The sequence below is a fragment of the Paramisgurnus dabryanus genome, chromosome 23 (genome assembly GCF_030506205.2).
Source record: "Paramisgurnus dabryanus chromosome 23, PD_genome_1.1, whole genome shotgun sequence".
NCBI lineage: Eukaryota > Metazoa > Chordata > Actinopteri > Cypriniformes > Cobitidae > Paramisgurnus > Paramisgurnus dabryanus.
Window position 1 is genome coordinate 28,114,195 of NC_133359.1, and position 67,753 is coordinate 28,181,947.

Genomic DNA, 67,753 nt, shown 5'->3' on the forward strand with positions numbered 1-67,753 from the left:
AGCAGCGGTGCTGCTGCTGACTGTGCCCCATCTCAAAGCACTGACAGGCAGCCCGGTCATCGCGCATCAATCACTCCGAAAACACCGGCGACAGGGTGATGGCAAGTACAACAAGCTCAAAGGTAGCGATCGCAAACACGAAGTATAAAGCACTACTTTTCCATTGTTGAGGTGAAAGGCAATAATGTTTGTGTAATGTGCAACTTATGCCCATGAAGAAAAAGTCTCTCCACGTCTGTGGCAAGTAATTCTGATCTAATAAAGCACCTCAAATCGTCACATGCTGCCAAAAAATATGTAATTTCTCTTTAGTATTCATTTTAGTCATTTAACATATTTAATTTGTAAGGGGTATTCAAGTTATTTGAAATATTAGATTTTTTTAAGTAACGCAGTAATTACTTTTCCTGGTAATTAATTACTTTTATAATAATGTAACGCAGTTACTAACTCAGTTACTATTTTGGAGAAGTAATTAGTAACTATAACTAATTACTTTATTAAAGTAACGTTCCCAACACTGGTCATAAAATACTACATATGATGCTAGAACATCTGTAACTCAAAACGGCTTTACAGGGGGTATGGCTTAGCTAAATGAGATGTAAATGAGCCCTATTGTCTCCCCCAGCTGGAAAGAAGAGTCCATTTTTGGCGGTTTGAGTTTTTCTGAGTTCCTATATTCAAATGGCCACAACTTCTCCAAATCTTATCAGGGGCCGTATTCACAAAGCATTTTATCTTACCACTAAGAGTACTCCTAAATCGCACTAAAAGATTTTAGCTAGGAGTTTTCTCTTAAAAGTTATTCACAACGCCTTTCAGACCTACTTTTAGTAAGGAAAAATGATAACTCCTAAACTAAGAGTGAAACTTCGTTGCTACGGATGACGTCAATTCTCATGCACGAGCTGCCTCGCAATGACCACGGTGATTGGTTGTTAGATGACAGGGGCTGTCATGCGGAACATAACACAGACGCACCAAATCATGGAATTACAATATCGAAATATGTCTGTGTCCTATACAAAATAATAATAGTAATGCCATCGAAATGCATATATAAAAGAAAAGTTGTGAATTTAATTAAATTAAATCAAGGTAGCCTAATACAAATGAAAACCGCCAATTGCCTAATAATAAAAAACGACATTGCATTAACACTTGCTTGATTAATGTACATCCTATTAGCCTAAATAGACTACTTAAAACAAGGAAATGTTGCCCATATTAAAGAAGCCTGCCTAATAGTGTAATAATTAAATGATGGTGGATTATGAACTCGCCAAAACGAAAAAGAAAGCCCAAATGGATGCAGGATCAGTTACTGCTGCTGGCCCAGTTGGTGCTGGAGATATCAAGCAAAACTAAGCGTGAGACATGCGAGAAAGTGATGCACGGGTCAATGTACAAAACAACTGGCAATTGCCATCTTTATTTCAAACGACCCGACGGAACGCGACCGAATATCATAAAAAATATTTTTGGATGACTCGTAACCGTGGGTGACCTCAGGCATCCGCTCATTTCGGATCAACCCGCGCATTACTGATGGGAGAGGATTTGTTGCAGATCAATGCAGCATTCCCGCTTATGTCGCGGACCCCGGACCAGGGGCGTCAGTTTGTGTTGAAAAGTGGTGGGGACAAAAGATCAGATGAAAAAAAAACATTACAGCAGGACGGGAAAAATAAAAAAATATTGAATAACTGCGCATAAAAAATAGCATAGGCCAGTCAACAACACAAAAATACTCAGCATAAAACCCTCAACAATGTCGACTGCACATGTACAGTCCCTACAACACTAGTTTAACCGAACAGTGCCAAAGCACCATACTGTAGAAAACAGCAACACGTAAAGTCAGTGATTACAATGAAATTCATTACATATGTAAAAGAAAACACACAAAAGCACACAACGCAACATATGTGTCCCTGGACCACAAAACCAGTCATAAACTGCAAAAAATGATTTTCAAGAAAACATGTTCTTAGTATTTTTGTCTTGTTTTCAGTAAAAAATATCTAAAAATTCTTACATTAAGATGCTTTTTCTTGATGAGCAAATGACCCAAGAAAATAATTCTAGTTATTAGTCCAAAAATATCAAATTTAAGTGATTTTGTGTATTACACAATCTGCCAATGGGGTAAGCAAAATAATCTTAAACCCTAAATTCAAGAAAAATTTTCTTACCCCTTTGGCAGATTTTTTGCTTGTATTATGCTCAAAATCACTTACATTTGATATTTTTGGTCTAAAAACTAGACTTAATTGATCTTAATTTAAGAATTTTTAGATATTTCTACTGAAAACAAGACAAAAATACTAAGTAAGAAAGTCATTTTTGCAGTGTAAGTCGCACAGGTATTGCTTGATTTTTCAGAACATTTTAACCAAATGCTTTCAAAAAGTGGTGGGGACATGTCCCCAGCGTCCCCAGTGTAAATGACACCTATGCCCCGGACGAATGCGAGAGGCGGTGGTATATGCATTACAATCGCAGTAGAGGGTTGAGATTGCAGCCTTTAAACAGACTAGCATGGCAACAGGTATGCCTATAATATTAAATATTTAATTTCATTATTGTTTCATGTAATTCTAAAAAACTTCCTGCTTGTCATGAATGTAATGAATTATGAAACAAATGTCATAAACAATATGCTTACATTAAAGTGTGCTTTTAAGTGTTATGTGCAATGCTTTTGAGTTGGTGAAACTGTCCATGTTAACTCTTTCCCCGCCATTGACGAGATTTCTCGTCAATTAAGAGAAAACGCTTCCCCGCCAATGACGAGATATTCCGTCTTTCCGCAATACCGCTATTATCCACCAGGTGGCGCCCTTCCGCAACTTTTTAAAACCGGAAGTATTTCCCTATGCCAAGCTGCTGCATGTCCGTGTCTGTTTTAAAGATCGCTCTGGATGGGATCTCTATGAAAAGTCCGTCATAAAAATGGAATTATTTCTGCTTTTTGCTCAAAATATGGTGTTTTTGCAAAAACCTACCCATATTCAAAAGCTGATTGCAAAAGAACCACTAAAGGTAGGATGAAACGGTTTTTTTTGTTTGAAAGCAGAGGGTCTGTTCTTTCATTTGGTATATTGTATGTTTATATATTTAAAGAAGAACATTTTCTGGAAGGCATTAAACTTTGGTGAAAATCATGAAAAACGCTGGCGCTGGCTGGCAACTTTTTTTTAAAACGCTGGCGGTGAAAGAGTTAAGGAGGATCAGCACCTAAGGCATTTTAAGATCCTTTGTGAATAGGTCTTAGTGAGTTAGGAGTCCTCTCGACTTCTTTTAAGCTGTCCCAGACTTAGGTGCTACTTTTAGGGCTAAAATGCTTCGTGAATTACTTTTAGTGAAAAAAATTAGGAGTCCTAAAGTTAGGAGTGACACGCCCATTATTTTTAGGAGTTGCTCCTAAATTCGCCAGTTAGGAGCTACTTTTAGCCTTAAAATTCTTTGTGAATACGGCCCCAGATTTCCATGTGTTACACATCGTTGGAAAGCTTAGAAACTGCACTTTCAGAATGGCCCAGATCCGACTTGTGTCCCTACTTTCCGTTACTGGGCACATATAATCCCTTCCACTCTGAAGTGTTACTGAACTAGATGGAAAAGCTAACCAAGCCAATGTGAAGTGAGCTGGCACGACCTGACCCAAACCAAACTGTGGGGTATTATGCAATGAAAAAGCACCGATAGTAACTTAATATCACTGCGAAATGTATCCAAATATTAAAAAGCAGCCAAAACACAATTTAGATAAAAACACCTCTTTTTTTAAATACACAACTTTTCCCTGTCTGACTGAAGCACTAGCGGTTGATGGAAGAAAAGATAAACGAGAGAAACAAATTAATGAACATTAATGGTCCAGAGCCATCCTAAAGCAAACACTGATCACCATAATGGTGACTTGTATCATTTTAACAAAACATTTATATTAAGTATAATATTAAACTTAAGATGGAGATGTTTGGTGTTTAATTTTCCTCTAGTGAGATATTGACAGATGTAATGTCATCTGTTATTTGTCATTTTTATAATCACGAGTGTAAAAGTGATGTTGAGTACTCAAGTAATTATTAATAGTATTACACTTTTACTTGAGTAGTTCAACTTGAGTAAAGTTTTATGCAACTGTTCAGACCCCTGGTTACTCGCCAACAAGATACATTGTAACTGAACTCATGTATTAATAAACAAGATCATTTGCATTGCATAAAGTTCAATAAAAATATGTTTGAAAGAAAAAAGCTTTTCTGGTTTTATGAGCTAATTTGTATAATTTGGTTAACATATTTATGTATGCCACTGAGAAGAGGGGGAAATAGGAGATTAAAGATCAAAATAGTAGATTATTCTGTACTGTAGCCATACCAATAGCATATCCAACATGTATCGGCCTACCTGGCAAAAACTGTGCTGAGGAACAGGGACCTTGGTCTCTTGAAGGTGCACTAAGGTTGGTTGTTCTCTCTCATGAACTACACTTTCCTTAAAATAAGCCAGCAATGAAAATCTATGAAAATTTAGTGTAGTTATTCAGGGCTAACTTTTTGTTATTAGGGGAGCACCATAGCCCCTGACAGATGATGTTAGGAGCGCAAGCAGAACATTTTGAGCACACCTTAAATCAGCCTGCAATTATTCACATTTTCCCCCGAAATAACTGCATTACTGAAAAATACTAAAAAGACTTAATGCAGTTGATTTTAGAATAAAAAGTTATGAACCAAATATTTATACAACCCTCTTGACTAATTCAAGGCATCAGATACATACGTATACAGTAAGTTATATCCAGATAGCATATTCTTGTAATGAGATGAGTGGCATGGCAACATACATACTTGTATCCTTTACACAGTTCTCGTCTTCTATCCAGTTTCCTTAACTGAGCATCTGATGTCTAAGACCTTTCTAATCTGTAATGTTTTTGTAGTTAATGTAGGCTAGAAGTTCTCTCTATCTCTCATCTCTGCAATGTTTAATTTTAAACCCACTCAGGCGCGTCTTCTCGGGGTTCTGAGTGAAATGTGTTGACTTTACCTGGGCTGTGTAGTTAAACAATTGGGACGCTTCATGTAAATAAGCTGTAAAAACCCGACCCTGCATTTCGTATTGTTGTCACTGGTGCCCTTCACATGCGTGAACACTTGTTAAAAAAAACTGCTAACGCTGTGTCAAAAACTCTGCAGTTTGGAGCCCTGGCTTTGTGCCCCCCTGATTGCCCACTCGCCCAATCCCGTCTATGGATAATATGGCTCTGCTCAAATTGATAAAACATGCGCTGTTATAGACATACAAGTGTTTCTTTCTTAATGAGACAGCATTGTATTCAAACAACAAGATATTTATTTACCGTTGCAAGACGTTCAGCTGCTCTGCTTTGGAACTTCAGCTTTTTTTTTCTTCTGCATGGTTAAAAAATACTATCAAATTAATACTATTTTTAGCCTTTATTTGTTAACTCACGGGGCGCTTCATTACGCGCAACCACATGTGACTGCCTACAGAAATATTTTGTTGAGCATGCGAAGCAAACATCCACCAGCATTGAGTGATGAATGGCAACAAACTTTGCCCGCCATGTTATCAGAGAGAAGATACGATGCACAGCGATCTGAGTAAATAATGCAGAGAATCTGTTTAATGGTAGTAAAAGGAGTAGAGACATGGGGACTTAATGGGGAAAGTGTCTGCATGTGTTCATGACAATGCACGCAACATAGGGGCTGCAAACTCTCCAGAATGGGTGAACTGGGACTCGGTTCCCTGTTGTGCACATACACTACAGCTCGCTGTAAATGACGGATTTAATATGTTTGTGCATCGGGTGATCGTTGCAGCTGGACGGCTTGTTAGGCACCTTAACCACAGCACCCTTGCCTGCAAGGCACTGGAAGGCCGCATGGAAGTAGTTGTTTTTAGTATAATTATTATTATTATTATTGTTGTTTTGTATTAATTAGGAGATATATGTTCATCACAGGTTAAAAAGGATACTCTGGTGGCAAAACCAGCACTGATCGCCTCTGTCTTGGTTCCTTGCCATAAACATTTCCCTTTTTCCTCAAACGGAGAAAGAAGCTGCAAAACTTATTGAAATGTGTGCTGCTTTGTAAATGGGCACTACGGGGGAGATGAGAAAGCAGCCCGTTATCCCGGGACATCTGTGCCATCGGAGAGGTTGTTTTCTGCCACGGGTCTGACTGTCAACAGGCTGCGTATCAGACTAACCCCAGATCATGTATACATGTTATTTTTTTTAAATAAAAACTAGTAAAGGTGTGGGTTGAGGTAGGTCTGCTATTTTTATTTTACGAAAAACTTTGTCTGACAGAAAAAAAGACAGTTTTCAAACAAATTCAGTTTTCTTTTTGTCATCTTAATTTGTTAATTAGAAGAATAAGTTAGAAGAAGATTTAGTGTAGGCCCATTTTGTATTTTATTTTATTCAGTTTTTCTTTGTTGTCACTGTCAGAAATGGTGTTTGATTTGTTGCAAAAAAAATTGAATCGAAGTTCTGTTGTTGATCCATTCTGTATGCAGCCTTCATCTTTTTTTGGTATTGCCAAATTCCCATCTTAATTTAGAATTTATCTTTATTTAATTTGTTAAGAAATTATTATTATTATTGGCGTGTTTGCCTATTTATATGTTAAGTGTATTGGAGAGAAGTTCCGAAGCAAGGTTTTTTGTATTTTTAACGGGTCACAGACACTCGCCAATTTTATTTTTATTTAATGCCAATTCAATATTATAATCTTATCAGTTAAAGGGATAGTTCGGCCAAAAACGATATTAAACCCATGATTTACTCACCCCCAAGCTGTCCGAGTTGCATATGTCCATCGTTTTTCAGACAAACACATTTTCGGATATTTTAGAAAATATTTTATATCTTTCAGTTGATTAAATGTAATGTTACGGGGTCCAGCAATAGTCCACGACCTTCAAGTCCAAAAAAAGTGCGTCCATCCTTCACAAATTAAATCCAAACGGCTCCAGGATGATAAACAAAGGTCTTCTGTGGGTAATCCGTGCGGTGTTGTTGTAGAAATATCCATATTTAAAATGTTATTAACGTTATAAACTACCTTCCGGTAGCGCCGCCATCTTGGAGTGATCCGCATTCAGGATGAGAGCTTACGCAGCGTACAGAGTTTCGCTGCTGCTGCTCTGTGCCCCCGCCCTCCGAATTTGTCATACGTCACTAAGAAAAGTGCGTACACTTACGCTAATACTCTCTCCTGAGTCTAAGATGGCGGCGCTACCGGAAGGTAGTTTATAACGTTAATAACATTTTAAATATGGATATTTCTACAACAACACCGCACGGATTACCCACAGAACACCTTTGTTTATCATCCTGGAGCCGTTTGGATTTAATTTGTGAAGGATGGACGCACTTTTTTTGGACTTGAAGGTCGTGGACTATTGCTGGACCCCGTAACATTACATTTAATCAACTGAAAGATATAAAATATTTTCTAAAATATCCGAAAATGTGTTTGTCTGAAAAACGATGGACATATGCAACTCGGACAGCTTGGGGGTGAGTAAATCATGGGTTTAATATCGTTTTTGGCCGAACTATCCCTTTAACGGTTAAAACTTGGATAACGAGCGGTGGTTGCCAGTTGGGAAAATTAACTGAAATGAGCATCCCTAATTGGAGTGCATTATTACAAAGCGAGAGCACATTCATGTAATTAGTGTAATATCAGTTTGGTTGCGGGGACACAAATTGAGGGAAAATGTTTTCCATTACGAACAGTACAGAAACAGTACTTTTAGACATCAGGAGTCAAAACCAAAATTTAACTGCAAGCAGCGATGACAGGCCCTTGCACTATGGCGCAACGTTACATGGTGGCTCATAAGAAATGATGCAAGGTGTAAAAAAACCTGTAAAAAAAGATGGACGTAGTGTCAAAGACGTCACCAATAGGTTTCTAGAGATTGTTTTTTAGCCGATAGTAGGGGGTGCCTGCTGTCGCCATCTTGGCGTCACCAGGCATCACTTGTGGATATGAAAATGGGTAAAGAAGTGGGACGTGGGTGAAGCTGAGGTGGCTGGTGGCTGAAACCACTGCTGCCTTGCTCTAGTGACAGCAGTGGCTGTTCAACCATCACTCAAGTGGCAACACCCTTAATATAATTTAAAAGGTTAAGTTACAAAAAATTCACCCCCTCACAGTTGTCATAATGGGGAAAATTAGCTATACAGACAAAAACGTTTGTATCACTATTTTCTGTTACAAACTTTTATATAGCAACTTTAACATTTCAAATCCATAATTTTATTTACAAAGATTTATTATAAAAACTGATTATTTTTAATGCAATAAATCCATGGCAATTTTTGTTCAGAATGCTATAAATCTATTGAATCAATATATAAATGTGTCATGTTGTATTCATTTAGTTGACTAGTCGTTTATACTAATTAAAAAATAAACATTAATGGCATTAATCAAAACACTTACTTTGTTATATTAAAACACTGTAATTGCTGCTGTCATCCATGGGACGTTGTCACTGAACTCTTTTGACATCAGTCAGCTGTAAAATGTTTTGGTCTTGCTGGATTTTCGTTGATTTTGGTTAAAATAATGGAAAGTTTTCATAAGATCCCTGGGTCCAATGTGTTAGCATGACAGAAGCTTTATGCTGTCACGTGAGAACAAGCAATAGCCTGCATTTTTCCTTCGCCCCCATGCCTCTCACGTAAATTATTAGATGTTGATGGCTTAAGTTTCTTCTCCGCCACAGAAAACCACCACCACAGATCTATTAATGCCATCAAAATTACTATTTTGTTTTAATTTGTTTGTTGATCATGAAGTACAAAGAAGATGAAGAAAACTAGGATTCTGTGTATATAAAGCACCAACATTATTGTTTACAATGCGTGGGGCACTTTGATTTGTTGAGCGGATTTATTGCATTCTGCAGAGAAGGGGTACTTGCGTTTATCACGTTTTGGAAGAAAGGAAGAAAAGATGACAGATTAACACAGCGGATATCGGATTTTGCATAAAATTAAGAATTTACTTTATAATACTGACCAGATAATACTGAAATACTCGTGTTTTGGAACCAAACTCTTCATTTAAAAGTTTGGTGCCTTCAAATGACCAATAAAATCAGTATTAGATCCAAAATGGCCGACTTCCTGTTTGGAGGTAATGAATGTTATTTTGAACGTTGTCAGCCTCAATGAGACTAATGCATGTACCAAGTTTCAGGACTGTAGGTAAAACTAATTGTACATTTTACATGATAGGTGATGCTAGAGAGCCCCAATGCTACGACTGTGTCTCAACATGTAAAGGCTGACAACTGTGATGTGTGTGTCAAATTTCAGGCTATTGTGAGCATGCCAAGAGCTTTAAATATGCATGAATATGAAATTGAAGTTTGACGCATTGCCATAGCAACAGTGTTCAAGAAATAAAAAACCTGTTTGCAATTTAGCATCTTCAATGTCTTCGCATGATGTTCACCAAGTTTGGTATCAATCGCATGAATCCCCTTGGAAGGATTATTTAAAAGTTCATCATTCAAAAACATCCACTTTTGAGACTGAGACACTTTCTGGAGCCATGCCCTGGACTCACAATAGCCACATCAATGTGGCCAAACATGTATCCCGCATTCGATCACAATCTGACAATGTAAGCCTTAGATATAAGACACTTCCTGTTTCTCTGATTTTCCCATAAATTTGTCACCTCGCCATGGCAACAGAGTTCGAGATATTCAAAATCTGTTTGCAATTTAACATCTCCAATTTCTTGCCATCATGTTAACTGCAGTCATGTATGCATGATCAGTGCATCAACTCTACTTTTTTGCATAATAGGGGGCGCTACAGAACCCCCCCTGCCCGCCCAAATGTGCCTCGGCCCTTTATTTGTTTGGATGATATTTTAGCTATATTTTAAATAAACCACAAACAAAACAAGTACATTTCTTTTGCCCTCACCTTATTTCTTGGACTTCTCTCTCAAATTCCTGCCTAAAAGGCGGCTCAATAAGTAAGTCTTCCTCAGGTGTCAAGATTATTCAGTAGCATTTATGCCTCCACGCATGTAGGCTTTCTAAGAAAAAAGTGTTTTTGAAATTTCAAATCAACGTATTTTTTCATGTGGATGAGGGCCAGGATGATATTGATATTTTTTTAATCTCATACAGTAAGATATGACCCCAATTTCACAAGGGCACCAAAATCCCTTAGACCCCTGCGGGTTAAGATTGGGGCTTGTAGTGATTGGAAATCACACTGTGATGGTATCCAGTGAACTCAGTGCTCATGGATGGGTTTGTCTATGTGCTTTTGCTACCACCTAACAGGATTTGGAGCATTACTTCTGTGTATATTTACTGCTCTTCATATCGAGCTTATATTCCCCATAACATCAGCTAGATGGTGTATTATATAGGGCTGGGCCCCACCTCTATTTTCCATATTAAAGGCTTTTTGCCATTGCAGTTATGAATACCAATGGCATTATTCAAAAAGGCTTTGGGATTCTTTGAAGAGTTTTCTCCATAGCATTCACTACTGATGCAAAGTTTACGATATCACAACTGCAAATGATTTTATTTCTGCATCTAATTAACTTCTAACAGATTTGATCGATAATGTAAGGTTGTTTAAGACCTGGCGAATGCTTGCTTATCTCTTTAAATTTGGCAGTGTTTTTGGCTTGTATTAGTCATCATTAGTAAAAGCTTTTTAAAGTGATTGCATTATTTATGGGGCTAGTTTGTTTGCTCACAAAAATACTAGTTGTGTTTTTTACAGGATATTAGGGATGTAACGGTATCAAAAATTCACGGTACGGTAGTATTTCGGTATGATGCCCACGGTACGGTAATTATTGAAACATTTGCAGGAAGAAAAAAAAACAAATGAAGACTTGGAAAAACTCCCATAAGTGTTTATTAAACAAGACTGAACATTACAATGTACAAAGTGTAGTGAAGTGTTTACAATTTTCATAAAAAGGACAAAAAAATTAAGTTTCATTTTAGTTTGTCGACTTTAAACAACTCCCAATCAGTCAGGTTTTAAGAATTGAGTGACTCCCTCAATTGACCTAGTTTTAATTATTATTAAAATTAATGCTAATTCTTGGTACTCCTATGAAAGCAACGGTTGTGATTGTAGAATCAAGAAAAGATGATGGGTTTTAAGATGGGTCAATTCCTGAAAACAAAAACAACCCAGTAAAAAATGAAAATTGCTTACTTATTGTAGCTGGACTTAGAGCTGAGGTCAGCTCACTTAATACAGGGGCGCGTTTCCCAATCGGAAGTCTTCAGCCTCTATGGGTCGCATTTGTAGGCTGCATACGTAACGAAGACCGTCTTATTTCAAAATATTAACATTTTTCAAGTTGACTATTATTCTTATTTAATCGTATATTATTGTAACACGCTTATGACTTGCGAATGTAATACTCAGTTAACTTAAATACACCAGGCGTTTAATGACGGATGCAGCCTGCATATGCGACCTAAGGAGGCTGCAACCTTCTAATTGAGAAACGGCATACACACTCTGCTCATTCACGGATTTACTCACTCGTTTTTTGAATGTCCATCACATTTTGTCCTTCCTCGTTTCTTGTCACAGCGAACGCGAACTTTTTCGACACATCATATTTAAAATACGTGTTTCTTTTGCTTCCGCCATTGCCGCTGTCATGAGCAATCCAGTCCCCCCGAGCAATTCTGCCCCCCTAGGACCCCGCGTAATTCCATTGGCTGAAAAAACTCCTCATGGGTAGCCTTTGTAGCGCCTTATTACAATTCCTTCAAAATTTCGTGATGATTTATATCGTTAGAATGTTGTTAAAATTACAATTGGTCTATTTTAAATTATCCGTTTAATATAGTAGTATATAACTGATGCTCTAGGTGGTGAGATCTACCAAATCTCGTTCTTAGATTTTTTTTAATTAGCTTAACGTGACGTACCAGCTTAGCATACAGCTATCGGGTAAAATAGCTTAACACAAACACCAGTTGCACTCACCGTAATAACGTAATGTCATTTTTTTTAATCCTGAGGTTTAAAAAAATATGTTTCACGTTCAGATAACTTAGTAATCAATAACATAAAATTGAAATGTGTTTTTGTTGTGTAAGGCAATTAATTGGGTTTTTAGGCGATTACGTGTGTCATTACGTGCTGCTCACGTGTTTGCAACATGAATATTAGTTCATTAATTATATTATTTTTGTAAGCTTTTATTTTAAAAATATTTTGTATGCTTCTATTTTGTAAAAAGTACCTAGCTTGCTACACCACTAACGCAGCTTCGATTAGCCATTAGCATCAAGATATCGCGATGACAAGTTTTTGACCAGGCATTACTGCTAGGTACCAATTGGGGTCCTAGGGGGGCAGAATTGCTCGGGGGGACTGGATTGCTCACGACACCTGTCCACTTGTAAAGAGGCGTCAGAGTAGCACGCATGGGATTATGGGAATTGTAGTTCCCGCGTCCCTCCACTCGCTTTACTTGACCGGAAAAAAACTACACGTGTTGCCCGGAAGACCTTACGTTTTACCGATCATGTGACCACGGTGGTACCGGGAAAATCTTCTACCGCAATACCAAGAAATTTATAATACCGTTACATCCCTACAGGATATAGATTTTTTATTTTTTTTATAAACAGACATACTGTTGTTTTAACAGCAGTAATGCAATTGCTATCATAAAAGGGTCATGATCTGGTTCCTTACCTAATGTAAAAAGGTCTCAGGTGTAATTTTACAACTGAAAAGGGCATGTGATTTTGCGCCAGTATTGGGTTTCGTCCCATAGGCTATACAAATGTATTACATTCCAAGAGGTTTACAGCACTGATGAGTTTGAAAAAAAGTCACTTTACACTCAAACAGCATTAAAACGTTTTATTATTTAACAATTTTCTCTAGGCATTTTTCTCAATACAAACAAACAACACATATATACAGATACTTTCAAATTGCCTAAAACAGGGAAACAAACCCTTAAAAGCGGAACTTTGCAGTTTTTACTAGCCAAATTGTATTAAACTTCTGATTATATTAAAATACCTACTAAAACCTGTTCCATAAATTCTAATTTAAGTACAGCAAAATCAGAAAATAAATCTGCAATCATTTAAAAAATAGAAAGAATTAAAAACAAAACCCTGAACACTTTCATTCGGACAATTTCATTTCATACTTTCATTCTGACAATTTTAGTTGGAAATAAAGAACACTGCATTGACCCACAAAATGCCTAATGTACTAAAACAATAAAAAAATACAAATCTTTGGTCTTTTTTAAAACAGAAAAATTGGTTGAGAATAAATACTTTTGGTAAGGGATAATGTATAGGCAGTACAATCAGTGTGTAAAGGGGCTTTTTTCATGATAACAACCTGCTGCCTGTACATTATCCTGCTTATTACACGGCTGTTTACCTAATAAGTCAGGTATGGAGCATTACATATTGATTTGAAGTATTTTATTTGCTCATTTTTAATAAAAGCAGACCTTCCTCGAAGAAAACCTGTTTACTTTCGGTTTTTAGATAAGACAAGACGTTCAAATGTCACGAACACACAGTATATGACATTATATTTACAAATGATACCAAATAATGTGTTATTAAAAGACATATTTATTTTTGTGTAATATTAAACTGTACCTGTCAAAATGATTTGCAGCAGTGTGTTATTAGTTTCAGGTGGTTGTTATCTTGGAATAACAAACCTTGGAATGTCTTGAATCAGAATCAAGCATTTTAAAGTGCAGTGCAATAAGTGCAGGGTGCGATTTGTGGGGAAAAAATTGGAGTTGGACGCTCTTACAAGTAGACTAAAGGCCATAAGCTCTAATCTCTGTTGCTAAAGCACTTCTTGAGGTTGGGGAGTGAGGTTTACTTTTACTGACTAGCTGGCCTCTGTTACAGAAACTTAATAAAACCATCAAAGAAGCTGAACTGTACATGCCTAGATGCATTCCATCTTTATGCTTTGCACCAGACATGCAAAAACACTTGTTTATAATCATAATATTTAATATAAAAATGCAATGCACAACGTACTCTCAATATAACAATAAATAGTCTGATGTCTTTTCTAACTAGACATATATAACCTAAGAAAATAGTCTGTTTAATGACAGACTTTTGACCTCTCTTTTGCTTTCCTGTGTCATCCTGCAAATTCTCTTTGATTCTAATGACGGTAGTTTCTGCTGTCTCAATCTCAATGGTAATATGTCTTAGATTTGTTTTGTGACGGACCTGTAAAATATGATATGCTGCTTGGAATCGGTTTAATTTATTATTTGGCTGTTTTAGCGCTGAAATAGACTATGAGTGGTTGGCAATATTTGGAAAATCCGGGCTTGAATTCACGCTATCACCTAATGTTATTGTCACAGGAGACATTTTATTTGACTCTTGTTTGCGTTTTTACTTATAAACAGCCTAAAATAAAGATAATTAAATATATAGGGGATACATTTTGTCCCCACCGGAAATGCAAACAAATTAACAGGAGGCACTGATATAAAGACCAGAGGGGGATAATCCCTGCATCCCCCCAGCAAATCGCACCCTGAATAAATGCATACACTGTCGTATGTAACAGACATAAAATGAAAAATAATTGTGTCTGATCATCATAAATTTGTTATTTTCAAGAAAGATTTTTAACACAATCTCTTAATAGTTGTTCTAGAGATCACTAAAGAACAACAGATGTGCAGCTTGATGATGCTGCTAAAGAGCGTAAAACAATGGGAGTCTTAGTCTTCACCTTCAGTGTCTATAGGAATTGATCTGACAAAACTTTCAAATTATGTTTATGCATGACATACTGAAATAGTTTTATAACGGTAACATTTTAATATAATATCATGTGACTTGATAGAAACCACAACAAAGCTGCGCGCTAACTTAAAAAAATATTGTTGGATTTATGTAATTCAATAATAGACACATGATTGAAATAAGTTTTCTTAAAATAAACTCAACATGTTACCTCTGTGGATGCATGTTCATTTTATTTTAAGATTTATGTCAATAATGTCAAACCAGTGTCTATAATTGAATTACATCAACAGACGCACGCAGGCACACGGACGCACACACCTATGGTTTCTATGGCAGCAAAAGCAAAACTAAGCATATCCTAGACATAACACTAAAAACAAGCAACTCCTACTTGCTTAAAAAAAGTAAATTGATGACATTTGGGATAATCTAAGTGAGATTAACACTGTCCTAGTAGTTTTTGGATATTTTAATGCAAACATTTTTTCATATTGTGCCTATGATGGGTCATAAAGTGTGGATGCATGTTCCACACTTTGGGTGGGTCATAAAGTGTGGATGTGTGTGTGTGAAAAGTAATAGTTAAAGGACTTATGTCAGGTGTCTCTAGTATGGATCTTATCAGGTAGCCATTAGCTATGAGTAGCTTTCGCTCTCATTCCATGAAGTCATCCATTGTTTCTTCTCTAGAGAATCCGTCCTCTTTCGCTGGCATATGATCTCTTTCTTCTCTCTTTATTCACACAGCATTATAACTTGGTTACACTATCATCATACTTGGCACGTTCGAAAAATCCACACTGTTCGGAAATAAAGATAATTAATATACAAATCATGCTAACATTCCCTAAAAACTCAAAAGCAAAGATTTACAGTAAAAATCACAAACAAAGATGTATAAAAAAGATGTAGTGAAATTTGCAGTGTACGTAGCAAGCCTAGCATGATATTAAAAAAATAAACAATCAGTTAAGACATTTACTGTACATTCAATGAAGACAAGAAGCTGGCTGAGGAAAGGTTAATGTTAGGAGAGAGCAAGGGCAAAAGTATTTTTTTTATAAACAATATGTTAGACAGATATATATTTTTGATGTGGTCAATAACTCACAAGTGTGGTTTTTCAATACCAGGTGGAATTTTGATCAAATGTAAAACGACTTCAGTGCAATTTTACTTTGAACATAAGTAGTGCATTGTTACTTTTGACCTCATCAGCTGTGACACAACAGTTCAAGATAGATTTTTATGTTGTTTTTTTTTTTGTGTTGCTTTTATTATTTGTATTATTTTTATTTTTTGTCTCTTGTTTTTATTACATACCTGACTTGTATATATGTAACTGCAAACATATTTTGTCTTTTTTGTTGCAAAAAATTATTCAATTACATTTTCATTGTAAATTTTAAGATTCAAAAGCAACACGACAGAACAAACTTAAATTTTTGAAAATAAAAAAAATGTCAACAGTTTAAACACTATTTAAATTAAATATAATTAAATAAGCATCATATCTCAACATAATGCAACAATATTAGCAGCTGGACAGAATTAACAAGTGTTACTTTCGTCCCGACAGGAACTCCTGACATTTAAACCTGATTTACTTTTATTTTGAAAAACAAAGCAAACTTCAGGATGTGTTAGAGCACTAAATAACCTGTAGATTGATCAGTACTGTAACACATGAAAAGAGAAAAACAACACATTATTAGAAAAAAGACAGCATCAGTACTTCACTTTTCTTGCTTGAAAAAGCTTTCTGAACCTACACGAGGGAAATAGCGTGATATTGTCAGCTCTGTCAAGGGTTGCGTGCTAAACATGCTGTCATAGTTTGTAATGCAAATGTAATCAGGGCTCTGAGAAAATTGCTTTGGTACTTTCGTACTGCATTACTTTTGCCCAGGTTCTTCCCTATATGTGCAAAAAGCAAAGAAAGAAAGATAATGAAAAACCCAAGGAGCCAGAAGAAATCAAGCTACATCTAAAGGCTTCAAAGAGCTTAGCAGTCAGACTTTGGCTCTGTCTCAATCCCCTCCCAACGTCATGAATCAGTATATCGTGTATGCAGGATTGGGATCTGGTAAGGACTCTAGCTCACTTCACAAACATTGGAACGCTGTTCACTTATTTTCATGTGATGTGACCTCTTAAGCATGTTGTGATAATTCACAGCTGTTATTCATCAACAACCGGCAAAACCAACATATCTCTGACTTTATTTTTAAACACGTATGAAAAATACTTTTAATATTCTCTATTCAATCAAATGTAAATTTGGAGGAGTATTACATTTAAAGTGCCCATATTATGAAAAACTCACTTTTTTGGGTTTTGGGGTGTTATTTTGTGTCTCTGATGCTCCCACACGCATACAAACTTGGAAAAAAATCCATCCATGCTGTTTTGAGTGAGATACAGGTTTCTGAATGTCCTCTGCCTTGAGTCTCAGATTGCGCTAGTTAAAACTCAGCTCCGTTGTGACGTAACAAACCGTTTCGTCACATTCAGTTTGAATTTTCCCGCCCACCACCCCACTCGCAGGTCTCCACCCACCAGGTAGCTAGAGAGCATAGAGCAGTCACTTGAATGAGACCCTCTGTGCTGTTATCATCTCTCACGGAAATAACAGCGCTATTTGGATATTATGGATTATACTCCCACCTACTTTTAAAAACAACGTTTTAACGCGTGGTTATTGGAACCCGGAGTAATCTTATATACAGTGTGTTACGACGCAAACAGTCCTCAGATTGTAGGCGATAAGACCTTCATGCAAAATCTGATGTAAACAACAGACTATGTATCTATATTTCACGGATTATAAGCATTTGTGGACAAAAATGGTAATTGGATGTATTGGACTTTCATGGATCATTCACACATCTGAAACAGACTGGATTCGATTCGCGATCGCGTTGTTTCATCACAAAAGGTAAGAAGTCACGTTGTATTTTGCATGTTGTCATCTTCTGTCACAAAATACTACATTTATGATGCTAGAGCTAAAAGCGTGCTAATTGCTAGAAGCTAGCGGGAGGTCCGGACCGTGTATATATCTATGCGGACCGTAAAGTTATTAGAGGCTCGCCTCGTCAGAAAAGCCGGGGCGTACGGTCTCGGTTAGTTTGGTATACATCAGTACACAAGCAGTATACATCCCCCGCCGGGTCTTAATTTCTGTAATTTGCGAAAATAATGCGTTTGAAAATGTTTTATAATGGGAATATGTTAGCATTGTCCAGGGAAAACGAGTTTATTGTTGTGACTGCTAACGTAACATCACAATTTACTCTGGAATCATTGTGTGTCATGAGTTTCTTCTCCTGTAGTGTACTTATTAGTGATACTTTTCTGCATGATTTGTCTGTTGGCAACATAAACCGTTAATAATAATAATGTATAAAATAATAACACAGTATGGTCTGTACTGCTCACGAGACCACTGAGCATGCGCACGATCACATGACGTTAGTAGTGGGGCGCGATCAAAGGAGCAGCAGCTCATAAATATGTAAGACTAGCTCAAAACGGCACAATCTGAACTGCCCTGAAACAGAGGCTACTAGAGATGGGTAACAATCTTTTCCTACAAGCTATTTCGAGCAAACAACTTTTGAAATATGCTTTAGGGAACTCATACACCTATATAACTTGTGGAAAAGCAGTCATAAGATGGGCACTTTAAATATAAAGTAGATTGTGGTTCCTTTCCTGTCTAGCGATGATTTCCACTGGTTTTTGTATTGCACTGTAGCGATTTTTAGGGAACAAATGAAGAGTTGGGTTCCAAAACGAGATAACTCAGTTTTTTATAAAATCTTGTTTTTCGATTTGTGCATTCCAATTCATATCAATCAAACTGCAGTTGGTTTGTTTTGATTCAAGGGTAATTAATTAAAAAATACAGCAAAGTAGCACAATAAAACACAATAAAAACATAACAAAAAACATGTTTTGACAAAATTATAATTCACATTTTGGAACCAAACTCTTCAAATGTTTCAATGCAGTGGAAGAATTCAGTGATTGAGACAGCCCTTAAAATGGCCGACTTCCTGATCAGTGCCCTGACTACTGAAAAAAGGGAGCTGATTGAGACACAGCTGATTGAGTCGTTTAACCCTGATGCTGCTTAAGTCTGTAAACCTTTTTACATGATTTGTTTGCTTTTCTTGTAGCATTTTGATGATTATGTATGAGCATAGCTCAGAAAATGCCAAAAAGCCACTTCAACCATTACCACAAATCGACACTGACAGACAGCATGAGCTTCAGTTTAAAGTGGGTTAGAATGTGTTAATTCAACTGTTCATGCTCCAAGCATGCAAATCATTTATATATGTGTTTTTTACCCTAAGAGAGAGGTAGGGAGGTCTCTCTCTAGGCATCTGAAGTCAGTCTCTCTTTTTCGGGTGCATTATCTGGGTCTTTGTTGTTTTTGCCGAAAAACCCACACTAAAAAGGGAAAAGATTTTGTTTGCAATACTTCAATCACACAAACGTCGCACACCTGTGTGCGACAGAGGTGTAAAGTACTCGAGCAAATGTACTTCGTTACTGTACTTAAGTATTTTTTGGGCTACTTTGTACTTATACTGAGTATCAAAAATATAGGCAACTTTTACTCTCTACTCAATTACATTTTTGATTGGGTATTTGTACTCTTTACTCCACTACATTTGAAATGACACTTAACGTTACTCGCTACATTGTTTATTCGTCAAATAAAAATGAGACGAAAGTGTCAGAGGGTGATGATGGATAGAATCTGTGGTCGCGAGGTTACACGGACACACACAACTGAGGGACTTCATTTGGCTCTGCGCAGAGCAATCGTATGAAATCAAAGTACTGCGAGAGCGAATCAAATGCATATGGAGAAGTCTGCTCTCGCGGTACTTTGATGTCAAATGCTGAATGGCTTGCGTTGAGCCACCGTAGTGGGACATCTGCGTGCTGCGTATGTCATAAACTGTAGAGAAAAGTTCGCGTCTGGTCTGAGAGAAGAGATAAAGAGCAAACATATGGATGCATATCACATTTGCTTCAGTCAAGGGACCCTTTGTTAAACATGTGATGCTACAATCAAAACAGAAGTGATGCGCGATTGCAGGAGGGTCATCCCGCAACTCAAAGGCAAGCACAAATGTTTATATACTCTGATGCTACCTTATCAGCTAACCTGAGCTTGTACATAACTTGATATAACTTACTATATAAGCCAAAATAAACCAGCGAGGTCCTGTACTGATTGCCCGATTAACTTAAGTACATTATAAGATTGATAATAAGTGTACAATTTTACTGTCCTCACATTTAATCAAGTATGCTGTAATGTATTTACTGTAAGAGGGATGCATGACGGAAGAAATGTAGTGCACTTAATGTGAGATGGTGTTACGTACTACATGTGTTTACAATTAATCTTTCAAATGAACAACTTCACGTTTTTAATATGCATTATCATATTTCTGTTAGTGTAATTTTAGTTTACTGGAATTTTCTAAATATAAAAATTATATCTTTTTTGGGATAGGCCTATATAAGAATATTTGGTAACACTTTACAACAAGGTTCATTAGTTAACAGTAGTTAATGTATTAACCAACTTGAACAAACCATGAGCAATACATTTGTTACATCATTTATTCATCTTTGTTAATGTTAGTTAATAAAAATGTAAGCTTTAATTGTTTGTTCATGTTAGTTCAGAGTGCATTAACTAATGTTAACAAGATTTTAATAAAGTATTAGTAATTGTTGAAATTAATATTAACAAAGATGAATAAATGCTGTATAAGTGCAGCTCATTATCAGTTCATGTTAACCAATGTAGCTAACTAATATTAACCAATGAACCCCACTGTAAATTGTTACCATATATTTATATCACAAAGTTAGGCTATATATTTTTCAGCATGGCACATTGAAGTACACAATGACACTAGACTAAAATTAAATGGGTTTAAATTAAATGTAATTTAGATTTCTAGACTAAAATCTCATGGCATTTAGATGAATAAAATTAGACAAAAAACTAAATCAATTCAGATGACAAAAATATGACTAAAACTAAATAAAAATTTAGTCAAAAGAAGACTATGACTATGTTTAATCTGTGTTTGTTCTGCCAGGTCAAAATTTTGAGGTGTTTGATTTCTTTTCTATATTAGGAAATAAAACCTCATAAATAAACTTTCTTAGTTTTCACTGCCCAGACCTACAATGTCTCTTTGTGTTGAGGACTAGTGCATCTTTGAGCCAACATTCAGTACGAGTAAAAATACTTGAGTACTTTTAAATTGGGTTACTTTAATACTTTTACTCAAGTCGTATTTAAATTGGTGACTTGTAACTTGTAGTGGAGTAATTTTTACAGTAAGGAATTTGTACTTTTACTCAAGTATGGCTTTCAGCTACTCTTTACACCTCTGGTGTGCGATAGGTGCGTAGGAAAAAGGACTCGAAAGTCCAAATATAGACTGATAAAAAGGAGAGGTCCCGCACACTATCCACTTGCAAAAATAGAAAAGATTTATTACAACGTTTCGATCTTTCGATCTTCTTCAGGCATCAAAACATCTATTGAAATAGATGGAATAGATGTTTTGATGCCTGAAGAAGATCGAAAGATCGAAACGTTGTAATAAATCTTTTCTATTCAGTTTGCAATACTTGGTCATGTTAAAAAAAAATAAGATTTCAAATGTTGAAGGGTAATCGTAAACATAGTTCTAGGTAGTGAAAGATAATGTCATGTGATCCTACCTTCCAGAGCAGAAAGACCAGAAGACCCAGTAAGAGGAGTCCTAATAAAATGGCCACCAGTATGACCCACCAGGGCAGACCACCATACTGTGCTGATTTACGTTCCGGAAACACAGTAACACGGATCTGAAACATGACGCATTTACAACATGACAACATGTTGACTTGCAATTTAATCAAACATAAATTTAAAATGGTTAATGGTCAATAAGCAGCATAAGACTTTTATAAAAGGAGAAACATTCAAATTAAATTAAGAAGTATTCTACATTGGAAGGCTGACTATTTTGTAAAGGATATGTTTACTCATTGAACCTTTCATTTTGAAAAGGTTAAATGAAATCTCATTAATGAGAAATATATGGTGAACTGAGGGTGATTGGGAGGCACCGTTTTTAAATTTTCTGGTTCTTGTAAGGTTTTTGTCGTTTTAACTTGAATTACTTAATAAAAAAAAATAAAAAATAATAATGTTTGTGCAAAAACACACCACACCACCCGGCCAACACACCCAGTGGAGCACAAAAGAGTGTGAACCTGGGCTGATATATGGGGCCCACATGGGTTCCCCAACTGGGACCCAGCTAATTTAGTCCTCAGTTTTCATGGTGGTCCCCCACATTAGCCCGGATGGGCTGATAATGGGTCCTTGATGGGCTCTATATAGGGCCCATATGGGTTAACCAGGTAGCTCCCATTTGGTGCCTACATGGGTTAGCGATGGGAACCAGCTAGTTCTTATGTAATAAAAATCCTTGCTTAATAAAGTAAAGCATGAAGAATACAAGTGTCAAGGTCCTGTTCTGTAACCCATGTAGACAAACACCTGTAGACACCAAATGCAAGCTACCTGGTTAACCTATATGAAGCCCAGTAAGGGCCCATCACCAGCCTATCTGAGCTAATGGATGGTGGGGCCACCATGGAAACTGAGGACAAAATTAGCTGGGTCCCGTGGAGCCGGTACTCACTTCTCTATTTTTATTTTATTTTTCTAAAAAAAATTCTGGAACTTTCCCCACTTCAAGCACTGAAGTGAAGTATGATTTATTTCCTACTTGGCGCCTCATAAAAATCAGCTGAAAATATCAAAGTTGTTTTGATTTCCTACTGGATTGAATTCTAAAGTAAAAGATTTAAATCTGAAAAAATCTGCAGATTGGCTCAGACTTTTTGCAACAATTGTTGAGTCGTCCAGTAACTGTTGTGTAGTGTAGCTAAGCTTACCTGTGTAGCTTCATTCTTCAGCTGTACATTTGTAGCTGGAGACTTAAAATCCAGTGATGCCCTGACAATGATATCAATGTAGTTCAGATCTGAATAGTCCTGTAGGAAACAATATTACTTAGCAAATGTTCACTTCATGACTGGCAGTAATTGGTAAATACGTTACTGACTATTTTATGACTGTCACTTACAAAAATATACATTTCTCATATCAATAATCTGCAATAACACAGAGAAAGTGCTCACCTCCAGGAAGGTACTGTTCCAAAGATAAGCTCTCAGGCTAACAACAGCATTACTGTCCATTCCCATTAGAGGACATTTAAATGATATACAGTTTGCCCCATCACCACAGGACTACGGACACAAAAAGCCAATGTTTACAAAAAAGAGGCTGACTATCAATGGAAAAATCTGCACTTAAGAGAATTGTATTCATCATGTTAGGAGGATTTTACCAAAACTGTGAATTTCCTCTTGTCAGTAAAAGCAGAAGCTGTTCCTTCTTTTGCTGAAGTCCCGTCCGCAATTTCACGCTTAGCTCGAGAAGGTTCCTAAATAACCGTAAAGCAATGCACAATCAAATGATTCCTCTATACGTTTATTTACAAGATATAAACAAAACACCTGATTCCACTGTAGTTAGGATATGAGGAGCTCAGATGCAAAAGCTGCTAAACGCCACCTCCGACAAAAAAGAGATGATATTAACTGGATGCTCTCGACACGTATTATACATTCATCAAATACTTTTGTTTCAATTCCTGTTCGGAGGTCATTCAGAAATGTCGATGGTTGGCAGAATCCATTAAGAGTCTGATTAAAAGATTATTTACAAGAAAACATTTAGAGGGTTTTGCATCTGAGCTCTTGAAATATTTGGGCTACCTTCAGTCCAAGAGGGTTGACCTCATTTTGATTGGAGCAGCTGACACTCTCTAAGCCGGTTGATGTCATCTTCATGAGGTAAAGTAGATACTTATCTTGAATATTATGCTTAGGCCAATGAATAATCATAGATGCAGTGCCAAATGATTTAAGAGGTCTGCCCAAGTTTGTAACCTGTCAGTCAAATAAGTAACAGGATCAGTACATCATCAGGCAACTGCCTCTAAATTTTACCATGAGTAATTGAAATGCAACTTTAAAATGCAATTTAGCCAATAGATTGCTGGCAAGGTTTGTGTTAGAAAATCTACAGTAACAATTACCCTGAATTCAAAGTCGACTGGACTGCCAACATCAGTTGCCAACTTCATGGCACTTTCTCCTTTAACTTCTCCAGAAAAGAAAACCTGAGATGGCTTAGCTACCCTGTAGATGACATATGATGACGGTGTACGAATATATTACAAATATTGTATTGATAATGCAGCTTTCTTGCAAAATAACATAATACGTGACACGCTTACCCTGAGAGGGACAACATAAGTTGGATCTTAACTATGGCTTTGGCTTTTACCGATGACACCTGCTTCTGATTACTTGTCCTACAATTAAAAAATATAAAAATAAATGTCACCATTGAAAATTCCATTCAAATTTATTTCAATCGCACTTTTCAAAATGTTGCATTGTTGCGCAGCAGCTTTCCACAGCAGAAAATACATTTAACAATAAACAGAAGAAACATACGAAAAGCAGTACTGTATAGAAATAAGGAAAAATAAATAAATGATAACCAAACATGTTCATGCACTTTCTTTGTTTACCTTTGACTAAGCTATGACACTACTCACGTTTTTAGAACAAGGTCAATTTCGATTTCTGTTGTATCTAAAGAAATTCCCCCCATGCTCAGAATGATGTAAAAAGTTGTCTGAAAGAAATTAAAATCAACACTGAAAATCAAAACAGACTCTTTTATATAGCTTAAATTACAAAGTTATAGATATTTTGTAGTGCAATATATACTTTAAATATTCACCTCAGCATCTCTTTTGAAAGGATTTCCAAGCCCACAATCAGCTTGTGACCCATTCTGATTGGCATGACAGGTGATCGGTTTATCCTGTACAGATTTAAAACCAGATTTGATAACCAACTAGATGAGAAAAATGTTTGTGAACAGACTTTATGTTGGCTTGAGAAAGCCTACTCTAAAGGACCGTTTACATTATAACGATAACTATATTACCGTCCACATCACCGGGCGATAACAATCCATTTATGCTAATTCACACATGCGCGTTACATTTACGCAAATCACTAATATTGCATATTTCTTGTAATAAAAACTTTTGCAATTTTTACATGTAACTCAATGTGTAACATGCTGTTCTTGATGCATTTACACAGCGGTTAACCATCTTATGTCCACACACGCTGGGTTTCCCTCGAAACAGTGAATCTTTGTGTAATCTAAAATCTTACCTTTTGGGGTAGTCAGTATGGTAGGGAACAAGCATTATTTAGTCAATTTCACAGCAACTTCATCAGTCCTGGACCTAGGGTAATTTTATATTAAAAAACCTCAGCAATGAGCTTCTCCACTGTCATTTTAAGTGCGCATGCACTTGTTTATTGTATCTTTATCATTATAGGTATGGTGTGAACTCCGCAATTCTCTTTAATATAAAATATTTTTAAAACTATATTTTTAGGGCCCGAGCACCGAGGAGCAGGCCAGAATGGCCTGCACCGAAAGGTGCGAAGCCCTATTGTTTTTGCTCGGATTTATTATTTTTATTTTATTTAATTTTTTACTTTTATTTTTTTACATTTTGGGTGCCTTAAAGGCGCGCTAAGCGAATTGAAGCGTTTTGGACCATAAAACATTTTTTGTTACATACCGGAAACATCTCCTCACTATCTGCTTGCTGCCTGTCCGCTGATCAAACTGTAAAAAAACGCGATCTCTGTAGACAGCCCAGGCTTCACAAACGGCAATATCAACAAGTGGCCAAACCTAGCTCACAAAACAAAACAAAGTATTCCAGCCAATAAACGACAAAAAGGATTTGGGGGTGGGGGTTGGGCGCGTTCATGAAAGCACGGAAGGCAGGGGGAGGGGGAGGAGTTAGCTACGCTCCGTCTGTTTGAAAACAGTTTCAAACGTCAACAATAACTAACGTCTCGCAGATTCGCTTAGAGAGCCTTTAACATACTCGAAAACTCTTGGAATTTGGCACAGACTTCAGAGTCGTCGACCATTAGGACCTGGCAAAGGCTGGAACTCGGGCGTGGCAGGGGGGCTCTGTAGCGCCCCCTGTAATGCAAAAACAAACATTGTTGCACAGATCGGGCAAACATGTACGCACATGTACGAGAGTTGGTACGCATATAGATCTCATCGACCCGAACAACTTTTGCCCCTAACATTTAAGCTCCCCCCAACAGGAAGTCGGCTATTTTGGATTGTTTAAAAAATGTATGCGATGAACTTTTAAATACTCCTCCTAGTCGATTCATGCAAATGACACCAAACGTGGTGATCATGATCCCAAGACATTGTACTTGCTAAATTGCGAAGGGATTTTTGATATCTCGAACGGTTCTGCAATGCCGAGGCCATAAATTTATGACGAAATCAGAGAAACAGGAAGTGTCTAATATCTGAGGCAAAATATATCTTATTGTGATGACATGCAGGATGTTTGTTCGTCTGAAGATTCCGATCGCATCGATGTGCCTATTGTGACTCCTGGGTATAGCGCCACCACCAGGCGCCAGGAAGTGTGTCAGTCACAAAGGTGGATTTTTTTGACAGTTCCATGCGATGTTCTTTTAAATACTCCTCCTAGGATTTTCATGCGATTGACACCAAAAGTGGTCAACATGATGCTGAGACATTTTAGATGATAAATTGCGAAGGGATTTTTTATATCTCAAACGCTGTTCCCATGGCAACGCGTCAAACTTTACTTTCATTTTTACACATATTTAAGGCTGACAGTTGCATGCAGTGAACTTTTAAATACTCCTTCTAGGATATTCATGCGATTGACACCAAACGTGGTCAACATGATGCCGAGACATAGTAGATGATAAATTGCGAAGGTATTTTTGATATCTCGAACGCTGTTCCCATGGCAACGCCCCAAACTTTACTTTTATTTCAGGCATATTTAGGGCTCTTGGCGTGCTTAGATTAACCTAAAAGTTGGCACACACATCAGAGTTGTCGGCTGTTAAGTGTGCACAAACAGGTCAGACATAGGCGTGTCTCTTAAGTGGCTCACTAGCGCTCCAGTTTGTCTAAAATGTGGGGTTTCTTTTACCTACAGTGCCCAAATGGCTCAGTAATAACATTAAATAGCCCACTGATATTTACCCACTTCATGCCCTTGTCCACCGTGCATCGTTTTCTCGGACGCACCGTGTAGCGGTAAAAAAACGTGCGAGGGCCCGCCATTAGTGCTTGCAGCTATATTTATAGTTATTGTTATAATGTGAACAGCGATTTCTGACATACATAATTAGACAGACATCTAATAGCTGAACTTACAGCGGATTTAGTGTTAACATCATAATAAGAAAGTGATTTAGGGAAAGAGCCCGTCAGCTGTGCTTCATAAGCGGCATCACCCTTATTAGTCACTGTGATCTCCAGGGCAATTTCTTTCTGATCACTTAGAGAAATGACAGGAACTCCATTTTCCCTGAGATAAAAGAAACAGAAAAAAATCAGATTTTCTTTTCATTGGCAGACACTTTGACCCAAAGTGGCTTATAGCAGAGTATAAGCCTTTTTATCAGGATGTTTGTTCCCTGGGTTCGAACCCATGACTTTTTGAGTTTTTTTAGGTCACATTTATCCAATAAAAAGTGCAGGTATTACATTAAGAAATGAATTTAACCACAAATGACAGTTAATGTAACTTCGAGCAAATATACTTCAATGGAATTAGAGAAAAACTCACTCAGGCAATGGATGATAGATAGCTTTGTTTAGTTCCGGGCTGTAGAATTTATATTTTAATTGCAGGTCACTTTGACAATCATGGTTAGAACCACATCCTTCCTTAACAAACTGAACCTGAAAACCCAAAGAGATTTAACCAGTTCACACAGCAGCCATCTTGCAAATGTCTATTGGAACAACCCAGTATCACGAAATTGCGTGACTATTTCACGCATGGACCAGCGTGACAATGTCACGCTTTGCCGCGTTTGAGCGTGAGCATGTCACGCTTTCTGTTTGTGTCACTGTCACGTATTGGTTACTCAACTTTTTTGTCCTAATTTCTTACCATTGTCCCTTCGGTTTAGGGTTAGATTTACATAAAATGACACCCTTACCTAAACAAACTCTAACCCCAACGTCAGGTGACAATTGGTTAAAGTTTAGAAAATATAAAAGAATAAGTATTGTATCTTTTTTTTTTATAAACCAATACTTAAAGTGACAAATACTTAAAGTGACATATAACACAAGCACCAAATCTAACCCTAAACCGAAGCGACAATGGTTTGAAAATAGGACAAAAAAGTTGAGTAACCAATACGTGACAGTGACACAAACAGAAAAGCGTGACATGCTCACGCTCAAACGCGGCAAAGCGTGACATTGTCACGCTGGTCCATGCGTGAAATAGTCACGCATTTTCGTGATATAGGGTTGATTGGAAAGACTGACATCTCTACAAATATTTGTCAGGATGAAAATAACCAAAAATGTTGTCTTTTTCAACTAAAAGGCAGATCTACCATTTCTATAGCCTTCCATATTGTTACAATTTTTCCCACTGATGTCTTATTTTCCCTCATCTTCCCCTTTGTAATGTGTCAGTTAACAAAGTACAATTACCTTGGTAACAGTTGTGTTATCTTGGTTAGAGTTCAGTATAGGAAGCAGGGTGGGGAGAGCACTCTGTCTCTTTCGGCGTGATGTTGGGTTCAGAATCTCCACTGACACTTCAATAGGGATGCCTCTTAGCTTATCAACGATGTTTTCCTGTGCATATAAAAGGTACTTGCATTATTAGTACACCCCTTACATAGTACACCGTTGTGTTATATTTCCTTATATAATTAATGTCATGATCCTGTCAGCCCTGTATGTCTTTTATGTGTTCGTGTGACAGGGTCATGGCAGCCCTCACTGCTGTCTTGTTTTGTGTGGAGAGTCACGTGGCCTGTGTTTATGTTTTGTGTACCTCGTGCTCTCCTGTCTTTAGTCTTGACCCCACCCCCTCGCTTCCTTGTTAATTATTCATTATTAATTTACGCCCTTCACCTGTGTGTCCTCGTTCCCTAGTTAAGTTCTTCCCTATTTAATGCCTTCTGTCTGCTGTCTTGTGCTGGATCATTGTGTGTCATCGTCAGGAGTCTTTGTCTTGTTTTTGCCCTGTCTGTTATTTAAGTCTTGTCTTGTTTACCCCCCCTCGAGGGAGTTTTTGTTATATAATAAAAATCTTTTTGGTTGAGAGCTGTCTGCACTTGGGTTCTGTCTTCCCCATCCCGGACAATTAAGTCTTCAGTTCTGCCTTGACTGGAATCTTATTGTATGATATGTGACCCTGGAACACAAAACTCAGTTGTAACTTGCACGGGTATATTTGTTGAAAAAGCCAAGAATTTAAATAATCTATTTTTCTTTTATGCCAAAAATCTCCTATTATGTAAAGGATATTTTGTACAATTCCTACCATAAATATCAAAACTTTTTTTGTGAGTGGAAGCAGCAAAATTTTTAACACAATTGGTCAGACACTCGCCTACAAACTTGCTATTGTTGCTACCAGCTCTTGAATTTCCCATTCAGGTTTGGTTTTTATGTAAAAGCTTATGTGTTCAGTCAACATTTTCATTGCAGCGGTAAGCCAGTAGAGAGTGCAATAATAAACCTTTCCCTTAGTAATGTTTCTAGAGACTTCATTTGGACTTTGACCTTTAAATGCGATTTTGTTATCATTTAGATTTTTTTCACCATCAGATTCAGGATTTTCAAATTGTTGTTTCTCGGACAAATACTATCCTATCCTAACCAACAGTATCAATTTAAAGCATATTTATTAAGCTTATGATGTACATTTTAAAAAAAATTACCCTTGCGATTTGTTTTGTAGTCCAGGGTCACAAATAGTGAATAAAATGTAGATATAAAACCACTAGGTGGCAGTACTTTATACCACATTAAATGAATATTACAAATCTTTTCTACTTCTTACTATCAGGGGTGTAGTTTGGGGGATGGGGGTGGTAACCCTCAATATTCAAATCCATCAATTTCAACCCCCCCCCCCCCCAATATTTTAACATAAAAATCACAGTAGATCTACTATACTGATTGGTAACACCCAACCAATGTGCCACACTTTTACCAACACAAAGCCATTTAAGACCTTTCCAGTAACATCAGTTTGGATAATTATTCTTTTGGATTGTATACACACACCAGTGGCCACTGCACATTTAGGGCCCTATTTTAACGGTCTAAGCGCATTGTCTAAAGCATACGTCACACGGTCTAAACGGGCTGTCCGAACCCACTTTTGCTAACTTAACGATGGTAAAAATAGTTTATTCGCCAAGTGCACGACCTAAAAGGGTTGTTCCTATTTTCGTAATGGGTGTGTTTTGAGCTCTCATCCCCTTTAAAAGCAAGTTGCACCTGTGTCATGCCTAATCCTTATTTAGAAAGCAGATTTTTTTTTAAACTGAAAAACTAATAAGTTATTAAGTTTAAAATTAACTATTAAGTTTAAGATTAATGTTAAAAATAGTGTTGTTTTTATTTGTATACATTTTTTTTTAATTATTATTAAAACCTTTAAAAGCAGTTTTTTTTCAGTCATGGAAGTAAAAATAGCAGGCTTTTAATTGCTGTAAATGTATTGATATCCTACATCTCATAAAATAATTGGCAAATATGCAAAAAAGGTTTGTACTCTAAAAATACTTTATTTGTAACAAACAAGAGATATAGAATTTACAAACGTGCAGAGAGCCGTTTCAGCACTCGGACAGTGCCATTTTTTTTTTAAAGCATTACTTAAAAATGTTTCTAAACAAATCAAGAGGTACCAAGTCATCATATACAATAAATCCGTGTGGTAGTATTAAAAGAGAACAAACATTTAAAAACAGATAGAAGAGTCAAGTTTTAAATAGGAAAAATATCAAAAGTCTTTGGTTATTTTTTAGGGCGATGCTAATGGTCGTATTAGATTCAATGGATTATGATAAGCTATGCTAAAAGTGGTACTGCAAGACATGGAGATCGACTGAATGGATTCCAAAACGGTAAAAATCAAATGTTTAACTCTAGGGGAGCTGGAAAATTAGCATTTAGTTTTTTTCAAAAAAGTGGAGTGTCCCTTTAATGTAAACATGCAAACAAAGCAATATGGTGTGCTCTGACAAGAAAATAAAGATAACAGACAAGATTTGATTAGAGTGAGAAACATTTATTAACACAACTTTACTTATTTCTTAACCATGTGCCTTCTCTTGCAAAATGTTTGACTGTTTGACCTCAAGCCTTTTTTGCAGCACTTGTCATCAGATCTTAAAATATGCCAATGCCATTGATTTGTCTCAAGATACATACCAGCAAGCCCGCCGACAGGGGGGGACAAACGGGTCTGTTGTCCCGGGCCCAGGATGAGGGGGGGCCCAGAATTGGAACCTATGGAATAATTCAGTGTTTCCCATACATTGATTTATCTGTCACAGAATAAACACTGGCCGCCACAAATAGATTTTTCATGATTCCCATTTACATTTTAATTTTACTATTAATTCATTGTAGCGAGCCCTCAGCGCGCCTCCCTCCTCCCTCACTCGTTGCATGCAGCGCCTCAACAACGCGCGCCCCCTCCCCTCTCTCTCATGTTGCAAGCAGCGCAGCTCTCTCAACAGTAAAAAAATTTTTACTCCGCGTTCCTCTGTGTACTTTCTTTTTCGCGTAAACGTCAACAGTCACGGATGTCACTGATAGAGAATATGGCTGATCGAGTTCATCATGAATGACTTAACAAAAGGTCAGCATTACCACACATACCCGTTCTGGTGTGAGTCTGTGTCCGAGCTCTCTCCTTACCTATGATGCGGTATGCTCGTGCACGTGTTTTGTAGTAACAGCAACCGTGTATTCTCTCATATTTCTGAATTTGCAACAAATTGTCTGCACTATACGCAGGGCTGGATTAACCATACGGGCAACTGGGCAATTGCCCAGGGGCCCAAGACCTCTAGAGGGTCCAGGGCAGCAAGGGCACGAGCAGGTATCTCCCCGATCCTATCGGCGTATCAAATCAAATTACTTTAGCGGCGCGAAAGTGACTGGGGAGCAGACTGCTGTGGCGCAACAAGAGCCCACTGGCGTGTGACAGCAAAGTACCGCGAGAGCGATTCCAGTTATCACAAGGAGAAATCTGCTTTGAATCGCTCTCGCGGTACTTTGACATCACCAAGAGGTCTGCTTAGCGCCAAATGAAGTCAAACCTGCAGTGTAGCTGCTCACGCGACTGTAAACAAAAACAGTCCATGTGGAGAATTGAACGAGTGGATGAGTGCTGTAACATAAAATCCGGAGAGTTAACAACGCACATGTGAGTAAACAACATTTAAATCATCAGTCCAGTTTAATACTTTATCTGGAGGTAAGGATCCAAAATGCAATAAAATAAGCCAGTGTTTATGCCCTGATGGTTTTTAGCTGCCTTCAGTTCCTCTTCAGCATGTTTGCTTGTGCTATAGTGTTAAACTTCCCTTCTCTGTGTTCATTTATAAATCTAACTTCAAGATATGATCTTAAACTTCTGTGAGGAAATTCATGTCTGCGTTGTTCAGTTCAGTTCAGTCTTGCAAATTATATTTTCCTTCACTTTGGTTTGGGTTTCTAATGTTAGGCTACATGATGCTCTTGTAATAATACTTGTAAACAGTTTATTTAATTTAAATTAACAGTTGAGTAACTTTTGGCCTTGAGTTAGATGTTGATTAACACTAAACCAGTCTAAAAATCAGTCCAGTTTCCCCAGCTGTAAACCTGTTGGCTGTTAAAGTCTTTTTTTTCTTATAATAAACTGACATGTTGATAACACATTCAGTTTATGTGTTTATGAGTACACTTCAGAGATTATATTGATGCTGCTGTGTTTTGTTTTCATAGCATCATATGTAAGTGAATGTCTTTGATAGGGGACATAATAGTGCATTTGTATGAGCATTTAAATATTTGTAAATCAAAATACACCCGATGACAGTTAGAATTGGAAGTATTGAGTATATTTACTGTATATTACAGTAATATATTCTGTATATGACCATATTATGGTGATCCTGGAGTCATGATGATGGGGCCCTTGAATATTGTTGCCCAGGGTATAACAAAGTGTTAATCTGGCCCTGGCTATACGCGATATACAATAAAACTACCACTCGTATTTAAAATAAAAAAGCGCTCATAACGCAACAACACTGATGAGAAGAGCAACATCAGTACAGCCTCAATGTAAATGTATGATGATTTTGTCAGATGAGGGCGCGTTTTTAGCAGCAGTTAAAGAAAGAGCTGATTGGATTTACATTAACATTAACATACATTAACAAGGAGTTACTGGGTCGTTACTGGGTCCTGTTTAGTCACTATTTTATAGACAACAGAACAAATAATATGTAAAAATAGCATTCAGTTGTGTTAAAATGCAATATAATGTGACAGATTAAAGAGTAAAACACGACGCAATGACGCCACAAATATGCTAATCGGCGTGTGACGTCATCATGCCACAGTCTCTCAAAATCCTGTGGGAAACACTGCAATTGTTAAAAAATAAAGAAAATAGGCATATATGTGGAAAAAATCTAATATTTGAGATACATAAAACTTTTTATTTGTTTTCCTCCTGTACTTGAAATAGTGGTTAAAAAACCCCCAGCCCAACACAAAAATGGTTTGGCCACTGATCAAAATTTTATGATGTCATTTGATTTGAAGTTTCAGTACGCTCAAAATATCCGGTCAGACTCAGCACAAGTCTGGTGCTCAGAAATTAAAAGAAAAGAAGAAAATAGAGGTTTTCAAAAGAGGGGGTTGACGTTATATAAATAAAAGTTATTTTGTGTCAGTATATAGTGTCAGTACTACATTTAACTACTAAATAAATGTTGAATACAATGTACAATAATGCAATATTCGTGGGTCATGAATCTGATAATGCCAAATGTCTTGTGTTACCCGTAAAAAGTAGGGGGGCCGAGGGGCCCTCTAAGATTATCTTGTCCCGGGCCCAGGCAAGACTGTCAGCTGGCCTGCATACCAGTAACATCTTTTTATAAGGCATGTTTATAAAAGATGCTTAAACATCTTCATTTAACTAAGGCCTACTCCTGACTCTGGCTTTAGCTAAGCCTTGTCTGTGAAACCAAGCCTACAAGTCTATTTAATCCATAAACACCTCTGCATTAGCAATTCGCTGAAATGTAGGCACATGCACCCTTACCTGTTTCCTCATTGCATCAGGTCCCTTTGAAGCAAAAGCACTTTGGTTTGGGACTGGAAGGACAATGGCTGAAGTCATTATAGTGCACACTTTTTGCCTGTGCACTTCGGCTTGGCAGTGTGCCAAGAGGGCATGAGGGCCCTTGTTTCTGTAGTTTATTTCTTTTTAAACAGAGGCTGCATTTTGCATTGTCTATTTTTTAAAATACAGTGACAGTGGGAAACTGTCCCACTGCTGGAATCCCTTCACCTCTGTCATGGTCTAAAGCTTTAGCAGGACCAGCTCCTTCTGCACCTCAGACCTTTAGCTGTGCTACATAAATAGCCTCTCTTCCCCTGTTAGCTTTCTCATTCTGCAAAAGAATTGTCAAGATATCAGCTGACTTTAGAACTTCCTTTTCATTATAAATGAATAATAATGTACCAGAGCCAGTGTTTTGGTTTGTAAATACTCCTGCATGCTTGCTGTTGGAAAACACGAGTGACATCCTCATCCTCAATAAGTCAACTAGCATGATATATAATCACGATAAAACTTTAGCACACATTTTAAACAGCCAACACAAAACTTTGAAAAAATTCTCTACTTCTAATACATTAGCAATCAATACAATTCAACACGAAACCACTGTCAACATGATCAGTCATTAAAACACAATGAGGTGTTCGCTGTAGAGGTTAGCCTTAAATTATGTTTGCACAGTCATTTTGTACTGGCATTTTAATAACTTTAACATTAGCTTACCTGCTAACAAGCTCCATTAAAAGGTTTGATTATGTAACTTTAGGGAAAATCTATCACGAAACACTTATTAACCACATCTGGCAAGGTAACATTACTGTTGCAACTAGCTAGCTAAAGGCAAGTATTTAAAAGCAAATGATTGACTGCAAACTTACCTCAGAATCACAGCGATTCAAGTTGTCTTCATCCATGGAAAAGATGACAATGCTCAGTTGTTATCTTAACTGATTGGCCAAAAGATTGTTTCTGGAGGGCAGCACCTGTCCTGCATATTTTAGTTCAAACCCTACTCCAACACACATTTGTCTTATTTTTGGGTAACCCTCAACAACTTAAGCAGGTTCAAGTGTGTTTGATTTGGTTTGAAACTGAAATCTGCAGGACAGGTGCCCTCCAGGAACAACATTGGAGACCCATGGCCTAAAGAGCACATGCGCTGTGCCAAAGATGTTCTGCTTAATAGATGCCATCTCAACTCACTCCCAACAAAGTTTTTTGTACTTAGCCAACCCCCCTTCAAAAAAAAAATTGGCGCAATATTGTTTTTGTTATTTAATGAGCACAATATGCGACTACAAACGGGACGACAACGCGTTTGCTTATCACACACATGGATGCGCAGTACACAACTGTTTTTAAAAATGAAAGGATTCAAATGTAAAAGATTATTATTGAATCGCTTGGACATAAATGAGGACTGAGTGTGAGATGTTAGAAGGTATAAAAAGCAGCTTCTCCTTTAGCCTGGTAAGTTATTGAATGGTTAGCTTTAAACAAATGCAAATATTGCATCTATTTTTAAATGTTTTTTTTTTTTAATGCTACCCCACGGATTTATTGTATATGATAACTCTGTACCTGTGGATATGCTGAGATGAGAACCTTTATGCTTTTCAAAACCCTTACGGCGCTGTCCGAGTGCTAAAACGTTTCAGCTCTCCACACTTTAGTAAATTCTTTATTTCCTATTTGTTACAAATAAATTATTTTTAGATTGCAAACCTTTTCTTGCATATTTGTAAAAGAAATTTGATGGCTATCCATATATTTACATCAATTAAAAGCCTGCTAATTTTACTTCCATGACTGAAAGAAAACAACTTTTGAAGGTTTTAATATAAAAAAATAATAATTTCATTAAAAATAAAAAATAAAACGAAATTTTTTAATATCAATCTTAAACTGGTGGTCTTCTTCCTCCGCTTTATTTTAAAAATTCTGCCATCTAAATAGGGAATCAGCTTTTAAAGGGGATGAGATCTGAGACTCATTGGTTTATTGCAAGTTACGTCCAAAACACACCCATTACTGATTAGGAAAAATAGGAACAACCCTTTTAGACGATTTCCCCCTTTAAATTATCAAAAGTGGAATCGGACACGCCCGTTTAGATTTATAAAATGCGCTTAGATCGTTAAAATAGGGCCCTGTCTATGTACACAGTTTTTCCCCAGACTGGTGAACCATAGAGACTCTGCCTATCTAAGATACTCTTTATACCCAGTCATGTTATTGACCTGCTGCCAATAAACCAATAAAGTAGATATAAAATGTAGCCTAGGTTTTTTGAAATGTGTAGCAGCCATCAAATTTAAAATGACCATATTTTATGACCATATTTAATCTTAAATTGGTAAACTTCCTTAGTGTACTTTCAGAATGTTTCCTATGACTAATTGTGAATAAAATATGGGTTTATGAGATTTGCAGATTGCATTTGTATTCCACTAACAAAAAAGTCAAGGGTTTGGGTAATTTAAGGATAATACATTTTCCATGACTCATTTTTTATTGATTTAATCTCAGATGTTTTATGATATTACTTACTTTAAATATTGCCCAGTAGTGGCTTTAAATGGAAAGCTGTACCTGCAGTTTGAGGCTTCTTGTAACACAGTTTTCTGTGCCCTGACCCTTGAGTTCTACAGTTCCTTTGCTTTCAAACTCAGAGTCTGTGGGTGATCGGTTGGTGAAGATGACTCTTGAAGGAAGTTTAAGTTTCTGTCTTTCAGATTCAGCTCTCATAGTGTAGGCAACCTCTAAAACAAGCAAATAAAGTACACACTGATACAAAGCACAAAAATGTTTGTATTTGTTTACTGACAATAAAAAAAACAATCAGAATCAATCGTGCAGAAAACAAAGACGACGTCTACTTACTTATAGTAGGATTGTAGTTTTTTGGGTTGACTGAAAATTTGAAGCAGGCCTTCACTTCAAAACTAGAAAACAGTAAATGTAAATGAGAGGGAGATTTGCTTGGCATTTAAAAACATGTCTGACAAGGACTTTAAAACTATGGTTTTCTCACCATATAGTGTTTCCACAGTTTTTCTGTGTGAGGTCCAGCTCTTTGGGTGTGGTTGTTACAGTCTTTTCCATGCTGATAACTGACCTTGCCCTATATTTTAAGATTCATTGTTAATGCATTCATAATCCAACCATTTACTGAACAACACACTCAGTTTTTGTACAGCAGCATTTTCAAATAAGGTATACAAATTTTTATTGTCTTATTTATGTATTGTATAATAATAATTATTTTATTTGTATAAAGACATACTAGATACATAAGGAATTTTTAAGGGGTCATGAACTGAAAAAAAAACACAATTTTCCTTAAACTTTTAACATAAAAGAGGTGAATGCATCCTTTTCAGAAATCAAAACTTTCTTTTTTGTTCAAAAACCACAACAATTCATCTCACACTTTGCTCATGGTGCCATAATGCAAAGAAAGGCCAACTCTGCAGAAAATCAGCGACCACTTCTATGTCACTGTATCATAATGCATGTAGTAGAAAGTGAGGTGAAATCAACAAATCAACAGAGGCAATGTGTTCGACTCCTGTTTATGCCTAACATAGGAAAACCTGAATGAATACCAGACTGCGTCATTAAGACACAATTTATGTATACAGAGAGACTGAAAATGAACGATTACACTGGACCTCATAGTAATGTCGCAATACTCACATGTAGGTAACAATCTTTTTTATTATGTTTACCATTTTGCTCTATCCGTTACAAACTGTTTGCTACATACAGGGTATCAATCACTTATCTATATAAATGACTGGATTGCGCATGACATCACAATATTGAAGCCACCGCGTCGCCATATTACTTTGCCCAAACATTCAATTAAATTAATAAGACATCATTAAATTAGTAAATTGATAAAAAGTACTTCACCAGTCTCCGTTTTGTATATGAAGTTGCCCTGTTCATTCATACAAATGTAAATGATTTCTATACATCCCTTGTGTGACTAATCTTGATACGCTGTAAACCGGACGAATTTAAAACATGATTTTGAATTCAAGTCAATGATGCCCTCGGTTGGTTAGGCATACAAATATGGCCGCTTGGTGGCTTCATCTCCTGCAGTTACTTTAGCGCTCTATACACAATCCAGTGGTTTATATAGATCAGTGGTATCAATACAATTTAAACCAAAATGACATACATGTATATTGTTTACGGATAAGTGTTTCAACCGCCATTAGAAATACCTTTCTGTAGCGTGTTTGGCTAAACACTGATAAATTGTAATAATTACCTCACAAATACATAGGGAATAAATAAAAATAAATGAATAACCACGCTATCGCTCACTGAGGTATTCTTCGTATTTAAGACTCAGATTTGTGGAAATAGGGGAGATGCAAAACTGTTAGCCAAATATAGCGGTGGGCATTTAGTTTTAAGTGTGACAAGCCTATTTAAACCTAGCATTTAAAAGAAAGGATAAAAAACAGGACAGAAGATAGCCTATTAAACGTTGCTGTCTGATGTGTTATGTCTCTATCACAAAATAGCCACAAAATCATTTTACAAAGAGCAATAAAAAAATCATTATAGGTTGTGTATTAATATGATCGCACCTGTACACAAATACTGAATCAGAGAGCGATCCTACAGCCAGATCAGGATATTGGTTTCTGTCCAAATCTAAGTTGCCGGCAAGAGAGTAGCCAAAGAGTTTTACATTGTGATTTTTTCCTTCAAGAACCTAAAAAATAAAAGTTATGAAGGTAAATGAATGAATGATTGAATAGTGAAGGGAAATTAAAGAAAAGAAACACAAAGGAGTGAATAAACTCTGAAAAATGCGGGGTTAAATATATTTTAACCCAGCGTTGGATCAAAAAGGTACGAACCCAACCCGATGGATTGTAATTTACCATATACTGGGTTATTTTACTCCAAAATGCTGGGTTGTTTTAACCCATTTTCTGGTGAAATATAAACTTGGGTTCATTTAAATGACCGATTGGTCTTATTCCTTTTTGACCCAGCAAATTTTTGAGTGTATATGTCTGAACCTGGGCTTGTTTTAGTCCTTTAGGTAAGCCGTGGTAGATAAATACATTTCCAGCTCCATTGTTGTCATACGGAGCACCAACAGCAACATCTGAAAAACAGCAGGATCACACTGAAAAAAACACTACAGCAAAGTTATCATTAGCACTGTGAAAATGAATCAAACACGCCACAAAGACTGTAAACGACTGTACTGAATTGCAGAGTTATATGTGAAATAATTTTTCACTATTTCTGAGTTCAGGATTTTGAGGAGTGCCTAAAACGGAAACTCGATAATGCACTTGAGCCACCGCTCATGACCCTGCCTCTAACACAATTGCGAGCATCCATTCAGGTTTCAGCTGGATTTGTAAGTTGAGAAAGACGGCAGCTCTCTCGTGACTGGCGTGGTTTCAGTGTCGACAGTGGACACGCCCCCACCGCTTGAGAGCAAAGAAAGCTGTCATTTTTCTTAATGGATTTACTTTGTTTTTTTAATCATTCGAATTTGGCTTTAACACATTAACACAGAACATATATTTCATATCATACTTTACAGGGACTAACAGAGAAAAACTAAATGTGTTTTGGAAAAGACTTGGGATTCAAAATCTAAACATTAGCCACAAATAATGAGGATTTTGCATTCTGAGAAATTAATAAATTGAAGCAAACATTCTCAAATCATGCTGATGGGGAGTAGCTTGGGCACATGGCGTTTTTAAAAACAGAAATAATAAATACTAGAACATATTTGAATGTGTCAGTATAAGTATTCTTCTGTTTATGCACTCAGCTCATACCTTGATAGCCATCCTGATTTACATCACCCATGTTTTCCACAGCCAAACCAAACATGGAATTGGCGGCTCCTTCAATTCTTTGGGGTATTATTTTGTCCCAAGCTCCTTCTTTATTAATGTATACATAGATGGCCCCACCCTTATCGCCATCTTTAATGAAGTACTGAGGTGCTCCGACTACAATGTCCTCCCACCTGTTTTAGAGAATGATAATTAAACATACAAAGCCAAAACATGGTAGTACTGACCACAGCATATGATACTCGATACTTGCCCAGCAAATGTCAGATTCAAATTCAAATAGCTTTATTGGCATGATAAAAAAGGGTCTTTTAAAGGCATTTATACCACGGTTCTGTTGAATGCTTTATTCTGATTGGTTGAGAAATGTTCCATGGATGTTGATCATTTTTCTATAAACCGCTTACCTAACTTGTCAAATTTCTTAAAAACAGGCACCAGAGCAATGTTTGTGGTAACCGTGGTATAAGCGGAATAATTGACTCCAGTCCTTTGAATTATTTAAAATTATGCACACCCGCGGTGTAACGGCACTCCGCGATTACCACCTTGAGTGTGCATTATTTTCTAATAATTCAACGGCCTGTCGTCAATTATTTCTTATGTTTGAATTGGTATATAATAAATAAATGTACTATATAAGATAATAAAATACAGTATCCTGTCATTTTGTGCAATACTATACATTGCTTTTAATATGTCACTAATGAGTGTTAACTTTGTAATAACATTCAAATAAAATCTTTTTTATACGTAAGGAATAATTGACGACGGGCCATTGAATTATTAGAAAATAATGCACACCCAAGGTGCAATGCGGAGGGTGCATTATTTTCAAACAATTCAAAGGACCGGAGTCAATTATTCCTCTTATACCACGGTTACCACAAACATTGCTCTGGTGCCTATTTTTAAGACATCTGACAAGTTAGGTGTGCGGTTATCAGAAATTAATGCATACCCACGGAACATTTCTCATCCAATCAGAATACAGCATTCAACAGACCCGTGGTATAAATGAGTATAATATATGTGAAGTTACAAGCTATACAATTTGAATGCTCCCGTCTAGTGGATCTTACCCGTCTGCATTGATGTCAAGCACTGCGAGGTCATAGCCAAATGAAGAGGCAAGACCTTCGCCTTCTAGGATGTACTCAGCTGACAACATTGATGTTTTATCTGCTTCCTTTTTCAGTAGTACAACTGCTCCACTGAAATTGGCTCTTGGAGCCCCAGCAACTATAGTCAGCTGACCCCTCTTAGTCAACATTTTTCCAGAGTCCAACGAGTAACCTATAACAGACACAATACATCCAATCAGAAAACAGATAAACAATGATTGACATTTGCACTCACATAAAGACAAAATGTAGATTTGATGATGACCAACACAATATGACGGGTTAAACACTTTCATTGTTTAAAGTTGACATCCAGGAAATCCCACAAACTTAAATAGCTATTTGACTGTCACATCACTAACATTCCACCATGGAAACCTGAAGTGAAGGTGACTGATTCACAAACTGATCATGGTAGTTACTTGACAAACATGCTAGTCATGAACAGCATGCCAACAAAATCACAAACAACAAGATCTGTCCCAAATATAGCACAGAGCGAAATAAACATAAAAAAACTATATAAAAGTTTAAACCAACTATACTGAAAACAAATCACATATCTCCCTCCAGGGTTCCCAAACCTTAGTTAACTTCAAATTCAAGGACCTTTCAAGGACGTTCCAGGTCCAATACCCTCAAATTCAAGTACTTAATGTGGGGACACATTTGAAGTGAAAGCAAGGTTACATCGTGTTACCTTTTAAGATACCTTTCGAGGAAACTCGCGCTGCGTCACTATGTTGACACTTTGGGGACGCCTCTTGGGGTAAGTGGGTCTGAATGTGTATATCAAATTCAATCAATGGTGAGGTTTAACGACAAAGACAGGGTGACGTGGGAGCCAGGAAGTATATCGCTATCTGAAATATTGCCGAAGACGGCATTACAAAGACACATAAGTATGGCAAGGGAGACGCAGTGTCTCGTTCCCTTCTCATGGAACAACAGTTACATACATAACCCGAGATGTTTTCATGTGTCAAACACTACTATGCAAAAAAGCATTTTGGTATGAATCAACATTAGCATACAAAAGATTTAAGCATTTAAAACGAACAGTTTAACACGTGTGCTTAAAAGGCTAGGAAATTTATGATATTATCCTTCACTACACAGGGAATAATAAGGATTTTTTCCAGAAAAATTCTTGCATAAAATAGATTCAAGCACTTTCAATGACATGTATCTATGTATGTATATTTTCAAGAACTTTCCAGGGCCTTGAATTTTTCCCCAGATTCACAAACTTTCAAGAATTTCAAGGACCCGTTGGAACCCTGTCCCTCACTAGACAACAATGTAAAAAATAAGTCAAATGAAGGCCTAAGGATTGGGGGAAATTAGGTTTTTTGATAACCTGGATTAAATGATGGACTCACCTAAATAGCTGCTGGCAGGAGCAGGCACCAACTCAGGGTCGAGTCGGTTCTCATCACCAACCTCGTATGGGCCATCATCATAAATTCCTTGTTCGAACAGAGAGCTGTTCTTCTGCTCAAGCCGTACCACTCCTGATGACCCCCAGTGAGTGGAGGAGGAAAGGATTGTAAAATATAGGATGGAGAAAAAGAATGAGTAAAAAAGTGTAAAAATAGAAATGGAAGGTGTAAAATACAATGAGTCAGATGAATATACAAGAATTTATGCAGAAGTGAGTATACAGAAATGTGACCCAGTGATTATGGGTTAGTTTTGACAGTAAAGTAAAAACATCTGATTTGCTGCTGGATTTTCAGTAAACATTTAATATTATCCTAACATCATTATTTTGAATGTTTGAAAAAACATAATTAAACACAAACTTAAAAGAACCTGCATGTCTGACAGAATCATATATAATCTACTCCAAAACACTCACACATGCAAGCACTATAACTCATACTGTCCTTCAATACCTTTCCAGTTGTAAGCTCCTGGTGCTCCAAACACCAGATAGTGATAGTCCCGTGTGAAAGTGGCAGACAGACCCTGCTGACACACACCAAAGCGTTCATGTCCTCTGTTTCTACCATTGCAGAACATCCAGTCACCTCCATCTTCATCTAAATTTTCTTTAATCGTCAGGTCTTGACTTAGTACATAGCAGCGACCTGTGATGTCACGCAGTTCTTGAGCTGTATTCACAAATAAGCGCCGCTGGTAGCGATGTGCACAGACCTAAAGTCCAATGAGATGAAAAATTATTTGATGATAAATATCATAAATTAAAAAACGAATCTAACAAAAATGGGCATATCTAAGTGGCACAAGTGGGTGCTTCAATCACAAAAAAGTGAAAGTGGAGTAAAAGTGACCTGATTTGTCAAGTATGGTAAAACATACTCAAAATGTGACTTCTGCATTTAACCCATCTCAGTAAGTACAGAGCTTGCAAAATGTTTAAATCCCTGGTAGCCCTTTGGGCAGCCACTCTTAAATTTTTGGTTGTCCGAAATGAATGCAAGTAGCCTGAATAAAAAAAGACATTATTTTTAATGTAAAATATTGATAATTCCCAGATTTCCATGCAAGCCAACTGCTCATGGACATCTGCACACTGGATCTACTTGCTATTTAATAATTATTATAATCCGTTACATTTATATAGCGCTTTTTCTGCAGACCTCAAAGCGCTTTACATATGAATGGGGGAATCTCCTCAACCACCACCAATGGACCTGGATGATGCGAGGGCAGCCATATTGCGCCAGATCAACCACCACACACCAACTTATTAGTGGAGAGGAGACAGAGTGATATCGCCAATTAGTATGAGGGGATGATTAGTAGGCCAAATTTGGCCAGGATGCCGGGGCACACCCCTACTCTTTTTCGAAAGACATCCTGGGATTTTTTTATGACAACAGAGAGTCAGGACCTCGGTTTTACATCTCATCCGAAGGTCGGTGCTTTTTGACAGTATAGTGTCCCCATCACTACACTGGGGTGTAGGAATTAATATTCTTTATCAGCTTCTCCACTTTTCTCTTGTACTTGTCATGCTAAAATCCTCCTAGCTTCATGCTAAATTATGTTAACGTCACGGAAGCATCATGCTAGCTTAAAAATACTTTTTTTCAAACTGTCTGCTTACCTTACTCCAATTTGCAATGATAATCTCAAAATAATGATTTATAATTTGACCTGCTGGGTCAGATTTTGGGGCAAATGTAACTTTTAACTTTTTGCTTGATTACGCCATGACAGTAAACAGAAAGTAGTCAGAAACCCTGCTACGGTTTTGCATGTGTGTCCTGCTGCAGATGAAGCATCTGTAATAGAGGTCGACCGATATGGCTTTTCTCTGGCCGATATTTAGAAATCAGAGCAGCCGATGGCCGATATGTCTGGCCGATTTTCTATATGTACATAATAATCAAAATGTTCTTATCATTAGCAGATATTTTAAATGTAAAAAAGTCACTATTTAAGTCAAAGTCTTTTTAAAAAATTATGACTGGTCTTTCTGAAGAGTTTTACAACCTCCTCTGCACCATGCATTTATCAGACACAGATATTACCTGACACTCTGCTGTCATCATCTTTGATCAGTTTTTTTAACATGGCTTTTATTGCTTTGTAGGATAAAATCCTTATTTGGTAGACCTGATAATTTATTTATTCATCATAAAGTTAACATAGTAAATGTCTATGTTTTTTAGTTGAGACTGTTATTTAGGCCAAATCTTTCTAAACACATTTACATTCTCCTTTCTGAGGCGCTATAAGTGACTGACTGTGCTGACAGTGACGTCTTTTGAGTTTAGTGTTGGGACAGATCTGTTGTTTCAACCGTTCATTCAAACGAATCCGTTCAAAGGAGTCAGTTCGCGAATCGGACGCGTTGTGTTGTAATCCAGGTTGGGCAGCGCAAAAAAAAAAAAGAAAAAACATTTCCTCAGTGGATATGTTTTGGTCTTCCGACCTTTCGCCATCAAGTCAGTTTTGTTTTGAGTAATAAAAGCAGGGAGACAGTTTAAAGATAGAAAGCGTGCGCACGCGGCTCTGCTCTCTCTGTCACGCAAACAAAAATCATCATCACTCATTAATCACATGAAATGAGCCTAATCTTTGCATGGACAGTGCACCGCGACACATAAGCCTGTCGCGCTGTTGTACTGGCTGCTTAATTCGCGCGATCCCGCCATCGTTTACTAAAGCTGTTTGTGAACAAGGCACGGCTGCACACACACGGGAGCAATCTGCTTGCAGCAAGAGGCAGCGTCACGAGTTCTACAACAACGCTTAGGTGCCCACAGATGCGCCTGCATATTAATCGGCCTAATTTTGCAGCAAAATCGGCCAAAGTCGACCTCTAATCTGTAACTTGTTCAACAGTTGCTAAGAATCTAAACTTGACAGGTAGATGGCAGCGTTTAATCTTTTACATTTTTCAGATATGATATTCTGGAAATACCATGTAAACACCTCTTTTCCTGTTAAGACAATCATAGCTCAAAGTGTGGAGAGACTCCGCTACAAAAAGTGTTTGCGACAGAGCTTGTGCTAAAACAAGAGTTAATATCAGCAGGGATTTTTTTATATCTGAAGGGATTAAGTATTGATGTAGAGAGAGCTTTATCCTCTGAACAGGAAAGACATCAGCAACGTGATTTAAATTGAAACATTTACTTTTTCATTTAGTCAGAACAAACCCAGCAGATAATTTTTGGGATATATGACTTTTAGAATGCACTTTTAACTCTCATGTCGATGTATTAGATTAGGTTAAGCAATTTCAGCTTTTTTCATGTGTTGCTGTAAATAATAAAACTATTTTAAATTGCTTAACCTATTCTGATAAGTTTAGTAAAAATGTAAAATAATACATTCAAAGCCAATCTGATTCAACTTAAAATGTAAGGCAGCTAATGAATCATCTTCTCAAAAGAGTTTCTTCCTTAAACATATACAAAAATAACTCTATGTTATTGGCACCACCAAAAAAGGATAATAACGGATGGCAACTAGCTTATTTATAGTAACATGGTCCAACAATTAAAACACACAGACATGCAGTAGACTATTACCAATATCTTTCCTCCAGGTCCCTGGCTCCGTACAGTAACTCCCATCCATTGGTTCGTCTTATTTTCAATATTCTCGTTTTCTACATACAAAATAAAGGATCTCACTTAACACAAAATATAACACAGTACCTCACACTTATTTCAAATATTTTAATTGTTTAATGCTTTAACATGTATTTATGTGTTTTACCCTCATTGTCAAATATTACGCGCTCGCATGAAGGGCTTGCAGAATTGATGTCACATTTGTACAAGCCCCCTGTTTTCTCTGACTTCTGTTTAGACAATTTTTCAGCTCTGGGGGCACCAACCAGCAACCTGTAAACAAACAAAAAGACATAAATGTAATCATTTTGTACCGGGATTGGTCCCTTTCTTGTGCTGAAATTCTATGACATAAAATAATTGTTCACGGTTGTTTTTCTCAACTGTCTCTGGAATGCTCTTTTACAACTTAACTCAGTCCACCATTCATTACTGTTTTTGTGAAAACATGTTACATTTGAGTAGCAGTAAAGGCTCAGAAAGTGTCATTCAAATATCTTTCTTTTTTTTTTCTACAATTGAGTCTTTAGAAAGATTGAACAATGCATATTCAACAGCTCACAATGAAAAAAGCCATTGTTTGACATCAGGGAATGTTCAGTAAAGCTACCAGTCATAGTAGGGGAAAGACTTTCTTCAATCCACTCTTTTAACTACAAAACTAAAGAGATCTTTTCTCCTCTGAATAAAAGAAACATAGGCCACGGAAGACTTAAGATATCCACAACAACACAAAAACTGTATCTTTGGTCTGACTTTGGTTGGTGGTAACAAAGAAAAGGCTATAACTGCAAATATGCCTACATTTCCCACAATACTCTCACCAGACTGCTGAAGGAACAATAAATGTGTCAGTTTGCTTCCACCATTCAGGGGTTAAAAATATCAAATTTTCATTGCTAATTTTCTTAATCTTTCATGTAAAGCTGTTTTAAAACTTTTAATTTTAATTTTAAATCAAATATTGCTGTCAAGCAATTTCATCACTCAGTTTATTTCATTCACCAATTTGGTGAACCAATACAATCATTTGCTTAAAAATAGTTCAGCATACACTGATAAATTTGTCAATCACTGCTCAATTCGAGATTGCTAAGGATGCCTAATCGAGAGTTAAGACGGCAGTCCACAAAAAAAAAAGGAAATAGGCCATCACATTTTCCAAACTGACAGAGACAGTGCTGTTTTTGTTCAAGGGCAACACAAACTTTCCTTTGTGTTGGGCAAAAATAGCCATATAAGCCTTGCTATTCATTGCACACATTTTCAAGAGCAGGAGAATTTGTCAGTTTTCTATTGTCAGATTCACAATATTACATGTCCTTTGGTGTGTAAGTCTGTATTAGTATATGCAAAAAGTACAAAACCCCAAAGTTAACGATGATGCAAGTTATTGTCTCCAACGTAAATCTCTTTTCTTGGACTACAACAAACACACAGATTGTAGGCAACAGTTTACTTCTTGGGATTGGTGATGTAGTAAAGATTGACATTATAATAATTCCCCCCGCTTCAGATTCAGCCTGTAAGTTAACTCCTGTTACTCCACAAACACATTGTATTATACCAAATACACAAAATAGTTTTTAGCAATAAAATAGGTGCACTTCTCCCCTCTACAACGCATGAAATGACTCGAGACTCGACTTGTGACAAAAGACTCCAGACTTGATTCGGACTTCAGTGATAAAAACGCGATTTGGTACGATTGCGCTCACATTAGCAGCGAACCGATCTGGAGTTCACATGAAACGAACCCCAGACCACCCTTTTTAAGCGGACTCGAGTACGTTTCGCGGGTGCGCACCCGAGTTCGGAAGACAGCGTTCACATCATCCAAATGTACCGAACTCTGATGTCAATCGAACCCGGGTGCGCACCAAAAGTGCTAATGTGAAAACGCCCTAAGAAACCCTATCAACACTATCAAACAACAGTAGAAAAACACGCGTTGTCTACAAAGATCTGAATGAAATATGCCAAACATGCAAACAATGTCAATAAAGTATTTGTAAATACTCTCTGTTACTCAGCATAAAACGGTTTTAGGAATCTGCAGTAGTTGTTATGTTGCAAGATCTGGGTTTTCTGAGGAGGTTTGGAGTGTCATGGATCACATTACAAACTGACAGCAGCTGAATTACAGCTCCAGATGTGCTTCAAAGATTTCACAGACCTCAAGCTATAGGGAAAAACATATGGGCAAAATATGATGTTAAAACAGACATTTTTGGGTAAATGTATATTTATCTAAAATTACACAAATTTTACATCACTATGGGCTTGGGTGTTAAGAGAGCGCTTTCCTATTTTCCTCAGACAATTGCATCCTAATGATAAAAGTGTGCTTGGGCAAGGATCGATAAAAGTTCATTTTACATCTTGTAAACAGGGTCACAATAGGGGCTCTTTGCTGCACATCAATTAGATTACAGGGTCTGCTTGAATGTCTCCAATTTTTTTATAATAATATTATTAATGAACCATCTTTTTATATTCAAAATGTTTGCTCAGAGAGCACAGAGGTGGTAGCACATAAGCAATGCTAATGTCAGCCTATTGCACTGAGCGAGCAATTATAGCTTAAAGGAACAAGGCGCGTTTTTGGGACTTGAGCTTATATCACTCCGCTTTGTGCTAAGCCAGGCTAGCGGTGGGTGCGTCAGACTGAGTTACGGCATGCACAAAGATGAAAAAGGGTATGGACTTACTCTGGGGGATATGGTAAATAAGTCCCAAAAAGTCCTTATATAAGCTGACTCAAGATATAAAAACACAAAGCTATAGTCACCCGTCATTTGGACAGCAAGTAAACTTTTAAATATGAAATAAGCTCTTTCAATCTGCAAGAAAGGAATATGAGGCACTTCTACTGCTAATAAGTAAAGAAAGAAACATAAACCATTATAACACCGCTCACATTAATAATCTCTAGACCTGCACTGTCTATCATTAATATACTATACATTTTATTGTATTCAATAGATTTAATAGATAGTATTTCTAAACCCAAGAAATTCTTTCAAATGTGTCATCTTCACAAGCATTGCTCCACATATCTGTGCAAAAACAGTAAAGTGTTTTTGTAGTGTTTTGACAAACAGTGTCCAAAGGCCAAGAGAGTTTGAGGTGTTTGGATTTATAAAGTATAATGTGAAATTAATATAAATGTTCAATAAATTAAATTATACCACTGGGGCTGTTGAATGCTTTATTCTGATTGGTTAGGAAATGTTCCATGGGTGTTGATTTTTTTCTGTAAAACGCACACCTAACCTGTCAAATGTCTTAAAATAACCACCAAAGCAATGTCTTTGGTAACCGCTTCGAATCGTGCCACATAACCACCTTGGGTGTGCATTATTTTTGAATGATTGGGTAATGATTGCCTTTTTCACCGGCTACCACCACAAGTATATTTCAAATCTGTGCACCTGTAAGCAAATGTGCTGTCAGTCCTAAACATTGGCAGTCTAAAAGCAGCCACAGAGCAGTCTCCTCCCAAAGCGCTCTCCAAGCACCACAATGCCACATGCGGACGTCCACACATTACCACAAGAACATACCTTAAAGTTTTAAAAACATGCAGTTATCTTTGGGTTCACTCCAATAATGTTGATGAAAATACAGTCAAGTTCAGGATGTGCAGTATAGATGCATCAAACATGGAAAGCTCTTCAGTTTTTTGTGTTCACACATTGATGTTTTTCATTAATAATCCAGAAGTGTTACTTTTCAAACGAGACGAGCTGTAAGACGGATCCTGTACCAGCTTATTCTTACTGACCCAGAGGTTTAGCCTGAGTTACATGTCTACTCCTACACAGGAAGCTTAGAGAATCACAGGAAAGAAAAGTTCGCCAAATTCCATTCTGACTGGACCCACTGCACAGTGGGATATGAAACTGAGATCAACAAATTATAGATTAGCTATAATTATAATTATAGACAGAAATACAAAAACAAACTAGCAAATTACTAATTCAGTAGATCAACAACTGACATAATGTAATCAAAACTTCGGGAACTTCAGAGAGTTGACACAGATTGCCAGATGCTGTGGAGTAGGGATGTCCCGATACCACTTTTTTCATTTCCAATCCAACACCAGAATTCTGACTATCAGCCGATACCTGCCAGTACTACTGTAATTTTGTTCTGTATATTTTTTTGTTTAAGCATAATAAAATAAAAAAAAACTACTGTAATTTTCTTGAACAAATTAAAATTGCCACACACATTTTGTGTGTGGCAATTTTAATGCTGGCGGGGAAAGGGTTCAATGTGTATAGTGCATTTTATTTGTAAAACCAATAATTTTAATGGAGAATTTACGAGAACAATAGTAATTATTAATCATGGCAGTGTTTAGGAAAATATATAATTGGTACGTTTGATCAAATAATTATGCTAAATATATTTTCCTTAACTCTTTCACCGCCATTGACGAGATATCTTGTCAATTAAGAGAAAACGCTTCCCCGCCAATGACGAGATTTTCCGTCTTTCCGCAATACCGCTATTATCCACCAGGTGGCGCACTTCCGCAACTTATTCAACCCGGAAGTATTGCCCTCACGTGAAAGAGAAAGAACTTGTGTATGTTTTAAAGATCGCTCTGCATCTGATCTCTATCAAAATGGAATTATCTCAGCTTTTTGCTCAAAATTGGGTGTTTTTGAAGAAACCTACCCATGTTTGAGAGGTGATTACAAGAGAACTAATGAAGGTAGGATGAAACGTTTTTTTTTTTTTTTTTTTTTGAAAGCAGAGGGTCTGTTCTTTCATCTGATATATTGTTTGTTTGTATATTTAAAGAAGAGCATTTTCTGGAAGGCATTAAACTTTTGTGAAAATCATGAAAAATGCTGGCGCTGGCTGGCAACTTTTTTAAAAAATGCTGGTGGGGAAAGAGTTAATTGCTTAAAACTGTCATAGTAAAAAGGCTTTGGGGTGCAGACGGTTATTTTGTTAATTATGCGCTTGACCGGACCTTTTATGCACATCCATGTCAGGAATCAGGAGGACAGAACCAAAGCGCAGACAGCAGTTCCACAAAAGATACTTTTATTAACAAACAAAAAGAGGAAAACAAAAACCCACGAGTGGGCCAAACAACATAAACAAGATACTAGACAGATCAAACCCTAAACTTGAATATAAACTAGACAATAAACTTGACTTGACTTGGACTTGACAATAGAGCAAACTTCTCACATGAAAGGTACAAAACGAACGAGCACGGGGCAGCAAACACAAGGGTATTAACAAGGACAAGAGGGCAGAATCATGACACCTCCCAGGTGCAAATTTGATTTGCCAAATTTTAAGTTAATCTAAGCACGCCAAGAGCCCTAAATATTAGAGCCCGACCGATATTATCGGCCAATATGAACTAATTGCATTTATATCGGCATCTGCGTTTATAACGGCCAATAAAACATGAGAAACAGTCTCTCATGCTTCACTTATGTTATGAGTGTTGCATAGTTTGCCCACCAGAGGGAGGTCTGCAACACCTCAGTTGACAACAGCACCAGAAATCCACTACTGAAGAAAGCTATCAGCCAAGCCGATTGCAGAGCATTACACCCCGGCATGTAAACTCAGAGAAAAAGCGGAGGTTACCTGTGGCGCGCGCCGCAAGCTCAGTGTCGTATTTGTAAACAATGGCGGGTTATGACTTAATATCCACGGTACGTATTTTGTTGTTTTTACATCTGTGGCAAACGCTGACGGTCGTGAAGTTGCTTGTGACCAAACAACATTGCGTTTGGCGGCGTCAAATGGGGCTTCACAGAGAATATGCTAAGGACGTTGGCAGTTTGCCAAATAGATGGTAAGATGGTAAACAACTTTGTTAAAGAAATGCGGATGTAAGCTTCAAGTGTGCTCGACTTTTAAGCAGCATGTGTGTGGAAATGTCCGCAAACACTTCAGGGGGAAACGCGTCATCTGTTTTAAAACGTTCTGATTGGCCCTAAGCTGTCAGCGCGGTCTGACGTCGTCCGTTCTTAAAGCCGATAATTCTATATTTTTCGTTCACACACAGCACTTACCGGTAAATCACTTTCAATCTTACAACAAATGTTTAAAACCAGACAGTTTTTTGATCATTTAAAAATTATATACTTTTGATGTGCAATTGTTTAGTCATTGAGGCTGTAATCTAAGGCTTTTTTTAACATAATCCCTTCTGGAAAATGGTTTATACAGTGCATAGAACAGGCAGATATTTTGCTATTGAATATTGTGTAAGTGCAGTTTATAGGAAATGGGTCTAATATCCAGTTTATTTTAAAAATCAAAATATCAGCTTATAAATCTGCTCTTTACGAGTTAATATTGGCCCCCAAAAATCCATATCGGTCGGGCTCTACTTAATATGCCCTAAATATGTAAGTTTGACACAGTGCCATGGCAACAACGTTTGAGATATCAAAAATCTGTTCGCAATTTAGCACCTCCAATGTCTTGACATCATGTTCACCACGTTTAGTGTCAATCCCCTAGGAGGAGTATTTAAAAGTTCAGGGCATTCAAATGTCCAAAAATCTGCATAAAATCCAAAATGGCGGACTTCCTGTTGGGTGGAGCTAATGACTGTAAATTTGAAAGTTATTTGTTTAAATGAGAGCAATGTACTTACCACATTTCAGGACTGTAGGTAAAACTAAATGAAAATTTTAGATGAAAGGGGGCGCTAGAGAGCTGCTACAGAGCCACGCCCATGTCTGAGCTTTAGCCCACGCTTAACGGCCGACAATGCTAATGAGAAACACGGAGAGTAAAAATAGCGCGTCTGTGTGTATCCGTGTGTGCGTGCAGTTTTTCCAGTCAGAGATGAGCCTGTTTAAAGAACCTCTATTCACTAATACTAACATGACCAGCAGGTGGCAGAATGATACAAACGGTGAAGCGGTTACTGTTACGTTATCAGGACAATATCGCACGGCTCTTGGCCAATCAGATACGAGAACCAAAAAGAACTGTTGTACAATAAACTATATACAATAAGTTATGTCCTAGTGGATGGTTTTCTAGTTAGCATACTGTAAGGATATGAGTGACATGACTATATACATAAGTTTATTCTTTACACGTTTTTGGTCTTCTATCCAGTTTTTTCTGACCTGGGCATCTGGGGCCTTATTTATAAAATGCTGAAAACGTCCTACATTTTATCTTACAATCATTTCTCAAAAGTGCGTATGTGTGATTCATAGAATGAACATGCACAAAGAACACGCGCATATAGAGGTAAATCGCAAATCCATTTTTAAATTGTGCGCAGCTAACAGTTTTAAATCTTCGCATTTATACAACGCCTAATTAATGTCACCTTTAACATTCGGGAAGGAGGTTGATGAGTTGAATCAGAGGCACGTTCAAGCTCTAACTGGTGCACACGTTTTGCTATGGTTTCTGGGTTGAAAAACATGTTTCCTGGAAACAGTGTTCAATGGGTTTGAGATACATTTTCTTAGGGATGTGCATTTATGTCATTTTTTTATTTCGATTAATCCATAGGTCTGAAGAACGAGTACTCGATTAACTGGGGGCGGGGCAATCAAAGGGGCGGGGTCCCCGCATGGTGAAAATGAAAATATTTTTATTAAAAACACTCAAATAAAACTTAATTTCGAAGAAACTATGACAGAACAATGAACACATACTAGATTTTTAATGAATTAAATGTTTTTAACAGAAATCTCTAACAGGAAAAGCTGCGTGATGAAGTGAGTTAATAAACACAAAGTGCTTTCTATATGACGCACTCTGCATAATATTAAGCCTTTATACAACATAAATGTACAACGTGCATCTATCTGCATAAAATGCAAGACTTCAACTAAGTTTTCAACTAAGTTATCTAAAAAAAAAAAAGAAAGTTCAACTCCCTTTGTGGATGTGCATCATAAACAGCGCACTTTTAAACACGTCCAGTCAAAGCTCAAGCTTTATGACATTAAGCAGCTTTAAGTGTTTTGCTATCATTTTAGCGTTTAGCTGTGTCATGTCGTCCTCTTACCTGTTCTCAGTCAAGATGTAATGTTAATGCTCGTATGGCTCTCCGGTATCTCTTGACATTTGATGTTTAAATATGAGTTGATAACCTGTTGAACTTTTGACACCTTTGATGTTCATTTTGCACCTGGCTGACTGTATTTCCGAAAATCACGGCATCCTTTTAAACCATAGTGCCTCAGTGATGTGAGTTGTGACCAGCTTCGTGGGCTGCCGCGCATTGCGTGGATCAGCGGGTTGCTGCGGCATGGTTGCGCGGAATTATCTGTTTGTTTTTGAATCACGCATGGTAATGTTACTGATGTCATACCTCGTTCTGTGTAGCTCGACACGACGCCAAACACACATCTCCAGACCCAGTCTTTACTACCACATACGCTTGTAATGCTAACCAGACATCCAAATGCCGCCATATCCACGATAAATAAATAAATAAATAAATAAATAATTAGGGATGCACCGAAATGAAAATTCTTGGCCGAAACCGAAAACCGAAAATGAGGAAACCAAGGCCGAAAAACCGAAACCGAAACACCGAAATAAATTATTATGCCAATTATTAGTACAAATGCATTTATGGCTATCACTGTGTACTAACTTTACTAGGGGTTTGTTACAGATCACAAAACTCACGGTTCAGATCACATTACAGTTTTTGAGGCATGGATCGGATTATATTTCAGATCAGCAAAAAGGGGGTGGGGAAAATCTAATAACAAATAAAGAAATTACAAACATTTATAAAAAAGAACAAAGCTGCACATTAACTCTTTCCCCGCCATTGACGAGATATCTCGTCAATTAAGAGAAAACGCTTCCCCGCCAATGACGAGATTTTCCATCTTTCCGCAATACCGCTATTATCCACCAGGTGGCGCCCTTCCGCAACTTTTTAAAACCGGAAGTATTGCCCTATGGCAAGCTGCTGCATGTCCGTGTCTGTTTTAAAGATCGCTCTGAATATGATCTCTATGAAAAGTCCGTCATAAAAATGGAATTATCTCTGCTTTTTGCTCAAAATATGGTGTTTTTGCAAAAACCTACCCATATTCAAAAGCTGATTGCAAAAGAACCACTAAAGGTAGGATGAAACGGTTTTTTTTTGTTTGAAAGCAGAGGGTCTGTTCTTTCATTTGGTATATTGTATGTTTATATATTTAAAGAAGAACATTTTCTGGAAGGCATTAAACTTTGGTGAAAATCATGAAAAACGCTGGCGCTGGCTGGCAACTTTTTTTTAAAAATGCTGGCGGTGAAAGAGTTAATAAGGGCTAACATTAGCATTTGGTACAGAAATCAAATTAAATGAGTCATAACACTGTCTTTAATGTATAAATTAAATATATTATTATTTTTAGAGCTATTTGTCTCTTTGTTAGACTTCAGTAGGTTATTTGAGGTTACTGTAAGCAGAGACTGGTTTATGACTGTAATCTATACATACACTTAAGACATAAACAAATGTTTTTATTAGAAAAAGAATACTTTGGAGATAATTTTGTTTATATGTGCCCTGTCAATAACAGAAAGATTTTACGTTCGCTTGTTTGCGTCTTACTCGTGTGTGCACTATTGAGGGCACATAAATGCGCGCGCGCACACAGAGAACGAATTCGAAACCCAAACAGCGCAGCATAAAAACGTTACGTTGTTTTTCATTGCTTTATTCGGCACATGTATGTTAATGGACTATACAGTATGAGACACATTTGCGCGACTCTCTCTAAAGTTTACACATCAAGAGTTCTGATCTTTCAAGGGCGTACTCACTGTGATGATCACGTCTGGACCGGACACAACCGCATGTGCCTCTGTGCGTACTTTAGCGCCTTTTTGCGGTTAAATACATCCACGCCGCATACATGTTGCTTCAGACAAGCACGTGCAGGGCGCGGTTTCTGTTTGCGTCATCACAACATTTCGGCCGTATTGTTTCGGTGATAAAAGTCTTTCGGCCGAAAGCCGAAAATGCTCTTTTGGGCTATTTTCGGCCGAAAATTTTCGGTGGCCGAATATTCGGTGCATCCCTATAAATAATCCTACATGATCTTCGTTTTTTTGATCGATTATCAATGCCACGTTCGAGTACTCGCGCAATCGAGTACTAGTGCCCATCCCTACATTTTCTCTTGTTTGGTGGGTGTGTCAAAAATGTCAGCCCCATCAGCAGCAACATGCATAAAAACCATGTGGTATTAAAGAGACAGCTCACACAATGGGTCCAAGTTGGAATGTTCTCTTATGCTGGACACCAAAGGCAGTGACTGTAACATTAAGCATATTTTGCGGAATTAAACACGTATTTATACTGATTTCAGCAGGCTCTGGAAAGAACCCAAGAATGTCCTTCTTAGCAACTGTATGGGCAACTTATCAGAACAGGGTGTAGAATTTCTTCTCTTTACTTACTTTAAACGGGTAGGTCCAAGAAGGCTTCCACATTGTTCCACCATATTGAGAAACTATAATATAGAGGGACAAAGAGAACTAGCCTACCGCAACGCGTTTCCACAATGGGTTTCTTTTCAGAACACGTGAACCAGCTAAAATGGACAAGGAGATCAGTGAGTACATAACGGCTACGTAGTTGCAATACGCATTTGAAAAAGCGAGGCGCTAGAGAGCACTTTTCGTTTGAATGCAAAATACAATTTCACCACTAGATGGGGTAAAATCCTAATTACTGTCCCGTTAACATTATTCATTCAAATATGAATGAAGCCAGTAAACACTCCAGTTCTTTGATCATTCAGTACCACAAAACTCACCCAAAAACAATAACTAAGGTATTAAAGTGAAGAATCCAATAACAAAGAAGGTAAGGACTACGTTTATTAAAGCAACACCAAAGAGGTTTTTTTTACCTTAAAATAACGGGTTACACTTTATTTTGATAGTCCACTTTAGACATTCTACTAACTATAAATAACTTTGCAACTACATATCAACTAACTTTCAATAATTTGCAACTATACGCCAACTAACTGTCATTAGAGTATTAGTAGACTGTAAGGGTTAGGGTTAGGGAAGAGGTTTGGGTTAGTGGAATAAGTTGACATGCACATGCAAAGATACTTCTAGACAGTTGAATGTCTGTTGAGATATCATCGCAATCAAGTGTTAGTAGATATTAAGCAGACAGTTTACTAATTATCTAAAGATTGGTAGTTGATAAGTAGTTGATAAGTAGTTGCAAAGTTACTTATAATTAGTAAAATGTCTAAAGTGGACTATCGAAATAAAGTGTTACCAAATAACGTTTCCAAAAAAGTTTCAGTGGTTCATCCACTCAAAACAGGGTGAATGGCACTTTCACATTCGCTTTGCAGCCCTCTATCGGCCAAAACCGCACTAAAGAAGTTTCCAACCATCGGGTAGTGGTCCTGTAGTTCGAGTGAAAACTACAAAAACTTGCTTTACGGCAGACCTACAATCCAATCAGAGCCAGCTATGCTGCAGTATTTACGACAGTGTTAATGAACAATTACGCTTCTAACTTGTAGGGGGAAGCAAAGAGCAATAACTCTTAAGTGTTGCTTTAATGCAATTATAATGGGATTTTGGCAATATTGCAATTATACATTCCCTTATGTAAACACAATACTACGAAAAAAATAATGCGATTAACTCTTTCACCGCCAGCGTTTTTAAAAAAAGTTGCCAGCCAGCGCCAGCGTTTTTCATGATTTTCACCAAAGTTTAATGCCTTCCAGAAAATGTTCTTCTTTAAATAAATAAACATACAATATACCAAATGAAAGAACAGACCCTCTGCTTTCAAACAAAAAAAACCGTTTCATCCTACCTTTAGTGATTCTTTTGCAATCAGCTTTTGAATATGGGTAGGTTTTTGCAAAAACACCATATTTTGAGCAAAAAGCAAAAATAATTCCATATTTGTGACGGACTTTTCATAGAGATCCCATTCAGAGCGATCTTTAAAACAGACACGGACATGCAGCAGCTTGTCATAGGGCAATACTTCCGGTTTTAAAAAGTTGCGGAAGGGCGCCACCTGGTGGATAATAGCGGTATTGCGGAAAGACGGAAAATCTCGTCATTGGCGGGGAAGCGTTTTCTCTTAATTGACGAGATATCTCGTCAATGGCGGGGAAAGAGTTAAGCTCATAATCGCAGCAAGTATAATTTCATTAAAACAGGTGCGATACACTGCTTTTAATCACAGTATGTGATCATGTAAACACTTTAAACACATCTATACACTAACTAAAGTGTGTTATTGTCATGCACCTTAACCACAATTTTTTTTTAAACTTGACATTAGGAAGTTTTCCCTGAACTTGACTTGCCTACATTCAGAAAAAACTCAAAAAAAAAAAAAAAAACACCACAGCAGCGTATAAAACCATTACAGGCACTGTCATAATTTTTCTATCTTCATCATGGCACCAAATAACAAAATGTGTCCAGAAGAACGTGTGTCAATAATAATAATAATAATGAGTCAATAATAAACACAATCATCATGTAAACAGGCGTGAAGAGGTTACTGTAGCTCCAATCATTTAAACAACTTACTGACATTAACTTCTTACTCTCCTTACGCATTATGATGGTGCATGTAAACGCAGTCATTGTCTGTGTGTAGGTTAAAACATTGCTGTTAAGAGTCATTATCAAGATGTATTTCTGTAGTGAGGACACACAAGAATACACTTTTAGGCAAGTTCCCCACACAAAGGAATTGCAGGAACATGCCAAGGTGTTAGACAAACACAAACTGCTTATGTTAGCAAGTAGGAGCTCCTTCCTGCCAGCTATGACAGGCCAAAAAATGTAACATCAGTACAACATGCACACCCTGCCCTACCCTGCCCTACCCTACAGTTATGTGAATCACCTCTGCATATACACACACCTGTAGGGCATATGTTCTTGATAAACCCATTTGTTGTGCACCAGCACAGCCAGCCTAGCCCCAGACCACGGATATGAGTCAGAGGAACTTTCAGTAACAAAAAATGTGACTCTCATACACTGGGTGTGGATTGAAATGTGTGTTAAATATAGTTGATCCCTCGCCATCATAAATCCATAAAAATTAAATGCTGGTATAAAAAATTGCATAATGTCAGATGAGAGAGGTTGGAAAATGTGGCGTTTCCAAAATATTCAGTTTGTCTATTTTTCTTACACATGGAAAAAGTACAAAATTGGAATTGTACAATAGCTTTCTAATCAGTCACACTAGCTAGCATCCTTCAGAAGTCTCCTAAATAGTTCAGAAAATACTTCCATACTCTCTGCAGGAAAAACATGAGCTCAGTGATGGCTTGTTTTAGGTATGAGAAACAGGCTTCTGCACACATTCTTTCACTTGCTTGTAAGAAACTAAAATTTAAGTGTTACCATAGCAACAAGGGTGTGTTTTATTGTAAAACAATAGAGCACATCAAACTAAACTCTGACCATTTTTCAATGCATTAGTTTTTCTGAAACACGCTACATTATGTTTGTTTTAAACAACCCTAAGGACCCGCCTACAAACTAACATTGCCAAAAAAAAACTGAGAAAAAAATAAAAGGGTGAAACCTAAATATGCACACAACGTTTATTACCCAGAGGCAAGTAACGAGCACAGCACACTACAGGGTGAATTAAGTTACCTTGTATTGACACAAACCTTTAAACTTGAATGCGGTTGTCATTCTCATGGACTCCCATTCAACGCTGCGCATTGCATAACAACGGACAAAATACATCTAATAAAATACATAAATCTCAAATGCTTGCATGTGGCCGTTTGTGCAATCACAAAATAGAACCAGTGGGTGGTTGAAGGTCACCTTAAAGCGCATACTGTATGTCTGTATTCAGGTCTCATACTTAAAACTTAGTAGTAAGCAAACATATAGGCTATATGTCTTACAAGCATACAATACGAAACGCGGTGTACGTTGCAGAAGATCGACCACCCAAACGACATATCGTTGTTTGTTTTACTGTTAAAAACGAAACAATGAAAGGTTTGCTTACATTCGTTTATCTGCAGGTACAAGTTGTCGGTGCATGTCGAGGGAAAACCCGAACAAGCTTTTGGGTTCTCCCGTTTTCTTAATAACATTTTCCGTGTCCAGGTTGAATGCAGAGATCAAAGTCCATCCTATGAAGCTGAGAAGCGGCAAGCTTAAAGTCCTGTACGATCCCATTACGATGCTGAGTTCGGGTCTTGTTTTTGAGATTAAAATACAGTTTAAGTTCTTCGGGTTTGTGGATGTTTATAAGGGAGGAACTTTACTCGCTGCGTCCCTCCCTCTCCACCCTCAACCGTGCCTCTACCTGCTTACTTAGCCTCTGGCTTTCATCTTTACTGTTCTGCGTTCTTCTGCTTTTTTTGAACGTGACAAAGAATTTGACGCCGTTTACTGCATTACATGATTTTAGTCAATCTGGAAAATGGTCGTTGTAACGAAATGTGTCATTTAAACAACATAGTTTCTCATAATAACGAGATATGACGTTAAAAAGATACGTTTTCCATAGAGAACCGTACTTCATGACGTTTTTTTTAAGGCAATAAAATCTGGATAGTACGAAGACAGAATTAAATAGAAAAGAAAACGTGAGGTGTGCATTACAAGGACAACTGAATGCCAACGACGAGCAAGCAAACGGTGTTTGGATAGACTTAACGATAGAGATCCATATGGTGGCAGTAAATTATAGAAAGCTTTCACATATCTGGAGATTGTAAACTATCTCGCTTTTGGACTGGGCCCATATAAATGTCTAGAAACTCACAAACTGTTTTACATAATTGCAAAGTTAAGGTGTTTACCACTTCTCTATTTTTTCTTAATTAAAAGTAAAAAAAAATAGCTAAATATTTCTTGAGTTATGAACAATGGGCTTAATCATGTTGCTTAATTTGTAGGGACCATTCTCATCTTCATAACAAAACATATATGTAATAACATTGTTTCCTGATTAATGGAAATTATTATAAATACTTTTTACTTATTTTTGTAACTGATATTTTATGTTCTAAAAGTTATGTCATCAGCACTGTATTGTACTGTTGGTGTCTAGGACAAATTTCCTATGGGACAATACATTCTACTACTACTACTCAGGTAGGGTGCAGTGAGAGCGTGTAAAAAGCGGATAAAAGCAGAATGAAAAAAACAATGACCTGATTTAAAGGGTGTGTGATTAAAGAAATATTTTAGGTTTAATTTTAAGATTTTATTATTTGTATTCAAATCTCTACATGGCCTAGCTCCCACCTACATTGCAGTTCTAATTCAAGAACAAAAGCCAACTAGATCCTTACGATCTCAAGCTCAAAAACGTCTTGTTGGTCCAAAATGAAATCTAGAGGGGATCGTGCATTTGCGGTTGCTGCTCCCAAATTGTGGAACAGCCTGCCACTTTACATTAGAGATACACAGACCCTTGGCCAGTTTAAAAGCCATCGGAAAACATTTTTATTCTCATTAGTGTTCGATTATAGAGGTGACGGAGAATGCTAGTAATTTCATATTATTATTTTATTATTATTATTATTATTATTCTTTATTTATTACTTTTTAAATTACTTAGAGTGATTGTTGTGTGCTGTTTGTTTTTATTGTACTATTGTCTGTACAGTACTATGGTCAACGTAGTTGTTTTATTCAGTGCTTTATAAATAAATTTGAATTTGAAATTAATCTAAGAAATATATAATATGTTTGGATTTTATACTATAGCCTTACTGAAGTGTTCCAGTGTATTAAAAAGATAGGTATACAGTACATTATGTATATTTATCTGTGCAATATTTTGCCCATGAAATTCAGTTTTTTTAAGAAATAATTTTTTTTCATTTATTCTCTTCTTCTTCCTTTATTTCTTTACGCCATTCCAGCATCTACGGCTATATTCATGGGGAGAAAAAGTTAATCCAAGTTTTATTCAGACAAGTTGATCCATACACAGGTTGGGGGATGGACAAATTGGCATCTCCAATCTGCCTAACTTGCATGTTTTTGGCCTGTGGGAGGTAACCGGAGTACCCGGAGAAAACCCACACTGACACAGGGAGAACATACAAACTCCACACAGAAAGGCCACCTGCCCTAGCCAGGGGTCGAACCGGGGACCGCTTGCTGTGAAGCAACAGTGCCTTTATTCTGTTCAATTCATATACAAAAAGCTACAGAAGCAATTTAATAAATGCCCCACCCAGACAACAGACTCCAGGGCGGATCCACACTGGAGATACAGCAGAGCTACTGTAAGCCCTCTATTGCTGGGGTCGGATTACACTTTGACAACAAATCCAGCCTTGATACATTTCAGATGTTGCAGTTTTTATCCGTTCCAATTAGTTTTGTATTGAAGTGTCGATTAATCAAACAGCGTGAGAAAATATGTCATTTAAATGATAATGCCTCATTCTAATAAGAAAATATGTTGTTTTAACCACATAATATGTCGTTATAACAACATAACTGGGTGAACAAATAATTCTGACCCTTATAAAAGAAAATTATAATGCTGTTGTTGAATTATATAGAATTATACGGAATCAGATGTCACAGCCTTTTTTTTGTGAATTTCACAAAAGTTTCACAAAATGCCTTCCAGGAAAATGTTTTTCTGTAAATATATAAACATACAAATGTGTTAAATACATGTTAAATGAAAGAACAGACCCCCTGTATTTCAAACAAACAAGCAAACAAAATGGTGAAAAAACATCACATCCAATCTTAATTTGTTCTCTTTTCATAACCGCTTAAATATGGGTAGGTTTCTTCAAAAATACCTTATTTTGAGCAAAAAGCTGAAATAATTGCATTTTTGTAAATAAATTTTGTTAGAGATCAGATTCAGAACGATGATCTAAACATACATGGAAGTTTTTGCTTTCAGTTTTTCAGCCATCTAGTGGATAATAGCAGAATAACAGATTAACGTAAACACTTGTCAGGGAAGCGTCATTGGCAGGGAAATGTTTTCTCTGAATTGTATCTATTGTAACTGCATCTTAAAAGCATCTGAGCATAACTTTTTATTATATAGAAAATTAAACAAGTCAGAACAGTTTCCTTAGAAGTTGCAGTATTAGCAGAATGTTTCGAGCTTTAGCTCTATAAACATGGATAAAAAAATCACATGAACTTTTTCTTTTTAATGATCAATCAAATACAATTCCAAAATGTTTTTCCCCATATTTCATGTTTAGATGTGTAAAATGCATTTTTTATGTAATACACATCAAAACCATATTTACGAATGCTATTGTATTTTTATTTAGTTGTTTTTGCAGGAGTGGGAGGATATGTGGAATAGGACGCAAGGATAATGAAGGCAGGATGAAGATAACAGGTACTGTAAGTCCAAAGGTAAGTATCTCAGGTTGAGTCTAGCGTCTAACATTGGCTATGTTTATATGCACCAAATTTTGTCAAACCGATTGAATTTAATATGATTGAAGGTTACGACGACTAGATTACATACACCCTAAAGATTGCAATCTGATTAAAATGTTCGTTTACATTCAATAGAATCCGAACTGAACGTCTGCGCAAGCGCACAGCCAGGGTTACCAGATTTGCGTATCAGACCCAATGACTGTTCAAAGCCCAAATACCAATAACTAATGAACTAAATACTTTCATCTTTAACCCGCAGAAAAAAACTGATGGAAACAATTTAAACAGTAGCTCAAATCTAAACTCCAAAAAAGCAGAGGACTTGGCAACGCCTTGCTGCGTACAGCATGCTAATCCTTGGATTTAAGTCAAAACGGAGTTGGAGAAAGTTGTTCTTAAGAAGTTTTCAGATAAAGGTGATGAAAACACACTTTTCAAAAGGCACAACGCTATTTTATTGCTTTAAGTAGGCTAATGTTTTAAAAGTACACATAAACGCGGCAGAATGTACATCGTGACTAGCCTGGCTCCGCCATCCTACGTGCTTTCGCTTAATTTTCATTTCTCTTCAGCAGTACGTCTGGGATTGCTCTATAGAGTTTTGTTTTCTCTTGCAAAAATCTGCAGGACCAATCAGCGAACAGATGGGGGTGGCTAAGAACGATGACATTGAGGTCGTGCGTCAGTTTGAGTTGTAGTTCAGTAATGGCAGCGGAGAAAGACTTGAGAAAAGCTATTCGGTCCGTTGTTGCAAAACTGCCGAATATACAGAAGTTAAAGCCGGACCAAGAACCAGGTTTGCTAAGTTTTGTTTCTCTGATTATTCTGACTTGTTGTTTCCGGACGGTTTCGGTGCATGATATACGTCACGACCACACGTTAGCTTTGGCAGATCCTGAGTGACTCTGGGCAGATCCAATAGTTTTAAACTTCAACAATGGACCCTCCTTAACGGAAGTAACGCTTTGCAATGGAGCGTGGCCAGACTCTCTGGCTGCGTCCGAAACCGCATACTGTATAGTAGGTACTGAATTAGATGAAGTGCCTACTTACTTGGCGTTAAAACAGTAGGTACTGTATAGTTTGAATCCGGGTAGTATGAATGAGATTCGGACGTACTATATCCGCCATGTTGCTACATCACGTGACATACGTCGTCATCACGTCATGTCATTTCAGCGCGAAAACAGCCGCGTGCCTCTTCTTCTTCATTGGATAACTCCTCGTCCGGGGCATCATGGGATAGTGAAGCGTCCATCGTATGCACACTGCAAAATCTAACCGGAAGTAGTAGGTCATCCGGGTACTTTTCGCATACTGTTTTTCGAATACTATGTATTCGGACATACTACTCGCCTCGCCTACTGCTTTTCGCGTACTATATAGTATGTAGTAGGTGGTTTCGGACGCAGCATCTGTACAAATGAAATGAATGTATGAGAGTCTGGTTGGACCAGGCTACATTGTGACGCCATTAATGCTACCTTAATAATGCGTGATGCTATTGCCTTGCTATTGCGTTTATCTGTGAGGAGAATCATGTGATATATAAGACATGAACTTGGAGCACAAATGTTCTGCGCATGTGCACAAGGTATTTTTGCATCCAATGAAAATACTAAGATTCACACGTTTACATGCGTACTTTTCTCCTGCGGATCAGATCACAGATCGGAGTACGCCACCCCCTTCAATACGATCCAAATTTGCATCCGACCGTCCTCAATCGTATTGATTAATGTATTTACATGAAGACTTTTCAATACGATTGAGCCATCAATATGATTACAAACGGTTTACTTTTGGGGTCATGTAAACGTACCTATTGAGAGTGAGTGGGAGAGTGCAGTATACATATATATGAGATGATGGGGCACAGGTGATGAGGGTTAATACTCTGATGAGTGTGAACGAGGGGGAGGAGTGAACGATGAGGATGATGGTGCTGGTGATCGAGTCCTGACAGTTGTCACATTACTAGAAATAATCACTCCAGTAATAAAAAAACATCAGTGCTTCAGTACATCAAAAGACATATTATTAATCATGCTGTACTCATATCTCATTCATTTATTTGTACTTTTTTGACAGTTAAAACTAAAGTATAAAAGTAGTCACCTTAACATCTCAAAATAAATGATCACTTATGTTATTGTTACTTTTATTTCACTGTTGTTACCATTTCTCATTGATATCAAATGCACCAGCGACATCTTTATAAGAATAAAGTAGCCTTTTTAATATACATTTGAAAAAAACCCTAAATATAACATTGCCATTGTTTGTCCTTCTGTTAAAGCTGTCCACAAAGCCTACCACCAAAAGTTTGAATCTAATAAAATACAACAACATCGGTCAGGAATGTGGGCTAAATTTGACATGTGGTGGTATCGCTCTGTTCTATCCTTTTCATGAGCTCCATAAAACTGGAAGAGCGGCACAACACAAATCCCCAAAACAGAAAATGTATATAATATAAAGCTTGTAAGGTTGTAACTTTGGAAAGGATTATTTATAAACTGATCATTTATAAATTACTGTATTACACTGCCTATGAGCAAGGCACTTAATACTGTATTTTAATCAAATCAATCAAAATCTTACAAAAATGTCATTTGCAGTAAAATATGCTAGGGCCCTTTAAATGTCTTAGACTTGAATGGTGTTGCCATGCCAGTGATTGAGGCAACCACAGATGATAAGGTGTGCTTGTATGATTCATTGACCTGTCATACACCCTTTGAAAGAGGACACACTTCTGTTCTTTAAACAGGTGAGCACATGGCTGTTCTGATGTCAGTGTTCTGAAATGCAGTGCCTGAGGCTGGAACTAAGTGTTCAGAGATATTAGGTGTGGCTGGATTAAAGTTTGCAATCATAGCTTTCCCCATAGCTTTAACCTCTTTGCTTTCTTTCACTCTCCACCCCTTCAGCGCAACACAAGCACTCCATTGTAGTTCACTTTCAGTCTCTTCTCTTTGTCTGTCAGGGACAGTCAGGGTCACTGTTTCTGCACAGCAGCAGAATCTCAAAAATCTATCCAGAGAGCAAAATCTTGATCAATGTGGTTGCATTAAATCATTCATATTCCTGGAATAGTGGATTCTGTCAGCTATTCTGTCTTAGAGGTGGGGCCAGGGCTGCTTATGGAGAGACTTGTAAAGTTTACTGTATTTTCTGAACAGTATTTATTTTAAATGCCCATAACTTAAACACACATGCCTACTTAATAAGTGTAGGCGAGAAGATACTTTTCACTCTTTTGTCACCCAGCATCAGATAGCTACTGTAACCATCTTGGTGATTTCATTGACATTATGCATTTGGAAGACACTTTTGTCAAGTGAATTACAGGGTACACATTTGATAAGTTTTTGTGTTCCCTTGTTTTAACATGTTATGAAATCCACAGAGCACTAGCCACAGGTAATTATAAATCTTACGAAAAGTAACCATGGCTTTACTACAGAAAAAAACATGGTTACTGTAGTAAAACCATGGTTTTGCAAATAGTAATCAATACACAAAAAACATGGTTACTACACTTTTATCATGAAAAAAAACATGGTACATTTTTGTAAGGGAAAGATGTTTTTATTATACATGTAAATATTTAAATAGCAATGCTTAGAATGGTAGTGATAATGTAAATGAATAAGCAGGGTGTAACTTTCCTGTGCTTTTTCAGGTAATTGTAGATCATAGATTGGGGAAATCATTGGAGCACACTAGAGGGGTCCACTTATGGCACTGTTCCATTGCATAGTACCCATAAACTGTAAAAAAAGATAGACGTAGCCTGCAGCTACAGTCCCCCACCCAGAGTCCCGCATTCTCTGACCCCTCTTTTTTTCGAGACAGCGCCTTCTATCAAATTTGATTGGATAAACATTTGAAGAAACGTGAGTATCGTCAATTTTATTAAGTGAATCATACTCATTCAAATTTTTTTAAACAAACTTTAGCTCATCCATACACCAACATGTGAATAGTACATTTAAAATTTGTAAAGATAGATTGTAACAAAATGTGAG

General features: G+C 37.2%; 1 protein-coding gene across 1 annotated transcript; it reads right to left on the reverse strand.

Moving 5' to 3' along the window:
• Nucleotides 1–12,940: 12,940 nt before the first annotated feature.
• On the reverse strand, nt 12,941–60,581 carry itga6b (integrin, alpha 6b). Its single transcript, XM_065291179.2, has 26 exons — nt 60,334–60,581; nt 46,453–46,580; nt 46,263–46,342; nt 43,149–43,410; nt 42,633–42,764; nt 41,209–41,422; nt 40,106–40,299; nt 39,323–39,411; nt 38,882–39,009; nt 37,306–37,395; nt 37,155–37,216; nt 36,864–37,033; nt 28,607–28,753; nt 27,720–27,835; nt 27,305–27,458; nt 24,785–24,868; nt 24,597–24,676; nt 24,270–24,347; nt 24,069–24,171; nt 23,746–23,919; nt 23,316–23,411; nt 23,104–23,214; nt 22,858–22,956; nt 21,631–21,756; nt 19,215–19,317; nt 12,941–15,656 (listed from the first exon to the last, which is right to left on the reverse strand). The coding sequence occupies exons 1-25, from the start codon at nt 60,504–60,506 to the stop codon at nt 19,243–19,245; spliced, it is 3,165 nt and encodes a 1,054-aa protein (XP_065147251.1). The 5' UTR covers nt 60,507–60,581; the 3' UTR covers nt 12,941–15,656; nt 19,215–19,242.
• Between the last annotated feature and the right edge of the window lie 7,172 nt (nt 60,582–67,753).

Bases quoted from the DNA above. Each gene is read 5' to 3' on its own strand.
- itga6b (XM_065291179.2), bottom strand. From the start codon at position 60,506: ATGGGATCGTACAGGACTTTAAGCTTGCCGCTTCTCAGCTTCATAGGA. The intron at 39,412-40,105 runs GTATGAGCTGAG...GCTGTTTTTCAG, and splicing joins AAATCAGGATGGCTATCAAG to ATGTTGCTGTTGGTGCTCCG. The intron at 37,396-38,881 runs GTGCGATCATAT...CTTAAAATATAG, and splicing joins GATTCAGTATTTGTGTACAG to GGCAAGGTCAGTTATCAGCA.